This window comes from Lepidochelys kempii, chromosome 10 (genome assembly GCF_965140285.1).
Source record: "Lepidochelys kempii isolate rLepKem1 chromosome 10, rLepKem1.hap1, whole genome shotgun sequence".
NCBI classification, from domain to species: Eukaryota; Metazoa; Chordata; order Testudines; family Cheloniidae; genus Lepidochelys; species Lepidochelys kempii.
In genome coordinates, this window is record NC_136389.1 from 47,874,982 (window position 1) to 47,946,510 (window position 71,529).

General features: G+C 46.8%; 1 protein-coding gene and 1 pseudogene across 6 annotated transcripts; one reads left to right on the plus strand and one right to left on the minus strand.

The window, feature by feature from the left end:
- Positions 1 to 10,241: 10,241 nt before the first annotated feature.
- C10H15orf39 (chromosome 10 C15orf39 homolog) lies at positions 10,242 to 43,525 on the plus strand. 6 transcript variants are annotated; one of them, XR_012153946.2, is made up of 5 exons: positions 10,242 to 10,662; positions 25,144 to 28,794; positions 36,954 to 36,987; positions 37,975 to 38,094; positions 40,067 to 40,150. XR_012153946.2 is itself a non-coding variant. In XM_073303436.2 (4 exons), exons 2-4 carry the CDS (start codon positions 25,203 to 25,205, stop codon positions 40,068 to 40,070), a joined length of 3,630 nt encoding a protein of 1,209 aa, XP_073159537.2. In that variant the 5' UTR covers positions 10,242 to 10,662; positions 25,144 to 25,202; the 3' UTR covers positions 40,071 to 40,156. The 6 variants fall into 6 exon arrangements, 4 of the variants coding, with proteins under 4 accessions (XP_073159537.2, XP_073159535.2, XP_073159534.2 ...); XR_012153945.2 differs by lacking the exon at positions 37,975 to 38,094 and adding an exon at positions 36,276 to 36,492 and having other exon boundaries at positions 40,067 to 40,116; XM_073303436.2 differs by lacking the exon at positions 37,975 to 38,094 and having other exon boundaries at positions 40,067 to 40,156.
- LOC140917917 (histone H4-like) lies at positions 17,219 to 17,612 on the minus strand (annotated as a pseudogene).
- Positions 43,526 to 71,529: the final 28,004 nt, after the last annotated feature.

Consider the following 71,529-nt stretch of genomic DNA (forward strand, 5'->3'; position numbering starts at 1 on the left):
CTGTGTCACACACAGCTTATGAATATCTTACTCCAAGTAGTAGGGAATTATCTCTAGAGGAAAATTGTTGGTCAGGACTGAAAAAAAAAAGCAGAGTCACAAGTACGATGGAGACTAAGACAGGGCAGCGGTTGAGAAGGAACGGAGGCCAAGTGGCAGAAATCTGAAGCCAGTATGGTTCCTGAATGCTCACAGAAAGCCTAAAGACAGCAAACCACGGATAAAGTCACCCAAGCTGAAGATAGGAGTGATTGCTGCAGTGGCTGAGAAGCCTCAGAAAGAAACATGGAAACCATAGCTCCGGAATTTGACAATCCACACCTCTCCTGCTGCTTTTAGCCCAGTCACACATCAGACACGGTAGGTGGCTTGGCCTGCCTACACTAGGGATTTTTGAATGTAGCTCTCCCAGTGCTATCCCAATGTAGATGCATTGCATTGGTTTAAAGTGGGGTTCACACTGGTTGGACCAAACCTGGTGTCATACTGGGGGAAGCCCCGCTATGCACCTATGCAGAACATCTACGTTGGGGGTGTGTACAGCTACAGTCCCATGAAAAAATCACTAATGCAGACAAACTCTTAGGCTTTGTTTTCTCTGCTAAAAAAAGATGTGTTTTCACCAAGGGCTAGATAACAATCACACATTAACTATCCTGCTGTAAAATCATGGTGGAAACAAAGCTCTGAAGTTGTACCAGGAAGTAAACTAGGTTGAGGTCAACCCAGTACCCTTGCCTAGCTACTGCACTATAAACAGTACAGGTGACTAACACGTCTGTTACTCTGAAACTTATCTTCACTAAGACTTTACAGTGAGATAACAACGCAGTGTCAGTGATCTCTCTGTAACTTCCTTCCCCTGCCCCCATACCTTTTTGGCAGTGATGACATAGCTTTAAAAAAAGAGGGGCAGTTTCTCAGGCCATGTCTAAACTACCAGCTAACTTGGCACTGCTGCGGTCGATGCAGCGGTGTCAATTTAGTGGGTCTGGTGAAGACACGTTAAGTTGATGGGAGAGTGCTCTCCTGTCAACCTCTGTACTCCATCTCCCCGAAAGACGGAAGCCATGTTGACAGGATACGCTCTCCCATCGACATAGCGCAGTGTAGACACCGCTGTAAGTCGATTTAAATTACGTTGACTTCAGTTACCGCATAATGGATGTAACCAAAGTAGCATAACTCACATCGACTTACAGCATTAGTGTAGACCAGCCATCAGATAGACCATGGAGGATCTTGAGAAGGAACGGACAACAAAGTGATTACAGATGGGTATGAACGCTGATTTAGTGAAAGCAGTGCAGATGCCTTTGTGGACAGTCCTATTTAAGAATGGCTTATTTTTGGTTTAAGTTTAAACCTGTGCCTCATCAACTTAAAACTAAACTGAAAACCTTGTTTAAACTGACATAAGATCATCCAAACAGCCTTGAATGTTAACTGTTCACTAAACAATGTAGCTGAAAGTCCATATGTGGAACATTCACAGATAAAGGTGCTGAGCATCTCCTATGAGATGCTCAGTATCCTCAGACTTGTACTGGAGTCAGGACAGAAGCAGGCTCTTAATCAGTTCAAAAAAATTAGATACAATTTCAAGCTCACTTTACTCTCATTCAAGAATACAAGCTTGTTGCTATAATCATAGAATCATAGAATATCAGGGTTGGAAGGGACCCCTGAAGGTCATCTAGACCAACTAACATAATCATAACTAGAATGAATGGGTGTGGCTGATCCAGATGAGCTAATCAGAGGGGAAGTGATAACTAATCATGGTCCTGAATCAAACTCTCAGGTCCAAATACCTCTGAACTCTGGAGAAGTTTGAATCTGTCGCTATATCAGTCTGCCTCACCGGATCACAGTTACAGGATCAGTGTCTAGGAAGCATGCACTTATCTGGATAAACACTGACAGAAAAGAAAAGATGCTTTGGATACTAGAGTGGTGGGTGAGGTACAGGAACTCACGTCCGATTATAATAGGCCTTAATAATTCTATGTCTTGGGAGGAAATTTTATGACAACAAATATTTATTTCAGAAAAAGTCAAAATAAACTGCATCTGTTGTTTAGTACTTTTCTGGAAATCTGGGGAGGCTTTAGGGAGGACCTTTGTCATACCCAGCGGTAATCAAAAATTCTTTATAAGGAAAAATATAATTCAAGAGGTGAAAAATAAACCTACCCAAAGTAAAACTACTAAAAATGAGGAAAAAGCTGACCTATTTAAATAAAGTCTTAATACTGTTATGAAACGGGATACTACATAAATAGCTGGAAATAAATGTAAATTTGTAACTGGAAATATTCATAAAAATGTACTGCTCCGTGGGCAAATTTTCTAGGGAATCACCAAGAGACAAAAGCATGGACTACACCATAATGCTGTTTTCACACAGTCGCTTCTCACTGCAGAAAGGCACGTTAGGATCTCAACTTAAAAACTGGCTGATAGGTTGAAAATAATACTAACAGCAATAGTTACCAATTGCTCTCATAGCTCAGTTTCCCCAGGAATCTGACACAGATGCATAAGAACATAAGAACGGCCACACTGGGTCAGACCAAAGGTCCATCTAGCCCAGTATCCTGTCTTCCAACAGTAGCCAATGCCAGGTGCCCCAAAGGGAATGAACAGAACAGGTAACATCAAGTGATCCATTCCCTGTTGCCCATTCCCAGTTTCTGGCAAACAGAGGCTAGGGATACCATCCCTGCCCATCCTGTCTAATAGCCATTGATGGACCTATCCTCCATGAACTTATCTCATTCTTTTTTGACACATGTTATAGTCTTGGCCTTCACAACATCCTCTGGCAAGGAGTTCCACAGGGTGACTATGTGTTGTGTGAAAAAATACTTCCTTTTGTTTGTTTTAAATCTGCTGCCTATTAATTTCATTGGGTGATCCCTAGTTCTTGTGTTATGAGAAGGAGTAAATAACACTTCCTTACTTACTTTCTCCACACCACTCATGATTTTATAGACCTCTATCATATCCCCCCTTAGTCGTCTCTTTTCCAAGCTGAAAAGTCCCAGTCTTATTAATCTCCCCACATATGACAGCCGTTCCATACCTCTAATTATTTTTGTTGCCCTTTTCTGAACCTTTTCCAATTCCAATATATCTTTTTTTAAGATGGGGTGACCACATCTGCACACACTATTCAAAATATGGGTGTACATGGATTTATATAGAGGCAATATGATATTTTCTGTCTTATTATCTATCCCTTTCTTAATGATTCCCAACATTCTGTTCGCTTTTTTGACTGCCGTTGCACATTGAGTAGATGTTTTCAGAGAACTATCCACAATGACTCCAAGATCACAGAATCATAGAACTGGAAGGGGCCTTGAGAGGTCATCTAATTCTGCACTTGTGGCAGAACTAAGTATTACCTAGACCATTCCTGACAGGTGTTTGTCTAACCTGCTCTTAAAAACCTCTAATGATGGAGATTCCACAACCTCCCTGGGCAATTTATTCCAGTGCTTAACCACCATGACAGGAAGTTTTTCCTAATGTCCAACCTAAACCTCCCGCTGCAATTTAAGCCCATTGCTTCTTGTCCTATCCTCAAAGCTTAAGAAAAAACAGTTCTTCCTCCTCCTCCTTGTAATAACCTTTTACATACTTGAAAATTATCATGTCCTCTGTTAGTCTTCTCTCTTCCAGACTAAACAAACCCAAAAGAAAGATCTCTTGCTTGAGTGGTAACAGCTAATTTAGACCACATCATTTTATATGTATTGTTGGGATTATGTTTTCCAATGTGCATTACTTTGCATTTATCAACATTGAATTTCATCTGCCATTTTGTTGCCCAGCCACCCATTTTGAGAGATCCTTTTGTAGCTTTTCACAATCTGTCAGGGACTTAACTATCTTGAGTAGTTTTGTATCATCTGCAAATTTTGCCACCTCACTGTTTACCCCCTTTTCCAGATCATTTATGAATATGTTGAATAGGACTGGGGCCAGTACAGATCCCTGGGGGACACCACTATTTACCTCTCTCTCAGAAGAGGCTTTTGAGTGTGTGGAGTGGATCTACAATTCATGGTAGATGTTTTAAATTTGGTTTGTGAGTACATTTTCTAACTGGCTGAAGAATATTTTATGCTTTCATCTTGTCTAGTGGAGTGCTTTCATAGTGCATTCATAGTTGCAAATAAGCTTAAATGATGTATTATTATACATTTCAAATATAGATAGATTCTCATCTGTCATACTAAATAAAAGTGAAATTTTGTGCGATAATTAAATTACAGTAAACACTGATGATATCAGTACATGCAAATAAGAAACCTTATCACCTTCCTATTTGTTGGTTTTAATGGGTGTGAATCCAAATTGCATATCTGTGTATTAAAAGTCAACAAAGACATCAATGTAAAATTATGTAGTTGACCAATTGCAAGAAGACATAACCGGGTGGTAAAAATTACCTCTGGCATATCTAGGAAGAGCTGGATTCTATGCAGACTCTTCCAAACTATTCCACTTTCATTATCAGAATCAGACCTTACCGTCAAACATATTAACTAAATTTGTTGAAAAAAAACAAAGTTTAGACAAAGCCCCTGAGTCTGCAAATAGAAGAACTCAACAGTTTTTAGGCCCCAATTCAAGAAAGTACTTATGCACATATTTAACTTTAAGCACATTCTTAAGTTATTTGCTGAAAAGGAGTATAAAAGAGGTTTGAACTGCTTCAATCATCTCAATAGGGTGTTAAATATGAAATGTAGTTAGGAGAATTTAAATGTCAATTTTGTTAACTATTCCACTGATGATAACTTTAGCAGAAACACTCAGCTACTCTGGGATTGTCAGAAGAGTTTGGGTTTGAGGGTGGCATTTAAGTACAATATATCCACCTCTTAGTCCCTCCCACATCTGACTCCTGACACACAAGAGGATTTTCAGTACACCTAAGTCGCAGAATTAAATACAAAATCACAAAAGTGGTGGGAATACAGATCAAACACATTAAACTGTCTTCATGAGCAAATGTAAACTTATATTTGCATTAAGTAACAAATAGCCCTTTACTTGACACCTTTGTGTACACATTTGTTCTCCTCTCCTTCCTCATTACTGATCTATAACAACAGCAATATCCTCAATAAAAATTGATGGGCCACAATTCGACTCATCGAAAAAGGTAAGTATATTCTGTGAAAAAGTTTGAATGAGATAAAAATTCATTTTATCTGAAGTTTTTCATGGAATTTTTGAATAAAACAAAATATGTCATTTAATTTCCAGTCACACTTTTTGTTTCATTGAAGTTTTGGGTTTTTTAGAAAAAATTCTCCCACTGAAAAGTGAGGAAAAATAATTTAAAGAAACACACACAATGAAAACTTTCTATACTTATCAAAACATTTTGTTTGGTTGAAAAAATTCCAAAATAAATGGAATCGCCTCCCTCCCCCAAAAAAGCTCTTGAATTCCTTCAAAAAGCCAGTTTTCATATTTTTTTATTTTTTTAAAAAAACACAATAATTTTTAGCCACAATAATGCTATATTGAATCAGTAGCCAAAAAATAATATAAACCTTGAAAACAACATATTTTTCATATAATCCCCACTTAGAGGTTGGTAATTTAGCTAGTGTCAGCCACTTTTCTTCTTTCCCTCACTTCTCTTGGACTCCACAGGAAGTGGAAAGGGAATGGGGGAGCTAGAGAAATGAGACACTACTGAGTTTCTCTGCCTAGAACAGATATAAAAATAGGTCTGAAAGAAGTGTGAACTGATCTCATTCATCACAATGGAGTGTTAACTCAGAAGCCTGGTACTGGACGGGTGAATGCCAACATGGCTAATTTCTTCACTGCTGATTATTTTATGGTTGGTCTACACATAGAAATTGCAGATTCAACTAAATCAGTTACTAAATCAATGTAATTAAATCTCTTAATTTAAGTGCCTTAAATTAAGTAAATTGCATCAATTTTAGCCACACCTAAACTGATTTAACAGTGTTCCCACATGGGGGTGACACGAGTTTAACACTAGTCTGTGTAACCAATCAATTGCAATACACCTGTATTGTTGTACTCAGCCGATCTCCGGTTGAGCAGGGGTTGGACATGCAACAAACCATGGCTCCTGCCCCCTCCTCCAATTTAAGGAAGAGCTACCGCTGCTGCTTAACTGCTAATGGCCTTCTTTTCTTTGTGCTTTGTCACTCTATAGAAGTAGAGCTCAACTCCTGCAATATATAGGAGAGGAGGAGCCAGGAGGCAGCACATAAAGAGAAGGAGCTGACTGATAGGCAGCTCTCCTTCAATGCTGTTCTAGACCTGACCTAGTGGCAGCTGATGGAGCTTAAACAGAAGGTAGGTGAAATGAAGTAAGACCCTGGGGGAGTGTGGCAGTATTACCATCTAGCAATGAAATGTTGTCCCATGATAATTCACCATCAGCTCTTTAGTGTTCTATATAATGAGAAAGACACAGCATGGCTGAGTGGCAGCTGTGAGTTCTAATCCTGCCTTTCCACTGGCTTAAAGTGTGGGACAAGTCACTTAACCTCTTAATGTCTCCTCCTGTAACACTGACAATACTTCCTGGAGTCTAGTGAGGGTTAATTGTTGGTTAGCTAATGTTTGCACAGCCCTTTGCAGAAGTAAGGGCTAAATATCAATGGCAAGAAATGCACTTAGGGCCTGATGCTCCACAGCCTTGCACTTTGTGTAGTCAACTTTTCTTGTGCAAAGTGCATGTAAATAGCTGCCAGATCAGGCTGGGAGTTCTGTGTGTCCTCTGCATGGAGGTGAATGAAGCAAGGCAGTGAAGAATCAGGCCTTTAATGTCTGTTTGAAAAATGATGTTGCCCTGACTTCCCCTGGTTTAACCGTAGAGTTTAAAGGCCTGATTTGCAGGGGCACTGAGAGCCCCATTAACTTCAATATGAGCTGTGGGCACTCAGCACTTCCGAAAAACAGGCCCTTGTCCTAATATATAATCATCTGCACAACTGTAAAAATGTTTGGGGGTGGGGGGGGAAGTTTATTCTGAGCTCCCTCTTAATAAATACTGCAGGCTACTTAGGACTTCAAAAGAAAAGTCCTAGATTTCATGGGTCTGCCCACTTAGGTCAGCTACAAGTCCTCAGTTTATTTAGGGCTCCCCCACAGTGCCAGCACATGACCTCTTGGCTCCGGATGTTGCACCACTAGGCAAAGACCAGACCTTTTCATGGACTGATGCAATGTCAGGAAGTAGCATCACAGTGACGCAACTCTTTCCTCCCACTGACTAAAGACAAAATAAGTAGTCTCATGTCTGGGAGTATTTAAAAATACAAATATTTCCTTGGGGGTTGGGGGAGAGGGGAGAATGATCTTTGGCCTCTACTTGGTTATCTTTCCATTTATAGCTCCACTTGTGGAGCGGGAAGGATTGTTTTCCTGTGTGTGACTACATTGCTGTACTTATCAGAAATAAACCACATTAGTTCCTGCTGTCGTGTAAGCTCGTGCCCAGAAATCAATTTGGCGGGGTTGGACAGAGTGAAAGTGTGTGTTTTGTTCTAATTGAGCTCTTTCCAAAATCAACAAACTCTCTATGCAGTCCCAGAGTAGCTGGATGTTTCTCCTAATATATGACATGAAATAGTTACACAAGAAGTAGGCTCCAGAGTCAACACATGACTGAGATGAACAGAAAATAGATCTAAGCAATATACAACTCAAATGATAATTCAATCTGCCGATTCAGGAAGACACACTGTATAGTTCACATTCAGAAGGGTTTTTTTTGAGTGAAAGTTTAAATTCTCAGAAACTGATGCCCCCTGCTCAGCCCACTTCCTGCTGATGTTCTAGGGTCATTCCTGTATGTGCCCCAAGAGAAAAGTTAGTTAGCTCTACAGTGAGATCACTCTTCAAAAGAAAAACAATCCTAGCCCAACCCCAGCCTCCACCAACTTTCACTAGCACAGAAGGGAGGTTTCCTCATTTCAGGGTGGTTCTACAGCTTGTCTTCACTGCAGTGTTTTGTTCCAGATACAACTCAAGTGTTGTCCTTCATCTGACTCCTGTCCACAACCACAAATCTCCAGCTGAAGTTAAATGGTGCTTTAAACCTGAGCTAGATATCCGGTCATTAGTGGGTTGAAGCTCTAGTACTATTTGTAGTACTTGGACAGGTGGGTCTAGGCCTACTCCCTTAAGCCACACCACAAATGATTTCTGGGGACAACAAATGGAAAAAAAACACCCCACTCATGGGAGTGAGGTCAAAGGTAAAAAATCAGGGATCCAGAGGAGGACACTAAGCAGAGATCCCTCGACAACACCCACTGCTCCTCAAAAGTGTCTAAGGCATACATGGACGCTGCCTACAGAAACTCTGCTTGGAGACCTGACCAAACAAGGGAATGGAAATAAACCCTACAGTCACCAAGCACTCCCCCATTCAGCTTCCTTCTCCTGGTATGATGGATGCCATCTTGGCCAGCACCAGGAGGAGGTTGATGAGGAGGTCCTGTGACTTTGTGACGGATGTCGTGTGTGTAGATCAGGAGATGTGGGGAGAAGTGCAGCAAGGATCTCAGTAATAGGTTTTGGAGGAGCCGGAAGAGGGGCTGTAACCTAAAGCATTCTACAAAGACGTGCACCAGGATCTACCTCTCATCACAAAAAGGATAGAAGTCAGAGGTCTTCGTGGACTGTGCCAGGCTACATGCCTGTGCTCATAGCCCTGTGGAGGAGCCACCAACAAATATCCCCAGTAGGCTGTGGAACCAGAGTGGAATACAGGCTGGTCCACTAGGTTCCTCACTAGCCGTAAGTAGCAGAACCTGCTGTCAGGGCAGGACATAAGGGCAAGGAAATGGAATGTGTGAAGCATGTGCATGCACAGATATTCTCTGGGTGTGGTTTGGAGGTAGATGAGCTGGATATTGTGCAGCCAGCTCAGATGGTGTGCTGCGGGCCTCATGGGGCATGGGCCTGATGGCATGTTCTGGAGGGTGAGGGGTGGGCAGTGAGCACCCTCCTGCAGGACCTGTGTGAGGAAAGCAAGAGAAGCATGAGTCAAGTCTGCCTTTGCCTCCTGGATCACATGATGGGATGCGTGGGGTGGAGAACCTCATGCACTGGCCAAATGCTGCGGGGTCCACCCAGCCCCTCTGAGCGTAGTTCAGAATGTCTCAGTCTGGGGGTGCCAGTCAGGGCCAACCTCCGGCACACCAAGGGGGACTCCATCACTTGCACACGTAGATGGGGGGTTGTGTAGCAGAGGTTTGGTATGGAGATCTTCCCCCTTGACAGTTGATATGGACCTGGGTGCTGACACTAGCTTCCAGCTCCTGAGGAGGTCCTGGTGAAGAAGATCTCAGGGGAGGTGTCTCAGGTAGAGATAAAAGAGCTGCTGGTCTCTGAGGTGGCTGAGGAAGGCATGTGCCCGCACACTCCACCTGCACTGCTGAGGAGTCTCTGCAGGGCCTGAAGGTGGAAGGTGTAGACCTGGCTGTGGATGCAGACTAGGCCCTGTCTGCTTTCCCCACAGGGAAGACTCAGGACATCCGCAGAGACCCAGTGTAGCCCATTCCAGAAAAAATTCCTTCTGGAGGCGGGCCAGGGAGCATGGGGTGGGCTCGGCTGCTGAACCACTGCCAGAGCACGGGCAGGACCAACTTGTTGAGCACCAGCACCCTCCGCTGAAGGGAAAGACACCAAATCAGCCTCATCCACCACTGCAACCAGTCAGACACCCTGGCCTCTAGATTGATTCAATTCTCCAGCGGGGAGGAACTGGTGGCAGAAGGGTACACAGCCAGATGGAAACCCACCAAGGGCCCCAGCCACCAGCGGGAGGTAGGACATTTCAGTGCCACCCCACTGATGCTCCACTGAGTTGGCCAGGCTCATGGGCTGCTAATGCCATGGCTTTGCCCTGCTCATCATCCACTCATGCTCTGTAGCTTTGGCTTGAGCCTGGCCAGCTCCTTCAGCGTAGTGGCCCTCACAGTGAGCGGAGGCAAAGTCTCCATGTGGCCGCTTGTGACTGTGAAACCCTTCGCGAGTCTCTTCAATCCCACGCCCAGGCTGGGTCACAATCTCAGCCCATGCAGCCTGCCCTCACCCTGAGTCCCGGCTCACGCCTGCCAGCACTTCGTTCCCTTTCAACTCCTCCCTCTTCCCCACCCTCTCCCTAGGGCCCCCCTTATCCTCCCACCCCCCTTCCCCTTCCTCCCACTGACTAACTTCCTCTTCACATTCACAATGCAGCGGGTTCTCAGCTCTGGCCGGCAGCGGCTCCAAACCCGTTCCTGCGGTGGGGTGTTTTTCTTCCCCTCTTGATCCGGAGCAGCCCGGGAGGAAAAGCCTGTCAGGCTGAATTTACAGCCCTGGATGCCTGCCTGCCCCGATCGCTCTCACGGGGACGGAGTGGGGCTGGGACCAGCGCTCCCTCGCTCGGAGGTGGATGCGGCGTGGCCGGGAGCGCACGGCGGGCTTTGGGAAGAGAGGTACCCAGACGTGGCTGCTGAGCGCCCGGCTTCACCGCCCTGCCCAGCGCAGAGAGCCCCTTCCTCCGCCGGAGCCCCCCGCTGGCTCTGGACCATGCGCCTGGGGAGGGCCAGTTTACCTGCGGGGAGCAGCCGGTCCCGGCACCAGCAGCCACAGGTTAGCCCAGCCGCCCCCCACTCACAGCAGCCAGCCGGCTACGTCAGGACAACGTGCTGGGGGCGAGGCGAGACGGTTCAGTCTCTTGTTTGGCCATCGCTGGCTGTCCCCGTGCTCAGAGGAGAGGGGCACTGCCAGACCGTGGGCTGGGGGGCAGAACAAGTCACTCTGCCAAATTGCTTCGTCTCTCCATTCCCCAGCACCCCCCTTAAAAAGCACCGCGTAGTCTGTCGTGTGAGGCAGGGAGCGGAGAGGAACCGAAAGATCTGTTATTGCATCAGATTACTGGAGGCTGGGGGAATAGAAACCGGAGAGGTGAATGTGGTTCCTCCCTCTGTGTGGGAGACTCAGCATCGGCTGTGCAGAGGCCTGGGTGGGGATCTGAGATGGAGAATTCTTGACCATCCCCCCCCTTTCTTGGGTATTACCAAGGCTTTTAGCTAGTTGTTTAGTCTACTTGGTGGATTTGGGCTAATGCCAAAAATGTGCTTCACAGAATGATTCTATAATGTCTCTTGGCAAGTTCCTTCTTTTTCTTACGGTTTGGAACCATTTGTTTTTAAGAAAACTCTCCATTTTAAAAAATAACCCTCGTCTTTTATTTTAAAAATGCCTTTTCTATCGTTCTGAGGTGCCGCAGCATGTGTGCAAGCACAACTTCTGGAGAGGAAGAGTTCGCAAATTAAATTTTTCTGTGTATAGATTCTTCTATAGTCTGTTAAACCTGGTTCACTAGTGGTATTTATTGTTTCTCATTTCCCTTCAGTTTTATCACTCCTTAACAGTGATAAAATGACTGGACTGGAGCCTGGCCTGTGACCATGAGAATAACTTTCAGCAACTGGCAATATAATCTTTTGTAAAAGGGGCTGGTTATAATCCGCCTCTCTGACACAACAGTTATATATTTTATATAGAGTTTTCCCCAAGGTCGTCCCCCCCCCACTGCACTGAGTTTTTATTAATTCCCACAGATCATCTGTTTCTTGTTGGATGGTTAAGAGCATAATGGTCTTCAGGCTTCAGTTACAGCTTCTTACCCATTTATGGAGAGTTTAGGTTCCTGTGGTTTATGTACAATGTGTATGTTGGGCCAAATGCTGCTTTCAGGGACGTATTCAACTCTCATTTAAATCAACAGGCATTGATGAACAGTAAGTAAGGTTTATTTTTTTTGGTAACTATAGTACTTGCATCAACAAAGGGGCTCAGTGGGCAGAACTTAGGAAATACCATTTGTGTGAATGTGTGTATTGAATAAAGGACATTTGACAATAGTACATCCACACATACATGAACTTTTGGTTAAGTTTCGGTTTCAGCTTTTCTTAATTCTTTAATAGATCATTAGAGCAAGTATAGTTAGACTTAAATAGTTAGTGCTTTGTTGTTTTGTGACTGCCTGTAAGTGGCCACCAGCTCTAAAATGCATATGTCTCGGCTTGTTATATTTTAAATTAAACTGGTATGTTTGAACCAGATCTGTGCATACGGTATTCATTTGCAGGTGTTGTCCTATCTTTATAGCTTATTTGCTACAAGCATTCAGATAATGTTATCTGTTTCTGGAATCAAAGGACGCTTAATTGTTCTCCTGCCTTACTGGACCAGCTCCACATCCAGGCATAGAGCATTCTTCCTTACTTATGGTACTCTTCAAGTGCTCTTAGAAATAATTCTCCTATTTCCAATAAAAATGATGCACTCCCCTGCAGGAAGGGGAGTGAGTGAGTGAGTACACAACTTCATAAACATCAACTTAAAACAAATGAATTTGGTTAAAGGGAAAACTTGGCTTTGCCTCACCATTTGAAAGATCCAATAGTGAAGTGCTTCTTCAGGAGAATAAGCTGTGCAATGTGAGTAAGGGCTTGAACCCTGACATCTTCCATACCTCATCCTGCCACTGACCTCAATGCAGGCTCGAACCCTAAGTCAAAGACTGCTGGAGAGGTTACTGGAAGGCGATTTCCTTTGCAGGGGCACAGGGTCTCTGAGATCATGAAACCAGCATTGCAACTGCGCAGAAACTCTCATAATTGTAGAGAGAATTCCAGTAGCTTTTGGGCAACATTTTTAAAATATTTACACTTTAAGACTTTGACCCTGCCTTTACAGGCTGCTTGTTTCATATGGTGTCAGTTTTGTTTTTACGTGATAGCTGCCACCAGTGTTCTCCAAAATGGTGCCCACTGTCTTATAAAATGTGTATTTGCAGGTTATAAATGGATCCAGGAACTGGCAATAGGATCAAGTGTCTCCCACCTCTTTTGGCTGCCAGTTCAAATCTGGCCTGAGGTGCTAGCTAAAGCTGTTACCATCTAGTCACCAATGTGGGCTGTAGAGAGTTGTGTGAGCTGTCAGTCCAGCACCATTTGCATGCATTAAAAGCAGCTTTTAACAGTGTATTTTCAGTGAGAGGGGCTTCTAACAACAAGGTGCTTTTTGTCTTTTTGAACTAGCAGTGTTGAGCTGAGCAAAATGCTGGCCCAAAGAAGAGCTCTATGGAGCTCAAAGGCTTGCCTCTTTCACCAGCAAAGTTGGTCCAGTAAAAGATATGGCCTCGCCCACCTTGTCTCTCTCAAAAGGGGTACAGATCTTTTGAGGCTGGAGTTCTCCCCCATTTCCCACCCTTTGGCACCTCTTCCTCTATCTTGCCATCCATGCCTCGTCCCTGCCCCGGAATCTTTTGTGGCCTTTCCCATATGCTTGATGGGACCCAACAGCACAGATGGAGCTTCAAAGGAGGCTCTGCAGTAGTTGGCAAAGCTGCTTATAAGGAGTCTAGAAACTGAGGAGGACCTGGCTGGGAGGGACTGAATAAATCTCTTTGAATGGATGGTGAGAGACAAGGAATGAGAATGTAATTCTGATTCACCTAATTCCCTGGCCAACTACTGATACCTTCATGGGAGCTGTACGCTTTAGTGTGAGGGCAGCGGCTTCACGGGGCTGCTACAGGAGCACAAGTGTGGTAGGACTGTAGGACTCCTGCCCTTAGATCTGGACAACTGGCGCGTGAATGGGAGTTTAAAAAGGTGGCTGGAAATCTCTTGGCTTGTTGCTACCTGTCTCTTTTGGATTGGCTGGTAGTTGATGATTACCTCCTCATACCACATGGGGGTAGGAGGAGAGAGGCTGAAATGAGAGACTTACACTTGTTGTTGTTTTTCCTGAGTTGTTGGGCACCTAATCATGTGGAGGAAGGGCAGGGCGGGCTGTATTGTGTGGTGTGGCGGCCGCGTGATGGCTTGGCCCCTGAGGGTGAAATGATCGACACAGTTGTACTTGTTCTGAGTTGTCAAAACAAAAACAAATGTATGAAACCTCCAGAGCAGGCTCTGAGGCTGGGGGTGGCAGCCCCAGTAGACATGTGCTGGATGGTTTCATTTAATTCCTTTCATTGGGGGGAGGCGGTGGGGTGGGAACCTCACCAGCACCCTTTTAAAAACCTCAGAAATGTGCCGGATAAAGCAGATTGTGACCAATCAGTTCTTATAATGAATATGATTTTCTTCACATTTCCCCACTTAAAAAAAAGAGAGCATTTCTTTTCTTCTCAGCCCCCACCCCCCCAGCTTCTGGGAAAAACCCATCTGAAAACAGGAATAAATCTATTTAATCCGCCCACCTTTCCCCCCCCCAGTCATTATCTGTGAGTGGTTTCAAAATCGCTCACAAAGGACTCTGCACGTGCTGAAATTCATTCAGGCATTTCCCTTGCCTCCGCTTCCTACACGGATGGTACGATGAGACAATAGCCTTTGTTTTTGTAGCTTTATCTGTGCCAGGTGCTTATCAGTCTTGTAACTGTTAAGACCACGAGCTTATAAACCTTTCTCATTAAAGTACTTCCATTGGCTTTGTTGGCACTACTTGTATGTGTAAGGCAGGATCTGGGCCTAAAGGTATAGTCCCAGTGGAGGCAGCTGAACTGTATACACGGAAAAGACAAAGGGCTTCTCCCCTGTCCCCCCCACCTCAAATAGCTGTGTGTTCATATATTGCTTATTGTGCACGCAAACTGCTTTTAACAACACTTAGCGCTTATTTAGCTTTTTCATCCTGGAGTGCTTTATAAATAATGGAAATGGACAAGTAGCCTGAGCAATAGATTACAAAGTTCAAACACAGATTAAATATCAAATGGGCTGTTTATTTGGGATGTGTTCTTAAATGAAAAATATTTACCCACAATGCTATTCAGAAATCTGGCCTAGTGGCGTGGGATGGCAGGAATGATGTCCTCTTAATGCTCCTCAGGAAGGTGGGGAGGGAGAAACGTCTTGCAGTTCAAGCTTCAAGAATATTGTTTCAAAGTCTCCTCATAATGACAGATTTCAGAGTAGCAGCTGTGTTAGTCTGTATCCGCAAAAAGAAAAGGAGGACTTGTGGCACCTTAGAGGCTAACAAATTTATTTGAGCATAAGCTTTCGTGAGCTAGAGCTTCAGCATCCGATGAAGTGAGCTGTAGCTCACGAAAGCTTATGCTCAAATAAATTTGTTAGTCTCTAAGGAGCCACAAGTCCTCCTGTTCTTTTTCCTCATAATGAGTTAGACACTGTTAGTTCAGTGACTGTTAAGAACTGCTAAATTTGCAACAGCCTTAAAGTAAATGTAACCAAATGAAAATACTTTGATAATTCAGTCTACCAAAAAACCCTGTATGCTGGAACACAAATTCATTAGGAATTGGGGAGAGGAAAACGTCCTTTGTGCATGTCAATTAATAAATTTACTGTTGCAGTAATGTAGTATTTTGCACTTAATTTATTGTGGGGTTAGGGTTTGGTTTTTTTCAGTTAAAGAAATTTGTTGTGCTTAGTCTGATCACTTTAAATATAGTATTTAGCATTAGAATAGTTTAGGTTTTGACATTCATACCTCCATCAAGGAGAACGGGGGAGGGGGGGGGAAGGGGGAAGGGTATGTTTTCCCTTCTGTTAGTTTTCTGCAAGGCTGGGTTAATCCCAGCAGCCAGCCTGTCTTCATTGTGAAGATTACCTATGTGAGTTGGGCCCTGCCTACTAAAATTACCGCCGTGTTGTCAGGATCTTATTGTGCTTCTGGGCTTCTGTGTGGTTTGGAGACGGGGTGATGGTCTTGTGCTCGCTACAAAGTTGAATTGTGTTTGCTGCTTGGTTGTATAATTTTCTTTTTAATTAAAAAAGTTTGGAGTTTCCAAAAAACAGAGTTGTAGGAAAAACCCATAGGAAGGCCCTAAAATCTTAGGATCCACACACTCTCTTCACCTCAATTTTCCAGAAGGTACATCATGACCATGTGAAAATCGGAAAGGAAAGATAAATGGAATCTCTCTACAACCTCAGCTACAGAATTCACTCCTGAGTGGTCACTATAGATGGATTTCAACATAAACTCCTCTCGAAACACATGCCGAAACACCCTCTCTGTCCAGAACTTGGACATTCCAACTGAGTACATTCAGATCAGGTCTGCATTTTGAAATTTGAGTCTCTTAACCACCACTTGGGCAACAAGGTGGCATCCAATACTCGCAAATTCAGAAAAGCTGCTGTGTCCTGTCAGACCTGCTAATCCATGAAGTAGTGGTTAGGGGGCATCACTTGGGTCTAATCCCAGCTCTGCCTAGTAACTCCATTGTGACTTCAGGCCATTCACTTCCTATTTTTCAATGACTTAGTTTCTCCATCAGCACACAAGGTCTGATAACAGGGGTGTTGTGAAGCTGAACTGATGTTTGAAAAGACCTTGCAGACCCTCTGATAAGAGCGGCAACATGTTTATCTAACTGACATCTGACTTTATTAGCGTCTCCTCCCTCAGGGGCAGTAGAAGACTTCCAGGGAATGGGGGTGTGGAAGGTATCATAGGTCATCTGGCAGTCAGGTATTCTTTCGTTGAGGACTTTAGCACTGTAAACAGCCAACATTGTTAAGGTGTATTCTAATTAAAGGAGGTTAAAGGTAAATTGCCAAGGAGCCTCCTGATCACATTATCTCAACCAATCCTCAAGTACTGGCTTCCAGTGAGAGCACCTCTGTAACAGAGGGGAAAGGTGAGGTAAACAAACCTGTCAGAAACAAGAAGGGCGAGGAGACACCCAGGTGACTATGCTGTCAGAGTCACTCCATGTTACTGAACTCGTGAACTACATGAGGGCAGGTGCATGAGTCTTCTTGCCGCATGCCATGTAAATGCCACCTGGCAACCGTAGAGAGTCTCTCCTGCCTGTCCTGCTTCCATGTGCTCAGAGCAGAGACTTGCTCCCAAATACAGTCTCTGTCCCCTTGCCACGTGCTCAGCTGGAAAACTCCAGCTGCCTCTCTCTCCGGTTTCTCACCACCTATGGACCCCTGTAAAGAAAACCCATTGTTCCCTTGGGGGTGGGCCAGCCATATAGCCATTCAAAGTCAGTGGCTCCAAATCGCTCTGTGCTGGCTTCTCAGTGATGGCCCTTCACGAGGTGTCAAGCACCTTTCCTGGCAGTGCCTCTGTCTGGAACTCAGTACAGCTGGCTGCCTGGGGCAAGTTTTAGGCATGTGTTTAGCACAGAAAACACAAAAGGAGTTCATAATCTGATACAGATGTGGCCCACTTTCTCGCACTGGGGACTGGCTTTTGAGGATGTTTCAACTTTAAAACCGGATGGAAACTTAGCCCCCGAATCCATAGAGAGTGCGACCCTGGCGTTTCAGAGCATAAACTATGTCCATAGCAGTCACAGTCTTTTGCTTGGCATGTTCGGTGTAAGTGACAGCATCACGGATCACTTTCTCTAAAAACACTTTCAGCACTCCTCAGGTTTCTTCATAGATCAAGCCAGAAATACGCTTTACACCACCACAGCGCGCCAAATGACGAATAGCCGGCTTCGTGATACCCTGAATGTTATCACGGAGCACCTTGCGATGGTGCTTAGCACCCCCCTTTCCCAAGCCCTTACCACCTTTGCCGCGACCAGACATAATGCTACGACCTTGGAACCACCGCTCTCAGAAAACCAGAACTCGGACTAACAATCACCTATTATTTTCCTGAGGAAGCGGGTGCTGCACACAGCTTCCTAGCAAAAGGAAGAAACCGAACCATAAAGCCCATGCTCATGCTGTGGCAGTTCCTGCTGCCTTTGCTATGAGAGAGAGGTTTTATCACCCTCTTTCTTCCTCTTTTCTCCACCTTCCCCCTCACGCCCCACAACTCTTTTAGCTTTTAAATCCTGTGGACTTGTGTCCTGCTCCAGGGTATGTGTGTGTGGGGGGGAATAGTGATCATGTGCAACAGTGGCGTGCGCGTCCAACTGCTTCAGAGTGAGGCAATGGGCCAAATGAATTCCTGACTTCAGTCGAGTTACCCCATGGATGAATCTGCCCCCCTGAGATCCCACCACATAGAATCATAGAATATCAGGGTTGGAAGGGAACCCTGAAGGTCATCTAGTCCAACCCCCTGCTCGAAGCAGGACCAATTCCCAGTTAAATCATCCCAGCCAGGGCTTTGTCAAGCCTGACCTTAAAAACCTCTAAGGAAGGAGATTCTACCACCTCCCTAGGTAACGCATTACAGTGTTTCACCATCCTCCTAGTGAAAAAGTTTTTCCTAATATCCAATCTAAACCTCCCACACTGCAACTTGAGACCATTACTCCTCGTTCTGTCATCTGCTACCATTGAGAACAGTCTAGAGCCATCCTCTTTGGAACCCCCTTTCAGGTAGTTGAAAGCAGCTATCAAATCCCCCCTCATTCTTCTCTTCTGCAGGTTCAACTATCCCAGCTCCCTCAGCCTCTCCTCATAAGTCATGTGTTCCAGACCCCTAATCATTTTTGTTGCCCTTTGCTGGACTCTCTCCAATTTATCCACATCCTTCTTGTAGTGTGGGGCCCAAAACTGGACACAGTACTCCAGATGAGGCCTCACCAATGTCGAATAGAGGGGAACGATCACGTCCCTCTATCTGCTCGCTATGCCCCTACTTATACATCCCAAAATGCCATTGGCCTTCTTGGCAACAAGGGCACACTGCTGACTCATATCCAGCTTCTCGTCCACTGTCACCCCTAGGTCCTTTTCCGCAGAACTGCTGCCTAGCCATTCGGTCCCTAGTCTGTAGCGGTGCATTGGATTCTTCCATCCTAAGTGCAGGACCCTGCACTTATCCTTATTGAACCTCATCAGATTTCTTTTGGCCCAATCCTCCAATTTGTCTAGGTCCCTCTGTATCCTATCCCTCCCCTCCAGCGTATCTACCACTCCTCCCAGTTTAGTATCATCCGCAAATTTGCTGAGAGTGCAATCCACACCATCCTCCAGATCATTTATGAAGATATTGAACAAAACCGGCCCCAGGACCGACCCTTGGGGCACTCCACTTGACACCGGCTGCCAACTAGACATGGAGCCATTGATCACTACCCGTTGAGCCCAACAATCTAGCCAGCTTTCTACCCACCTTATAGTGCATTCATCCAGCCCATACTTCCTTAACTTGCTGACAAGAATACTGTGGGAGACCGTGTCAAAAGCTTTGCTAAAGTCAAGAAACAATACATCCACTGCTTTCCCTTCATCCACAGAACCAGTAATCTCATCATAAAAGGCGATTAGATTAGTCAGGCATGACCTTCCCTTGGTGAATCCATGCTGGCTGTTCCTGATCACTTTCCTCTCATGCAAGTGCATCAGGATTGATTCTTTGAGGACCTGCTCCATGATTTTTCCAGGGACTGAGGTGAGGCTGACTGGCCTGTAGTTCCCAGGATCCTCCTTCTTCCCTTTTTTAAAGATTGGCACTACATTAGCCTTTTTCCAGTCATCCGGGACTTCCCCGCGAGTTTTCAAAGATAATGGCCAATGGCTCTGCAATCACAGCCGCCAATTCCTTCAGCACTCTCGGATGCAACTCGTCCGGTCCCATGGACTTGTGCATGTCCAGCTTTTCTAAATAGTCCCTAACCACCTCTATCTCCACAGAGGGCTGGCCATCTCTTCCCCATTTTGTGATGCCCAGCGCAGCAGTCTGGGAGCTGACCTTGTTAGTGAAGACAGAGGCAAAAAAAGCATTGAGTACATTAGCTTTTTCCACATCCTCTGTCACTAGGTTGCCTCCCTCATTCAGTAAGGGGCCCACACTTTCCTTGGCTTGCTTCAAGGGGAGATGGAGAATCTGCTCAGTTTAAAGACCCATATGTCTGACAGGGTGGTGGTATTCCAGTTCTACATGGCTCTAAATAAACCAGTTGTTGTACAGGAAGGCGTTTCATAGACTTTAAGACCAGAAGAGATCATTAGATCATGTTGTCTGACCTCTTATATAACACAGGCCTGAGGATTTCGGCCCGTTGCCCTGTAATTGGGCCCAATACATTGTTTGGCGAAAGCGCAACTTCCTGGAAAGGCATCTAGTCTTCATCTGAAGACATCAAGAGGTGGAGAATCCACTGTTTCCCTTGATACGTTCCAGTGGACGTAAAGGGGGGAACCTTGATTCTCAAACGTGAGGGGAAAAGTTAAATAATTGCAGGGAAAAAAAGGGGGGGGGCTCCCCAATCTCAAGTACAGATGGTGACTTGGGGAAATAGTTTCCCTCCGAAAAAGGAAAAGTTGCTGAAATTAAATAGGGGGAGAAACAAATTGGAGAGGATTTTATATCCATAGTTAACTACCAAACTCTTATTCTCAATATAAATCTTACTTATAATCCCTTTGCTCAGGAAAACAAACTACAGAGTTTTGGGGTGAGAACTGATATATCTTAGAGCAGCAGACTACTTAAAGGGCAAGTAAATCAGTTGACCAGCTGAGTAAGGGAGGAGCTGTCATTCCAGTTTCGGCTAACCAATTCGGGTTCAGAATTTATCTTTGCAGGTTCTGTGTAGGGAAACCACCTTTCCACTTCTAAATCTCCACAGTCAATGTGACTCTGGTGGGGATATTGCAAAGAAACAGCCTTTTCTCTCTTTGATGGAAGAATCCTATGTGGTATTGAAAACTGAATGTTACTCTGGGAGAAGAGGGAAATGCAGTGGAGGGGGAAAATCAGACTCAAAGCTTTTAAATGAAGGTTGGATGTCTTATGAGAAGATTGGCTCTAGTTTGACTATGATCTGTTAGGCTAGATGCAGGGATCACAGGGTGAAATTTCTGTGGCCTGGGTTATGCAAGAGTTCAGATCATAATGGCCCCTTAAAGTGTTTTGCTTTTTTTAATCATGTAAAGTGGGGTTTAAAAAAAATCGCTTGGGCCTCTTTATTAAATCATTAAAAACTTGACCTTTCATGTGGGTTTTGTTTAATCCTTTGCAGGTCATCCTTTTAAATGCTCCATGGGCGTGCCTCCACAGGAAAATTGACCAGAATAACTATTCTTCAGTAGCTCCCTGTGTGGATGCTCTAGTCTGAAGTAAAAGTGACTTTATTTGGAATAAGTATTCCACTCATAAAGCAGACTGTTTGGAATATCATGTCCAGAGGGGGGAGTTATGCCAGAATAGCTATGCTGGTCAATTTCTTCTGTGTAGACAAGACCTTTATTTCATCCCCACTTTCTATTTCCTCCATGTTTCCCTCCCAGTCACATTCTGTGAGCACTAGATCTTGCCAAGAAAAAAACTCAGTCCCAGATAATAAATGGAAAGAAATTCATCAGTATGGTCTTGACCAGGGGTGGGCAAACTTTTTGGGCCGAGGGCCACATCTGGGTGGGGAAATTGTATGCAGGGCCGGGGCAGGGGGTTGGGGTGCGGGAGGGAGTGCAGGGTGTGGGAAGGAATGCGGTGTGCAGGAACGGGCTCAGAGCAAGGGATTGGGGCAGAGGAGGGGTGCGGAGGGGCTCGGGGAAGGGGGTTGGGGTGTAGGAGGGGTGTGGGTGCGGTGGGGGCTCAGGGCAGGGAGTTGGGGTGCAGGCAGGCGGCTTAGGGCAGGAAGTTGAGGTGCACGGTGCAGGCAGGGGGCTCAGGGCAGGGAATTGGGGTGCAGCAGGGGTTCAGGGTGCAGGCAGGGGGCTTAGGGCAGGGAGTTGGGCGGGGTGTAGCAGTAGTGCGGGGTGCAGGCAGGGGGCTTAGGGCAGGGAGTTGGGGAGCAGGAGGGGTTCAGGCTCCGGCCCGGCGCCGCTTACCTAAAGTGGCTCCGGGGTGGCAGCGGCGCACACCAGGGCCAGGGCAGGCTCCCTGCCTGCCTGCCCGCCCTGGCCCCACGCGGCGCTGCTCCTGGAAGTGGCCGGCACCATGTCCCTGCGTGGCCCCTGGCGGTGGGGGGGGGGGGGGGGACCACAGGGCTCCACGCGCTGCCCTTGCCACGCCTCCAGGTATCTCCCCCGAAGCTCCCACTGGCTGTGGTTCTCTGTTCCTGGCCCATGGGAGCTGCGGGGGGCATTGCACGGAGCCCTCTGCCCCCCCCCCGCCCCACCACAGCCGCAGGGACATGGTGCCGGTCACTTCTGAGAGCGGCGCAGGGCCTGCCGCACAACGAGGGGCAATCCCGCAAGCCGGATCCAAAGCCCTGACAGGCCGGATTCAGCCCGCGGGCCGTAGTTTGCTCACCCCTGGTCTTGATATTGAGTGGCATTTCCAGATGTCCTGCAATCATTACTGTGATGGTCCTATAGCTCCCTCTGCTGGAATGATAACCCATCGTAACAACTGAATACATTGAGCCATATGAAAGGCATTAACTGACATTGCTGAACACTAAAACAATAAGTCCACAGTTGTGGGGGGGAGAGTGAGAGAGAGACAGTGTGTGTTGGGGGAGAGTGTGTGTGTCAGCATGCTGTCTCTTTAAGTTGAGAGCCGCCGGAAGCAACCAATCTGAGGCAGAAGCTGATGCATAGACAGCTGATGTCCTCCTCACCCCATCTCAGCAGAGACCGGTACATGACTGGGTGGAGGGGGGACACCCCAACATCAGCCTCCGCCTCACTCCCTGGTTCTGCACAGCAGGAGTCTCTTCCCACCCCTCCCAGCAGCAGCCTGCCCTGCCTGCCTGCCGCTGTGGTCCTAGGGCCAGAGGGAGCAGGATTCTGCGCTAATTTGATTCCCTCAGAGTTCTCCCACAGCCTCCTCTCCCCACAGACCCAGGAGATCTGTCTTCTCCCCTGTAGTTCAGGTAGGAGTGTATTTGCTGCTGGCATCTTCAGCTGGGCAGCAGCTATGTAAGCTCTCCATGTGGAGCAGTTTCAAAACTTCCTGGGGCTTTGAAAGGGGAGGAGCACATGCCTGTGTAGCTGGATTCAAGGCAGTGCAGTTCAAAACGATGAGCTGAGCAGTCACAGTGGGCATTGTAGGATACCTCCTGGAGGCCAGTTAAGGTGACATAAAGAACACAGTATCTACACTGGCGCTTTGTTGATCTAATTTTGCCACAAAAAGCTCTATGCCTCTTGTCGAGGTGGTTTTATTTTGTTGGCAAAACAGGAGCATTTTTGTTCGCAGGAGGAGCATTGTAGTCTGCACACCTCCACTGTTTTGTCGACAAAAGCTGCCTTTTGCTGACAACATTGTCTAGTATAGACAAGGCCTTAGTTGAGTGTAGGGTCTTGGTTTGCTCTCAGCCAGTAAACCGTGATAGCACAATAACACTGTCAGCACCTCAGACACTAGCTCAAAATAAGAAATTGAGGCTGGTCATATTAAAGAATATCTGGTTGTTTCTAACATTTGGTTTAAAATGAATATAGTAAACTTTAAGGCTAATTAAGCCAATTATCTGTGGTTACACTTAACTGAATTCTAGGAGTAATATATGCAAATGTACAAACACAATACAGTTGCAGAATATAAATTCCCCCAAATGTTTGGAGGATTAAGAAAGATTGGCCTAGAAATACTTTTGAGAAAACATTTTAAATCATTAAAAGAAATGGCTCAACTATCTACACGTTTCCCACACCCCCGAACGTTCAATTGAATCATGACAGAACCATCGCACGCTGCTATTGCGTGTTTGCATTTAAAAGAGGTGATGGCAAATAACTAACTCAGCTAAAGTTTTATTTAAGACAATTGATCGGTACTGAATACAGCACTGTGCAGACTACAGATTAAAAAACATACATTACCAATGTGAGAGCGGAGAAGTTTGTAGCTCACTTTGCTTCCAACTAACATCCCCAAATTCATTCCTTATATATTGGTTTAGGTTAGGAGACAGAAAATCCTTTGAGGAGGGAAAAGCTACTTTCCCATAATGTATCCTAGTGTTTCTTCTCTCTTCAGTATCTCAATTTACCTCAGTACTTGATGGAATTTCTTTTATGGTATCCCAGTTTATATGATTGATAAGCGAAAGGAATTTCTAATCCAGTTTTTATTATTAACAGCTGTGGTAACAGGCAATTTCTAATGAGTTAAAAACATCTTTCAATGGGTCATGTTTTCATAAATCACAGAAAACATCTGCAATAACAAATACATCTTATCAATCACAGAACTTAATTGTATTATAAATAAGGCCCTACTTAATTTGTGATATTGTGGCTTCTGCAATATTAGGCTTCCTCTGCAATTTTGGTTTTAATTAGCTTACTTTGCATAGTCCACAATTTTGCGTACAGTAGAACCCATTTATTCAAGCTGATAGCGGTGGGGGCTCAGGCTGTCAGTTGCAGCAAAATGTCTGGTTATTCAAAAACAACCCTGCTTCCCACCACCACCACCACCACCTCCCAGGCATAACATAATACTTGAGTGTTTATATTGTTCCAGCAAATTTTTCTTAATCAAATAGGTCTACTCTATTCCAAATCACTGCAATTAATAGAGGTCCATTATTACTTTTTTGCGATTTTCCATGTCTGGTCTGCAACGCAGCTGCAATTATTTGACAATCATCCCGCAATTCAAGTAGGGCCTTAACAGAGTAATTGATGATGGATGCTTAAAATTATGTTCATTCTAGCACACTTCTGTAGTATGAGGCATCCTTTGTTATTGCCAGGGGTCCCTTCTTGGACATCTAGATTAGATCAAGGGAGTTAAAAGATCCATACACATTTCCTTATGAGTACATGCCTTTCCTTCATTTTGTCGATGAGGTTCAAGTTAACTACAGAGAACTTTTCAGTTGAATAGGTACAGAGACTAAATCATACAAATGCACAACATAAAAAGGATTGTGGTTAACATATAAAAGAACTATAGTGGATATTAAAACCCCTAACACTGCCAAGCCTCACAAGTTTATCAAAGGTTTTATGATATTTGGTGTTTGCTCATAAAACCCCAGTTTTTGGAATCATGGGATTACCTGAAAATCTCAGTTTTCATTTAAACAGTTTATAGTCCTCATGGTTGCAGAGAAAAGCATGAAAAAAGTGACCCTTAAAGGTTTACGAAGTAGAAGGCAAATAAACCTAAAATGTACTCTCTACATTTTACACCTCTGGTTCTCCCCAGTTGTTATCAAAATAACATGGCAAGACAATTTTGCGTGGCAAGTTTCTGTGTGACTTGGTTTTGGCCCCTTTTGCTTAAATCACTGTCTTCCTTTTTCTTCTCTTTCAGGCAAGTCGGAGTGAATCCCTTATTGTGCATTCAGGACACAAGGTGGAGACTGACTTATAATGGCTGGGAAACGACACTCAGAGGACCTGGACCCTGTGACCTACAACAAGTTACCTCGGCTGGAGACAGAGCCAAATTGTGTCCTCCCCACGGGCTTGTGTAAATCGAGCCCCTTGCCTAGTCATGGCTCTGAAAACCATTTCAGCTACAAGGGAACCTACTTTGCTTACCCGCTGCAAAGCCCCGATGGGACTGAGTCTCTGACACACTGGAGTCCAGCTGCATCTTACATACAATATCCAGGTAATGCTGTCAGCCAGCACCTGAGGAGAGATGGTGCACTGATGAACTGCCTGCTGTATGGACGAGAAGCTGAGAGCCTGGGGGTAAGACTACAGAGCTCTGGTGCTGACAAAGGGAAGGACAGCATGGTCCGAGACCACCTGGTTGTTCAGGAGAAGTGGGCAAATCATATGCAGCAGGCTCAGGGCCACGCTTTCCCAGTGCAAAAACCTGCGCTCATAAACAAAACAGTTGCTCAGGCACCTACAGGCTATGCTACCTTGGCAGTGCCCAAGCCAGTTTATAGAAGCCCTATTTGCTATGTGGACCCCAGGGCTTCTGTGTCCTTACAAACTCAGATGGAGAGCATGCAGAAGAGGCCGCTGGAAGTGGAATGGACTGTACCAACCCCAGTATCCTCAGGGCACCATATCCATGTAAAAGACCAGCCATGTGGGACTGCTTTACCCAAGAGAGCCCATCACCCTGATCCCAGGTTCCTGCAGTTACACCAAGGCACAGGGGTTCCCACTAAAGAGATGGTAGCAGCCTCTGTAGGCTTTCCACCTTACCATACAGCATTTGAGAAATACAGAGCACATCAAAGCACCTCCTTCCTTGAAGCAAACTACCCTGCCGTGTACAACAACCAGAAAAGGGTCAAAGATGTACATGGAAGCAGCTTATCCCAACATACATGGTCCAAGCTACAGCCTTCCGCTGACAGCCCACTGGCCCATTCCCAAACAGCAGCCTATCAGGACAGATCTCCAGCTTGCTACTCGGTGTCTCACTACCCACTGACCTCACACAAGCAGATGTTCCTTTATAAGGAGACCCCTCATGCTGAGGAACAGAATGGCACTCTGTCGACCTTGCCAATTGCAGGTGGCTACAAAGGAACCAACTTTCCAGGAAGTGGGGAACCTCAGCCCTTCTGTAGCACTTACTTGAGGCATCATTCCCCGAGAGGCTATTACACCAGCCCTCTGGAGAGCTATGCGTGTAGCCCAGCTGGTCCAATTCCAGTGGCCTCTCCAGCTTTGAAGCCTGGAGTTTCTTCTAGAGAACCTGAGCTCCAGCAGAATTCCAGCTGCAAAGTGGACTATCTGCAGCAGAACCCCAGTTTTGTTTTTGCCCCTTCTGACATGGCTTTGTACAATGCCTCTGTAGCTAATATGGATGCCGGTCATGATCGACACATTGATAGCAGAGTAGCTACTTCTCATGGGACTCAACCGGTGAGGGAGAACCCCAGAAGCAAAGAGGTTGCTAGCCAGCACAGTGCTTTCCAACCGATTGGTGCTCCAGATAGGCTACCTAACAGCTCCGAAAGGCTCACTGAAGTGCTACCTAAAGGAGAGCCAGGCTATGGGTTGGGCCTGTGTCAGACGGAACAACCCAGCCTGCATAGAAAGGAACAATCCCACTCAGAGAGAAGGTCCACTTTATCCATGAAAGAGCCTATGCACAGAAACACAGGGATTCATGAAGCTCAGTTAGGAGCTCCCATTGTCATTACTGATAGTCCAGTTCCGTACCACCACCACCACCACAAAAAAGGAGAAGCCCTCAAGGTCAAAGACAGGCTTGTTTCCTCACCCCAGATCATTTCTTCTGAGGAGAGACGGAAAAGCCTGAAAGATGCAGAGAATTCTCCTCCCTCCTCCCCACCTATGCCAGTTATCAACAACGTCTTTAGCCTGGCACCATACCGGGACTACATAGAAGGGTCTAAAGGGTCGGCAGAGATTCCCTTCTCAAAAGATCACCAAGAGGAAGAGTCCCCCTTCCGAAACAGCCTGGCAAGTGGAGACTGTAAGGCTATCTCAGAGTCACCTTCTGCCAAGGATTCATCAGAAAAGCCCATTGGGAAAGAAGCAACCCAGGCCCTAAAAGGAGAGATGGGGATGGGTGAAAACCTCAGTGCAAAACTGCAGGAGGGAAGCTGTGAGAGCTACAAGCCAAAGATTCTGTCATGCAGCCTGCCAGTGAGAAGTGAGCCACGGAACGGCAGCATCAGCGCTCCAGCTGCCACTGGGAACAGGGAACTTACTCAAGATGATGTAGTGCTAGACCTCAGCTTGAAAAAACTGCTAGTGAAGGCCAATGATCCTCTGAGCCCAGCTGGACAGACTGAGGTGACTCCTAAAGGAGAATGTGGAGAGGAAGAGGCGAAAGAAGGACCACTCAAAAAGCAGAGGGTGTTCGAGGGTTCCAAGACCCAGGCCTTGCCTTTGACTGTGGAAAATAGCTCTGGGGACAAGAGCAACTTCCAGAGCTCGGCAGCCTTCATGTTCAAAAAATACAAAATCTCGAAATCTATCCCGGCACGTGCAGTGCCCCCAATACAAGCCAACAGCCCCCCGGCAGCCGCCCAGGCCAACAGCCCCCCGACAGCCACGCAGGGTCCCCCGGCAGCCGCCCAGGCCAACAGCCCTCCGACAGTGACTCAGGGCCCCCCGGAGGCCACTGAAGCCAACAGCCCACTGAAAGTGACGCAGGGTCCCTCGGCAGCCACCCAGGCCAGCAGTTCCCCAGCACCCAACCAGGGCCCCCTAGCAGCAACGCAGGGCCCCCCAGCACCCATCCAGGCCAACAGCCCCCTGGCAGTGACACAGGGCCCCCTAGCAGCCACCCAGGCCAATATCCAACCCTTGCAGATGACGTGCCTTTATCTGAAACTGCCCGACATTTCAAAGTCCCTGCCCTCCAGTGCCCCAGAGGCCTCCCCGGCACTGGGAGAGACCAACGTCTCGCTGCCCAGCAACTGTGAATCCCCTGCCCAGCAGACTTCATCCAGCCAATATTTCACTGCATTGCACATGTCTCTCTGCAACAGGATTTCATATTTTGTGTCTGGAACATCTCCAGAGCTCCTCAAACAGTGGCTGAGGAAGGTGGAGCTGGACGGGGAACAGAAAGAGAGCTCAAAATCTCCCCTCAAACCCAAGAATGGTTCCCGGATCCTGGAAGCCCAGAAACCCTCCAAAGGCAAGGAGATCTGGCTGGGTTTCCAGGATGTCAGTGTGCTCCTCAGCAAGCTGCTGTCTCAGTTGGAGACCTTCATGTTCACTCGCAAGTGCCCTTTTCCACATGTGGTTCGAGCAGGTGCCATCTTCATTCCCATTCATGTGGTGAAGGAGAAACTGTTCCCCAATATTTCTGGAGCATCTGTGGACCACGTGCTGCAGGAGCACAAGGTGGAGCTGCGCCCCACCACCCTGTCTGAGGAGAAGCTTTTGAGGGACTTAGAGCTTAAGTGCTGTACTTCCAGGATGCTGAAACTGCTCGCCCTGAAACAGCTGCCTGACGTCTATCCAGACCTCCTGAATCTCCACTGGCATGACTGTATCAAACACTATCTTGGTAAGTGGTGCTAACTCTCCAGTAAGCCCTTTCCCATCCCTTAGATTGTTCTGCCAATGGGACATTTTCCATATATTAGTAGCTCTCCAAGAAAGGGGTCAGCTGTACGTGTCCAGTAATGGGCATTTTATTGCGTAGCTGAAAATCTGATGTGCTTGAAAAGAACATTGATCCTGTCTCTCTTCTGCATTCCCTTTCCCATCACTGCTAACTAGCTGACTAAGGTCAACTGATGCATCCTCCTTGCCAAGCAGCCTGCCTCCCCCTCCATCTGACTCATCCAATGGTGTTGGGTCACTGGCCGGTGTTTGTAACATAATACATTCCCCCGGAAACTATCAATCTCGCAGTTCCTGAATTGCAAAATTTCCCACTTGGCCAACACATCCGGGTGCAGGTGGATTAGAATGGAGACCAGTTTCTGTTGATACAGGGATAAGTTGGAACTGTGGGAAAAGAAATAAGGAAATGCAGCTTTCTGGGAGAGATACAAGGTTCTTTATAGAAACTGGCCTAAATGTTGTAGTGGCTCTGTAACATCCAGGCTTTCCAAAATGACCAGTGACTTCGTGTGTCACCATTTTGTGTACCTGCCTTGGCATGCCATAAAGGGGATTGACCTTTAGAGGGCACTTCTTCTGAAAATCGGGTCTCAGGGTGGGTACTCAAAAAGAAAAAGGCACCCAGAATCATTAGTCACTCTTGAAAGCCTTCACCTCAGTTTACAGTGGACAACTTGCAGGTGTGATTAAGTGTTCCCTGTGTGGGCTTGCAAAGTACAGTAACATATACAGCTAGGTAAAGATCCAGCTACCGGGTCCGAGAGGCCTCCCAGATGCTAATGCAAGGGCGCATTGCATAATGTCTTGGCACCAGGCTCTTGTGGCCTCGCCTGTTGGCAGAAGTGAAACTCATGTCGGGAATTCATAACTGCCTGGAGTGACGTCAGGAAACGATTGTTCTGTACTGAGCTGCAGTGTTCCATTGTATGCAGTGGCATGTGCAATGCATCTGAGACCGAGCACTGCACTCTGCTACTGGGTGCTCTCTGAAGCACGGAGTGGCTAGTTTAATACCATTTTGTGTTCCTTAAGGAGACCACAGAAGTTGGATAATCACTGGCAGCAACTGGGGGGGCAAGGGGAGACTTTTCCTTCCTCTTCCACTCCCTGTGTCTTGTCCATTTTGGAGACATGAGTTAATAAGCATTAAAATGTTTACAAGCATATTGAAAAGAGCAGTAAGTGGAGAGGAAGAGGAGAAGGATAGATGAGAGGGGAGTGGAAGAAAAGGATAGCAAGGGATGGGGAGGGCAGATAGAAAAGGGAATGATGTGAGGTAGGAAAAAGAGAGAGGGTGAGATTTCCAAAAGCTTTCCGCACTGAGTTAGGGCCGTGCAGAGTCCTCTTGGAAATCTGACACATACAATTTCTTAAAGGTTTTAAGCCACCAAAAAAATTGACAGATGGGAACTTTCAGCAGGTTTTTTGGGTCTATTTTATCTTCTTCTGTAAGGCCCCATCTAAGCCCACCTTCAACCATAGCATGAATGAGGCTGAAAAAACTCTAAATGGGAAGTTTTTTAGAGTTCCCTCTTAAACCTTTAAAAATTTAAATTGTGTGGGAGGCAATGGGGCCGGACGAGTTGCATCCGAGAGTGCTAAACGAATTGGCGGCTGTGATTGCAGAGCCATTGGCCATTATCTTTGAAAACTCGTGGCGAACGAGGGAAGTCCCAGATGACTGGAAAAAGGCTAATGTAGTGCCAATCTTTAAAAAAGGGAAGAAGGAGGATCCTGGGAACTAGAGTTCCCTCTTAAACCTTTTAAAATTTAAATTGTGTGGGAGGCAATGGGGCCGGACGAGTTGCATCCGAGAGTGCTAAAGGAACTGGCGGCTGTGATTGCAGAGCCATTGGCCATTATCTTTGAAAACTTGTGGCGAACGAGGGAAGTCCCAGATGACTGGAAAAAGGCTAATGTAGTGCCAATCTTTAAAAAAGGGAAGAAGGAGGATCCTGGGAACTACAGGCCAGTCAGCCTCACCTCAGTCCCCGGAAAAATCATGGAGCAGGTCCTCAAAGAATCAATCCTGAAGCACTTACATGAGAGGAAAGTGATCAGGAACAGTCAGCATGGATTCACCAAGGGAAGGTCATGCCTGCCTAATCTAATCGCCTTCTATGATGAGATTACTGGTTCTGTGGATGAAGGGAAAGCAGTGGATGTATTGTTTCTTGACTTTAGCAAAGCTTTTGACATGGTCTCCCACAGTATTCTTGTCAGCAAGTTAAAGAAGTATGGGCTGGATGAATGCACTATAAGGTGGGTAGAAAGTTGGCTAGATTGTCGGGCTCAACGGGTAGTGATCAATGGCTCCATGTCTAGCTGGCAGCCGGTGTCAAGTGGAGTGCCCCAGGGGTCGGTCCTGGGGCCGGTTTTGTTCAATATCTTCATAAATGATCTGGAGGATGGTGTGGATTGCACTCTCAGCAAATTTGCGGATGATACTAAACTAGGAGGAGTGGTAGATACACTGGAGGGCAGGAATAGGATACAGAGAGACCTAGACAAATTGGAGGATTGGGCCAAAAGAAATCTGATGAGGTTCAATAAGGATAAGTGCAGGGTCCTGCACTTAGGACAGAAGAACCCAATGCACCGCTACAGACTAGGGACCGAATGGCTAGGCAGCAGTTCTGCGGAAAAGGACCTGGGGTGACAGTGGACGAGAAGCTGGATATGAGTCAGCAGTGTGCCCTTGTTGCCAAGAAGGCCAGTGGCATTTTGGAATGTATAAGTAGGGGCATAGCGAGCAGATTGAGGGACGTGATCATCCCCCTCTATTCGACATTGGTGAGGCCTCATCTGGAGTACTGTGTCCAGTTTTGGGCCCCACACTACAAGAAGGATGTGGATAAATTGGAGAGAGTCCAGCGAAGGGCAACAAAAATGATTAGGGGTCTGGAACACATGACTTATGAGGAGAGACTGAGGGCACTGGGATTGTTTAGTCTGCAGAAGAGAAGAATGAGGGGGGATTTGATAGCTGCTTTCAACTACCTGAGAGGTGGTTCCAGAGAGGATGGTTCTAGACTATTCTGAGTGGTAGAAGAGGACAGGACAAGGAGTAATGGTCTCAAGTTGCAGTGGGGGAGGTTTAGGTTGGATATTAGGAAAAACTTTTCCACTAGGAGGGTGGTGAAACACTGGAATGCATTACCTAGGGAGGTGGTAGAATCTCCTTCCTTAGAAGTTTTTAAGGTCAGGCTTGACAAAGCCCTGGCTGGGATGATTTAATTGGGGATTGGTCCTACTTTGAGCAGGGGGTTGGACTAGATGACCTCCTGAGTCCCTTCCAACCCTGATATTCTATGATTCTATGATTCAATCACGGCTTTTCTGTAGTATTCAGCCATGACCAGCTACGCCCCATATTTTAACATTTAAATGGGTGGAGGGTCCAAAACTGCAATTTCAGGAGGCCGAACAATATTAATGAGGTCTGATTCTCCTTGTAGTTGACACATGCTATCATTAGTGACAGTCTTTGGGCATGCCATGCTGCCACTCGACGAGATGGATGGGTCTGGAATGGCTGTGGGTCAGATTCTGATCCCACCCTCTAATGATTTACCTCAGTTGATCAAGTGTTGGGTGTCTCCTGTGATGCTTGTGAATGTGGCCATCCCCTCACGTCTGCCCTCAGGCCTGCTTGGAATGTCATGCATCATGCCAGGCAGGATTCCATTGCCGGTTCTGCTCCTGACCCTACCCAGGGGCTGTTGTGCCAGAGGAATTGAAGGCAGCCAGCCAGTTTTCCCGCCTGGTTCCAAACCTGCATGGAAGATGTTGCAGCCAGCTGCCCCAGTGTCCTGCTAGCAAGGGAGGGAAGGGAGCTGAGAATGGAAGGGGATCAGGGTGTATGGCAAAGGCAGAAAGGGGACAGAGCAGGCAGGGGTATATTTGGTGGATAAACTAGTCCATTCTATAACATGTTGAATTGTGCGCACACAGCCTGGCCAGAAGGGCCTATGAGTGCCTGGCCTTACCCTCTGATTTTTCTCTGGACATGGTGACATGCCTCAAGAGAACAGCTCTTTTGCTGTCAGAAATGTCATAGGATTGGCAGGACGGTAGAAATTGAAGGGCGTGGCAGATGCCTCATGGGAAGGTGGAGTGATCTTTGCAGTGGAATCTCTCTAAAAAGAAATATCAAGCCTGCGGCTGTCCGATCCTTGCCACAGAGCTCTATGAACTCTCTCCTGTACTGCAGTATATGACGGTCTGATCAGGGCTCAGGGGTGCAATCCAGACCAGTGAGGGGTTATCACCCTTGGCCTGTAACCCTGGATGCCTCACAATGTTTTGTAGCTCCCAGCCTGGGCCAGTCACAACCAGCCTGCCACCATGTAGGTCACACCTTGAGTGTCTGTGTGCTTAGATGGCCCTTGTTCAGCAACTCTGACCCCAGCAGCCAGTCTACAGCCACCAGCCTGGCTTACAACCAGCAAGATGATCCCAACACACTCCCAATCCCAAATTTCCCCCAAACCGTGTGCTCTGCAATGTTCAGACCTCTCCTGGATGGTTCAGAAGAATAATATGGTTCGTTTGTTCCTCTAAAGACAAACACATCACAACTTATTAACTTAACTTGGGGGCAAGTACACCCTTCTGTTCAAACACATCAAAGAGCTGGTTTATGGTCAGAATAAAATCTACTTATTAACAATAGGACATAAGTGATGCCAAGTAAAAAGAATAAAGCTAGAAAGGGTTACAAGTAAAACAAAAGTGAAAACATGCATCTAAAAGTCTAAACTTAATCTAGCAAGATACCGGCTTTGTTCAAGATGGTTTCTCACCTGTCATTCTTTTTCCTATTCATGGTTGACTTTCCGTCAGGACCTTCCACAAAAGTACAAGGTTCTGGCTTCCCTTGTCATCTTAGGTGAAAGATCTTTGCATAAGCAAGTTTCTGTCCTACATTCAGTTCTAGAGATTTCAACCTCCCCTTTGGTTGAAGGACCCATCCTTCTCAGCTTGCAAGGGGTCTGTTCCCTTGTCTGTCTAGCAGTGGATGCCAAAGATGGCTTCAAGTCTTTGCTTATATCTTCCAAAGTTCCAATGACTTTTTGTTTCAAGGGACAGGAAGACCTCCTGCTATTTCCCCTTCCTGTGAGCTTCCCACCCCATGGCTGGTTTCTCTATAAATGGGGCTTCCATTATTTTTAGTCACACCTTGCTTAATCTCTTTGGAGACAAATAGCTGGCTGTGACATTCCCTCCTGTCTGGGCAGACTGTACAGCCACTGTACAGCCTAATATCAATGAGCATCCATGATTCCCTATGTAGTGTTAATACATACCGATGACATGGGTTTTAGCCCATGAAAGCGAATGCTCAAATAAATTTGTTAGTCTCTAAGGTGCCACAAGTACTCCTCGTTCTTTTTACAATTCATAATGATATTGGTCACCATGTGTCCTTAGTTTTCAGAAGAGACCTAGCTTGATATGTTATAACACAGTAATATTGTAAACAATTGATTGATTCAATTGCTTATCACTTGAGGTTCAGTGCCCCCCAACCTGTCTTTATAGACCAGTAAAGCTTTGCAATGTATTCTTTGAAAAGTAAAACCCAACCAAGTGTCTGTCTCCTGCTGGGTGTAGACGTCTTCTCCCTCACCTGTTAGTGTGAGATTTGCCTCCACCTCTTGTTAGCTTGATGGGTCTGGTTCTGTGATGCATAAATACATTCTCATTGACTTCCAAAGTACTTGAGAAGTAACTCCCAGGTGGGGAAAACACATTCCTTTTGTCTAGGGCAGACCTGTTTACCGACTCTTCCTGGCATAACTGGTTTACATACACTTGAGTCATAATTTCACTCTTAATACACACCACATATTGCACAAGGATACTAATGATCAGTGTGTTAGTTTTCAAATAATACCTCACAAGGCATATTTTGTACAAAGATTATGACAACAGTGTGCAGGGTGTGAATACAGGGGTGCTTAGTGTCACAGCGGGTAAATGTGTGTAGCTTGGAGTGCCCTTAATCCTACCTCTGGCATTTAACACTCTTCTGTCCCTACCCCATAAAACAAGGTACCCTGCCCCTGAGCTCTATCAGTCTAACCAGTCATTCATGTTCTTGCTCACTGCTACCAGATACCATGGTGATGGGTAGTCTTTCAGACAGTAAATAGATAGATCAGAGCTGCAGAGCAGGTATGAGAATTCTAGGTCAAGGCACTGCTTGGCATTCAGTTCAGAAGCCCCTTTTCCCCAGTGCAGATCATGCAGGGAATAGTCTGCTGTATTTCAGTCAGCACTCGCTCCAGGCTAAGAAACTAACTGAATTTTAAAACCAAACAGCACCCGAAGCAGAATGTTTGTTTGTTCTAATGCAAACAAAGTAGCTTTACCTTTTGGGTCCAAGCAGTTATTTAGCATGGGGTAGAGTGGGCCAAGTTGGGCAATGTATGCTCACAGCACTTTTTGGTTTTCTTCAGCATCTTCTATCACTGCTTGGATATGCGCCCTGTGTTGTGATGACAGAGACTTGCTGTGATCTGGAGCGGGACAGCTGGTCACAGCTCAGGGCATAGGGAAGTAGCAAACTGCTCCAATTTTACCTTAGCAGACTGTACAAGTGAGATATATTGTCCTGATCTGCCTATGCGCTGTAGATGGCTGTGTTCCCTTACTGTATTTTTTTTATCTTAAGCAGATGGTTACATTCTTGGGATGTCCCTTAATTTTAAAGGGATGTATTCTGTCCCTGTGGGAGGGATACCTGCTCCAGCTGAATTCTCAGTGGCTGCATTTCTTTTGCATACTCTGGCTGTGAATGGCACCCAAAACCAGCCCTTTAAATAGATGCTCCAAGCTACTAACTGTCCACATATGAACCTGTAACAGCAGAGATTTGGAATAAAAAACAGGGCAAAGGAGCCTAAAAAATCTTGACCTCTAACTGCTGTGACTGTATAATCACCTGCTTTTGTGGCAGTTAAAATGTCTTTCTAGTCATTAGGGCCCTGTTCAGCAAAGCAATTAAACACATGTTTAACGTGAAGCATGTATAGTCCATCAATGTGCTTTGCTGAATAGGGGCTTTGGTCATCTCTAGGTTCCATTATGAGAGGGATGGAGGTCTTTGCTGTTCTCCCTCTATTCTGTACATTTAGGTGTCTTTGAAGGTGTCTTCACTGGCATTAGCATCTCTTTTCGAGTGTTAAAGATAAATCTCCAACAGAAGGTTTGCACTTGCCCCTATGATGTCGCAAGGCAGTAACTGGAGGAGCACTGCATCATTAGAGGCCCTAGTGTTGGGATGAGGTGTTGAGGTCTGTCCTTCCCATTCCCCCCATGGAAAAAGTCAATGGAAAAGTTACTGAGTGTGTTATTCAGGTCAACCCTTGCTGACACTTCTTTGGGAACTTTGGTTTGCTTTGTCTTGTGTAGGCAGAGCCAGTTGGCCAACTTTGACCAGAAACAAAGGGTCTGATCCCTATATGGAACATGTAGATGGGATTCTGTGCAGAGCTAACTGGACTTATTTCCACTGAAAGCCTTAATTACCAGAAAGATGGTGTGTTCCCAGCATGTGCACCCAGACCCAGCCTGTGTTTCTGCAAGGGAAGTACCTCTTGCAATTTTTTTGGAGTGACCCACACAGAAGGTATATTAAACCAGGCCCCTGGCACAATGAGATTACAATTCCCATTTTATTCTCAATGGAATCATCATGATTTAGAGCCTGGCCCTGGAAGGTGCTGAGTGCTTTTGGTTTGGAGGTGCCCTGTCCCTTGTGGAATCAAACCCTCAATTCCATATCAGTCACAATGCAAATCAACCAAGATTTTGCTAGGAAGTCCCAGCTCCTCTGGCCTGGTGAAATTCCTCTGCAACCTTAGCAATAGGTTGTGCAGAGCTCTAAGTGATTAGGGGAAAAGAGATTACTCTGATTTCCCCAGGGGATCAGTTTGTACCCTGAAAAAACCAAGCATAAGTCTCTCTTTGTTTCAAAGTAGAGACTGTGATCCTACCGTAACTAGTTCCAACTGCCCCTTCCAAGTAGCCTTTGAATAGTGTCATCTTTGCTGCGCTTCAGATGATTACCAATAACTTTATTTCTTACAGGTCCAAGTTCACAAGCTGGCCAGCATGCCTCCAAGTAGGTATTTGTTCTTTGTGTGTGTTTTTAATATATTAAAAACAGTTGAAACCGTGCTGTTGGGGAGAACCCCCCAGTTATTTATGGGGCACACAGGTGAAGTGGCACTGGTGTCTGAGCTACTGGCCTTCCATCACAATACTGGACAACAGATTACCATCTGCCCATATGTATGTAACAGTCTGTCTGGAGGAGACAAGAGAGGGAATGGCTGGCCTAGAGTGTGTTGGCAAAACTGGAATAATTCTTGAAAAATTATTCCTGCCTATTCCTCCTCCCAATATGCCTTTAAAATCCCATCCAGAACAAATCACTCTCAAAGGAGCTGAAGGGAGTTAGGTGCCCAAATCCTTTAGACTCCTTGGAAAATCCCACCCCAAATAATTGGACACTATTTGGTCATTAGGTACAACGTAGTTTTGAACACTTACTAAGAGAACATTGACTATCTTTGCTAATTCTGTTTTTAAATTGCATAGGGGTAAAAGCCCCTACTCCAAGAATAATTCTCAATGGTTCATTGTTCAACTGGGAGGATGCACCTAGTGAGGTATTTAAAGGGTATGTCTTGGGTCTAGTACTACTCAATATTTTCATTTGCAACATAACTGATGGAGTGGAGGCTCCACTTACAAAATTTGTGGATGACACTATGCTGGGAGGGGTTGCTAGCACTTTGGAGGACAGGATTAGAATTCAGAAAGGTCTTGACAAATTGACGAATTTGGTCTGAAATCAACAGGATGAAATGCAATGAAGACAAGTGCAAAGTACTAGACTTAAGAAGGAAAAATAAAATAACAAATACAAAACGGGGAATAACTGTCTAGGCAGTAGTGCTGCTGAAAAGGATCTGGGGGTTATAGTGTATCTCAAATTGAATGAGTCAACAGTGTGATGCTGCAGTGAAAAATGCAATTGTGATTCTAGGATGAATTAAGTGTGTTCTATGTAAGACACAAGAGGTAATTGTTCCACTTTACTCAGCAGTGGTGAGGCCTCAGCTCCAGTCTGGAGCACTGCACTTTGAGAAAGATGTGAACAAATTGGAGAGACTCCAGAGGAGAGCAACAAAAATTTATGACGTTTAGAAAACGTAGCCTATGAGTAAGCCCCTTCGTTTTCAGTTTAAACCGATTTTTACTGAAAAAATCTTGGATTTGATAAAAAGTGTTTGTTTGTTTTTTCCAATTTTCACCCTACTTTTGTAGCATTCAAATATATAAAAAAAGTACTTGTTTATTAGGAAAATACAAGACATTGCATGAGATATATGTACGATAATACATTAGTCTGTGTGTGTGTGTGTGCGTATATGCAAAGCTGCCTGTTGATGCAAGGCTATGTATTCGTTTAGGAGAGACACCCAATAAACAAACACGCACACGTGCAAGCTCTGAAGCGTGTGCGCATCTGAACGTACTGATGAATCTCACTCTCACCACGTACACATTTCAAGCTGTTAGCAGATAAGTTTAAAGATCTGACACGCTCAAATGGGAAGGAAACAAAAACCTGTATCCGTATGTGTTTCAGAACACAAGGAAATATTCAAAAGTTTAAAAAAAACAAAAACAGGAGAAAAGGATGAAGTTGAGTGTATGCGCTGCAAATGGTGTGGCCCAATTATTACATGTAAATATTTATAGGCTAACAGTTCTAAGTCTGCAACAGTAAACTGTTTGTTCAAATTAAAAGTTTTATTTGGAGATTAGAGAGATACTGTTTTCTTAAAATCAGAGGTGGCATTGTGTATTAAGTTCTGTTTTTAGTTCTGCAGCAAACCACATTGAATTCCATTCATCAAAGCATTAATCTACTGAATACTTCCCCCTCACCCCCATCCTTCTGTCCACCAAAATAAAACCTGATACTTATCCAGAAAAATTATTAATAGTGTTTTCCACCAATTTTCACCTGTTTTTGTTGTTGTAGCAATAAACACCGATAAATTCATGGAAAAATTAAATAAAATAAAACCTGAAAATGAAGGGCCCTACCTATGAGGAAAGGCTGAAAGATGGGGGCATGTTTAGTCTAGAGAAGAGAAGGCTGGGGGAGATCTGATAAGTATGTTTTAAAGAGGATGGTGATCAATTGTTTTCCATAGCTGGACAAGAAGTAATCAGTTTAGTTTACAACAAGAGAAATTTAGTTTGGATTGTGTGGGGAAATCTTTCTAACCACAAGACCATCAAGCACTGGACGAGGTTACCAATGGAATCCCCAGCACTAGAAGTTTTTAAGAACAGTTCAGACAAACGGGGATGGTCAAGGTATACTTACTCCTGTTTCAGTCTGGGCAAATGGACTAGATGACCCCTTGAGGTCCCTTCCAGCCCTACATTTCTGTGATATTCTAGATCAGATCTCATCAGTACATGATGGCTTCCATTTCCTCATGCTCTAGGCAAAAGCAGGGGCTAGACCAAGGAGAAGCAGTGCAGAAGTGGCCTCCTATCCAAGCTCTGAAGGTTACCCTGTTCTTTTAACTTGATGGTAATTGACTCAGAGCAACTGGAGAGTTGTAGAATAAGCTGATCTTGTTTAAATCGTGAGGGTGGGGCGTGGGCAGGAGCTAATGAAACCCAGTTTTTTGACAGTAGAACATCATTGTCAGAAACACTATAATCTGGAGGTAGCACTTCCATGACAGCCATTTAAAACCCATGGCAGAGCCTCCACTGGTAGCTAATGGCATAGGTTCAAATTCCTCATCCTAGTCATAGGCTGGTGGGTAACCACAGTGCCACGGTATACTCTCTTCTCCCTCATAAGTGTAATGGAATTCTCCTAGGCACTGCTGGCAGAGGAATACAGCAGGGAGTGGTCCATCTCTACAGGTGCTGGATCTGAAGGGACCTTTTTACCAGGCTCCCTTTCAGGTCACTGGAAGTAAGCCCTAAAGAAGGAGGAAATGGAGCCCATTGCATTTTGGCTAGTGACTAGGGTTGAAATTATATGGTGTGCCTATGGCTTCAGTTCTTACAGATGTCGGTCCACACAGTGCAATGAGGGCTTTATTTTAAGCAGGTGAAGGCGCTAACTTAACTGACCGTGTTCTCTCTTCCTCACCTAGGTGAACCTGGTGCAGGGACTCTGACAGATGAAGGCAAAGCAGTAGCAGTGGATTATGTGAAGAAGAAAGCAACTGGAGGCCTGATGGGTGCAAGAGCTGGAACATTGGCCAACTTGTTCAAGGGAAAGCACAGCAAAGGAAAGTTTCTGATCTCGTCTAAGCAGGCGTCTTCTTTCCAGGAGGTGGCTGCTGCACTGGGACCAGAGAAAACCCAGCCGCTTGACGAGAAGCCTCAGGGAAACTGCTCCCCTCCTGATGGAGGGGATAGTTTGCTCAAGGATGAGAGATCATCTTCCCAAGTTGTTCCCAGCTCCCTGGATTCAAAACCAAATGGACTCCCACTGCCCTCTGGTGCCAAGAGGCAACTTCTCCAAACCCACAAGCCTTGTAGGACCCTTCAGCTGAAGCTGACCAGTAAGTCATCCAGGAAGACCAGGAGTACCTCAAGGGTTCTGCACCTCCGGAACTCAATGGTCCGGATCAAATTCCAGAGGGTCCTTCAGGGAGCACAGAGGACTCCTCACCATGACACTAGGGGGATGAGGGGGAGGGGTCCAGCTTCAAGGCGAGGCTGCTCCCTCCTCACCAAGACCTTCAGGCATGATGCAGAGAGTCCGACCTCCCCATCCAGGTACCCGGAACTGGTGGGCAAGCGGATCAGACATCTGTATGAGGAGAATGACAAGACAGAGGCCTGGTACCAGGGAGTGGTGCTGAGGATCCACAAGCGTCACAAGGACCCCCTCAAGACCGTGTATGAGGTGAAGTATGACAGCGAGCCCGAGTGGCAGTACTACCTGGAGATCCTGCAGGACTACAAGAAAGGCTGGCTGAAAGTGGATGAATGAAAGTGAACCTTGGCCATTGCTGGTGGCTCGCAGCACTAGTGGCTCCAACTCAGTAAGAGTAAAAAGCTCTAGGGCTTGTTTATTGTCTTCCGCACCATGGTCCCATCTCTATCAATGGACTAAATGCACCCAGGTGTCGATGGAGAGAAATGCCACATAACTAAATGAGTTAATTCCTTCCTCCTCCGCCACTCACTCTGCACCTTCTGAATGGACACCAAAGCACTGCTGTGCCTTGTGCCTGTAGTGGGAAGTCCAGAAGATAAATTTCACATGGAAGGTCACTGGGCTTGGTTCAGTGGGAGAGGAAAATTGCATCTATTCAAAGCAATATTTCCCTCAGGCTGACCATTCTCCCCGTGTCCATAACCTCCCATTGTTCCTTACTGGCACAGATATCCCCCACTGGGGAGAGCAGTCTCCTTCCTGGAGGCTGGGCTCTCCCATGGAGGCCACCTTCAGTGTTCAAAGGGGACAGGCCCTCCACGTGCACAACCCCAGCAGCCTATAGAGGGCACCACACCAAGCACATGCAGCTCAGGAATAGGAGCAGGGAAGTGGTGTCCCTCTGTTTTTCCACTAGGCACCTTTTCTTCTCCTCTCTCTTTACACAACCTCCCAGCCATGCTCATCCCTCGGTTTTCAGATGGAATGTATTTCTGCTCTTATGCTCCCTTGACTGACAGTTTGTGTGGGTTTCTGTTAAAAATGCACCCTATGAGCAATCCCCTCTGGGTCTAGCTGGTGACTGCTGGAGATACAACATCCTTGAAACTGAGGTGCAATTGGACGTGTGGGGCTTGATTCTGCTGCCAAGGGAGTCATGGCTTTCCGTGGAGCAGGATCTGTCCCTTAGTCAAATTTTGTGATTTCCTGCACTCTATGCAATCCCCTTGGCAATGGTTTGATCTTGCACAGGATCTAAACTGGTCCTGAATTTGGTCCTTATACATCTCCCCCTGTCCGCCAACACACACAGCTTCTTAATTTTTTTAATATTCCTTTTTAGTTTAATATTCTATGGGGGATTTTGAAAGTGCATTTTCTGTGGAGCTGGAAGCTTTACAAGAGACAGACTAAGCCCACTCACGTTAGCTGCCTCATTGCTTCCAGAGCAGCTTGCGTGGGCTTGCTTATGGGTGCTTTTTAAGAACACTTCAGAATGTACAGCACTGATTGGCTGGGACAAGGGCAGTAACTGGCTCTGTTTTCCATTGCTCATCTTGTAAACCTTTCCACTTTCAACCAAGACTGGCTGATCTGTATCTGATCTGCTTTGCAGAATAACCATGTGTTTTGTTTTGTTTTTTTATGGGGAAGGGGTTCTTTGGTTCAATGTGGTTTTTTTGAGGGGAGGGGGGGATGGGGAACTTCACTTTCTGCCACTAAAGGAAGAAAAACTAACTATGAGGGAAGCTGCTCTAAGAACTACCATCTACATCTTCATTGCAGTGCTCCCCATCACTCAACCAACTTTTGCTTCTCCCTCCTTCTTTACACATACTTTATTAATTAAATATAGCTTCTTGCTTTAATACTCTGCCCTTTTTAATCATGAAGGGCTACAGAGATTAAACAGAACATTGGGATTATGACTTCCATAGTTACAGGACTGATTTTGTTTTGAATGAAAACATTTTAAAAATGTTATGAACTTACCTTTGTAAGGAGCTGCTGCCTTGAGGTTTTTGTTTGTTTTATTTAAACTTTTGGCTTCACTTGTTAACTTTGCTGAATCAAGGTGGAGTGAGATAGTGTCACCGGTTAGGAGCTCGCTTCTTAGCTGAGAGACATTCTGAGTGGGTTTTAAAGACTGATTTATTTTTATTTTTTTAAACCTGATTACAATGCAAGTCCTGGATGCTCACTCCTGGGTGTCTTTTTTAAGGAGCTCTTAGGGAATGCACATGCTGGTGAAAATCCTTTATACTTGACAAGGAAATGGGGACGGTCCTAATGTAACAATAAAATGGGGGTGAGGAGAGAGACCTCAGATATGTCTTCAGAACAGCTATAATTTCATTTCCTATAACACTGTCATGATTCCAGACACAATACTGAAGTCTCCCTCTCATCAGCTGAAGTGAATGGCTAAGAACTGACACATCTATGCTCCACCAGGCAACCAAACGGGACTGGCTATTGTGCGGTGGAGAAGTATAAAAGCAGACTCTACACACAGGTATTTTCAGCTGGTCGGGGGAGCAGGCGAACACGTTAAGAGAATTTTTTTTTTTTCACTACAGGAAGTATTTATTTTCAATCTACAAAACTAAAACCAGTGGACTAGTCTTTCCAAAACGGTGTTTTCCTGCTTCTGGAGGCAGTTGCTGCTGCTGCATTGAGTACCATTTTATTTTTAAAATGCTTGTACTGAACACGCAGGCGACTTGGAAAGAGGGGTTCTCTGTGCCGTTCATGCACTCTCTTGCCATGCGCAGTCTGTGAGTAGCATTGTAAAGTGATTCGGAGACCAGTGTTTGTAAATAATATTGTAATTTTTTTGTATAGAGTTGAAGTGGGAGAAAGACCTTCACGTTATTTAATATTTTGTAAGAATATCACCATAAGAGGTGCCTCGCCCTGATTAAAGTGTTTGTTTGTTTTTGAATACTCTGGATTTCTCATTATCCATGTTATTACAGTAGCACCCAATCTGTTACTGGCCCTGTTGTGTAAGGCACTGTATGTACCCAGAGTACGAAATGATCCTTGCCCTGATGAGCCTGCAATCTAAATAGATGTGACAGATGAAGAGTGGGAGGGGAAACAGGAACAGGCCGGAGAAACAACTTGCCAAAAATCTGTCCATGACAAAGCCAGGAATAATACCCAGATCCCCAGAAGCCCAGTTCAGTGCCTTTATAAATCAGACTATGTGGCATAGGCTAAATCCTGTTTTGCTTCAGTGGGACTGCTCCTGTGATCAAATGAGCAGGATTTGACCCTGTGTCTGATATTTGTCTGTCTTACATACACAAACAAAGCTACCTGTAGAGTTTTATCCTGTTTCCATTGAAGCAGAAGGGTGTTCTATTGTTGATTGCAGTGGGAACAGGGGAAGATCTATGCTATGCTGTTCTGCCTTTCAGTATTGACTGGGTCTTATATTTGCACTTTGCCTTCACCCACTTTGGAAAAATTTGTTGCACAGAATCAAACTGCACTTAGTCCTGCTGGACCTCAACCATTGCTACTCCACAGCTGTTGACCCTCATCTCTGTGTTCTTAGGGGAGGTCTGGGGAGGAGGTGACCATATCACGGGACTCCATGTGCAGCCCCCAGCTATGTGCTGCTCCAGTGGTACAGAGGGGATGTAAAAGTGCTACAAGGGGCCAGGGGACAATTCCCCTGACACAGGAACAGCACAAGGCCACTGTTGATTAAGTGTATAGTCAATTGCTTGACCACGCTTTGGTTTGATATGAAATCAATTCAAGAGACCAAATAACCAATATCAGTCAGCGTTATGGCTAAAAACCAATAATGCAGTCCAGGACAAAGGTTCAATACGATACCAGTCTGCGGGAAGCCATCTCATGCAACGTTCTTCCCTTCACCTTCCATAGAGGGTATGCTCCCAAAGTTACATGTTTCAGCTTAGAGCATTGACAGGATGATTTTACAAGTTACAAAACTCCACGTCACTAAAATCCAACCCATCAGTTCATCCCAGTCACTTAAGGAAGGTAAAGGTACAGAATAACATGTTATCTGTGTTTTGGGTATTAGCATTCCAGCTATTGGTCCATGAAGGTACCTCCCTAGTTCATATTAAGATGTAGAACAAATCAATCTTGATTTTTGGCAAGTTTCCTATCTTTTTATGCCAGATACTGAGTTGTACTTTGCAGGTTAGTGTGGGAAGTAACTTAGCCTGAGTGAACAGAACTCTGCGAAAAACACACGCCAATTCAGCTCTTAGTACGTTGTACAAGGTAGTATATACTCACCTAACACCACTGTGCCGGGCCCTCCACCGCTCCCTCACTGCCTTCAGTGTTGGCAGGTGCTAAGGTTGGGAGGAGAAGCATGAGAACAGCCCATATGCGCCTGGGTAAAGCCTTTGCCCTGCCCTTTGAGCTGAACCCTCTGTATGGTGCCTCCCAGAATGTGCAGCATAGAATCTGTCCCCTCACAGCTGAATAAAGAGCTAGTTCTTCCTGCCAGAATTCTTCTGTTCCCTCCCTTGGCCTATTCCATAGAGGAGGAGTGCATACATCATTCTTCATCTCTGAGGTGTTGATGTGCAGTCCTCTTTTTCTTCCTATGAGAAAGAGACAGACACACACGCCCGCCTGCACCTACGTGTACCAGCTGCACTCGTCCATACTGGCCTCTAAAAATCAAGACTTCACTGCCAGTGTTGAAGGAAAGTAGTAGCCCTGTGTTCTCTGAGCTCCACACTGTTCAAAGAAGCAAGGATAAAAGAGGCCCTGGCAGGAGTGCTCAGGGTTTGTTGACACAAACTATTAGACCAGAGCGAGCTGTGGTGTGAAGCTACCATATTCTAGCCTGCCATCAGTATGCACCTCGCTGACCAGCACTAATGGTTGGAGGTAGTCCTATTTCAAAGAGGACTAGATCAAAACCCTCGAATAAACTTAAGATGCAGTGACATGGTCCCTCACCAAAGGCTCTTAAACAAAGTAGGCACTAATGGGATAAGAGGGAAGGTCCTCTCATGGATCAATAACCAGCTATGATAGGAAACAAAGGCCTGGTCTACACTACAGAGTTAGGTCAACATAAACTCTCTTATGTCAAGCTAACTCAAAGCGTATACACTAAAATGTAGCTCCCAATGATGTAACTCGCCCACTACACCAACTTAATTTCACCTGCATGAGAGGTGTAGCACTTAAATCGATGTAGCTAGGTCAACGCAGTGTCAGTGAAGATACTGCATTGCTTACATTGACTTGCTGCCTTTCAGAAAGTTCTTCACACAACGCACCATCAACCTGTGGAATTTGTTGGCAGGGGATGTTGTGAAGGTCAGAAGTATAATGAGGTTTAAAAAAAGATTTAGATCAGTTCATGGAGGATAGGTCCATCAATGGTTATTAGCCAAAATGGGCAGGGATGCAACCCCAGGCTCTGACTGCCAGAAGCTGGGACTGGGCAACGGGATGGATCTGTGGATAAATTGCACTGTTCTGTATGTTCCCTCTGAAGCATCTGACACCATCCAGTGTTGGAAGACAGGATACTGGACTAGATGGACCATTGGTCTGACCCAGTATGGCCGTTCCTATGCTCTGATCAGCAGAGTGTGCCAACATGTACAGACAGTTGGACCATGGCAGGCTACTGCGGGGTTGATTCACACCCCAGCTCACCATGGTCTAATTCATGTAGACCAGTGTTTTTCAACTTTTTTTTTTTCATTTGCGGACCCCTAAAAAATTTCAAATGGAGGTGTCAAAGGTTTCCCTTTGGAAACCTTAGACATAGTCTAAGGTTGAAAACTACTGTTCTATGGTAACGCCAACCTTTTGTGGACCCCTTAGACATCGGCTGCAGACCACAGATGTAGACCAGGCGTTCTCAACCTTTTTCTCTCTGAGGCCCCCCTCTACATGCTATAAAAACTCCACGGCCCGGGGGGCCTTGGGGCTGGGGCCTTGGGTATAGGCATAGTTTGACTTCTATTTTTGGGGGGCAGGGGCTAGCAGGGCTCAAGCCACCTCCGCATGGCAGGGTCCGGGGGAGGGAGCGCCACCTCCACTCCTGACTCAGCTCAGCAGGCCACCCAGCCTGTCTGGGTTGGGCGGGGGGGACGCAACCAAAAATTACAACTCAAAGGTGGGTAGCTTAGCTCAAAAAGTTTGTAAACAGCTTAGTGTGCAGGGAGGGGGTACCTGGGGCTGTGTGCACGTGGGGTGGTTGTGGGTGCAGGGAGGGGGTAGCTGGGGCCATGTGCAGGCGGGGGGAGTAGCTCAGGGTGCCGGGAGGGGTGAAGCTGGGGCTATGTGCAGACAGAGGGTTAGCTCAGTGCAGGAAGGGGAGTAGCTGGGGCTGTGTGCAGGGAGGGAGTAGCTCAGGGTGCAGGGAGGGGTGAAGCGGGGCTGTGTGCAGGCAGGGGGGTAGCTCAGGGTGCAGGGAGGAGGATAAAGGGCTGTGTGCGGGAAGGGGCTAGCTAAGGGTGCAGAGAGGGTGTATGGAGAGGGGTATTAGGGGCAGTGTACTGGGAGGACTCCCCTGTGGTCCCTGCTCCCAGAGAGGTCTGCCAGCCACGGAGCCAGGTCTCCCAACAGGGGGCTCTTACCTGCTGCCTCTGTGGGAGCACAGGGGGCTGGGAGCTGAGGAGCAGCTTCAACCCGGGGCACCAGCAGGAGAGGAGGGAACGCTGCCACTGCCTGCTCCATGGCACCAGCCAGAGCAGCAGCTGCCCTGCACTGCCCGGCTCCTGCTTCCCGCTGCAGTTTGTGGGGCGGGCAATGCACTCCATGTCCCCAACTCTGCCCATGGGCTCAGGGCTTCTGCCCCACAGAGAGCACCAGGCTCGGGGCTCCGGGATTCAGCCCCGCACCTCCCGGCTTCAGCCTCGCGGGGGGGCGCCAGGGTTCAGGCCTTCAACCACAGGGCCCTGCGGACCCGTTGAAAGGGCTTGCCGACCCCCCGGGGGCTGCAGACCCCAGCTTGAGAACTGCTAATGTAGACAAGCCCTTAAATGACCCTCTGCAATGAGTGTCTGAGGAGGGAGGATGTCGTCTGACTCCAGATGAAACAGAGCTAGGGCATCTGAAATAAAGGCTTGCCTTCACCTTCTGCTTTAAGAAGAAATGGCATAAGCTAGCCATAGCTTTGAACCATCAGTATGGAGATAGACAAGCAGTTCATACTGATTTGACTTACCCCTAAAAACTGCTTGGTATTCCATGTTCAAGAAATCTCTCTCTTGTGTATCTGTCACTAAGACGCAGATGTGACTGAATGGTGGGACTGGGACAAAAATTGTTTTGTTCTCTCCTTGTGGCATCCAATGGTGTTGCATTAGGGGTCAGCCTTGCTTGGGCCAATATCACTCCCACAGAAAACAGGTAGAATGAAAGAAACTGTCCTTTCAAATTCTGCAAGACTTGTGGGAGGCTTCAGTACGTGACCAGGGCCCTTCATTTGAGTTCTTGTTCTAAAAGACTGCAGTTCCCCCTGGAGCAATTTATGGTTTCCTTCCAAATTTCAGCGGTCAGCCATCAGGCAGCGTGTAATACAAAGGAGAATGGTTGAAATGAGGTAGTGCTGAAATGGGAAAGGAGGCGATGAAATGTTTTTGAAGTGTCTGAGGTGTTCTGGATGAAAGTGTATTATCAAAGCTGGGTGTGAATCACTGAGCTTATTTTAGATCAATCCTTTTCCTGCATTCAGGGTGACTGCAGTCTGAAATAGATACTTTGGAAAAGATGAACCTGGACCAGTGTATGTTGCTGCCATAAAAAGCATCAAAGCCAATGCCAAGTGGAAAAGGGTGGTATCCAACTGTGGCATTTTCACGTTGGCTCCTCACTGGAAGCTACAGCAACCCCCACTGAGTTTGATGTCTTTTTCTTGATGATGTTCAGACAGATGGGCATGCATACTAACCATCACCTGCGTAGGAGCAGAAGTAAAGTCCCAAAGTATCCTGCTGAGGTTTTATCTTACAACATACAGAGCACGGCCAGCAGGGGGCCTGATGCAAAATGTCCGTCTGTTGCCACTTCTTTCTCCATTGACCAATTTAATCCAGTTTAATCCATCCCATCCATTGCATCGTTCAACAGCGAATGGCCCAGTTCTTTAAAATACTGTCAGCCAAATACCCTGAGTGAAATATTTCAACAAAAGTTCTTTGTAACAGCTGGAAGCAGCTTTAAAAAAACCAAGGTGCTGGGAGAGGGGGCTAGGCCCAGGGGAAATTAGGGTGACTCGATCCAGCGCTGTCTGTGAGGAAATAGCCATGAATCAATAATATTAGCGCTATTGCTGAGCAACAGGGACTGTCCAGTCTGACATTCATATTTTTTTCTGCTGGCAGTTTTAGCCCCTTCACGGGAGCTGCTGTTTTGTGCTTACTTGAGGGGAACCTCAGCATTCTGTTACGATCAGGACCAAAGTCGTTGTCTTGTCTTGTCTGAAGCTCTGGTGTTACAGCGGGGCCAGAAAAAGGAATCCAGGAGGGTCACATGAGTTGCGAATCAGTTATTTTTATTCTGGCTGATGTCTCTGTAGATAGCTGAAGAGCAACACCCCCTCCCCAGCCATGATAACAATGCTCACTGTTATTTAAGCCTGGGGTCCCCAAGTAATTCCACTTATACAATTCAGCCCTGACCCCCTCCTACATGACGAATTGGAGCCACATCTACCTCTGCCATGATACCTTGTTTTGTAGCTAGGTTATCCCCTAGCTATTTCCCTATTGGGCCCTAACACAGATTAGCCCACCATGCCCCTTAACCTCTATGTTTCAAGATTTCTGCCCTGCCCTTCCTAACATATAGTAGGTTTTAAGACCATGCTTCTATGCAGCCTTCTGATAACTAATTGAAGAGTTCACCTTCCTTAGCCATGAGAGCCTGCCCCAGCAACACGGTCATTCATGAGAGGAAAACCTGCCCGATATGGCAGGAAATCCCAAGATTTGTGGAGGAAGTAGCAGCCTGAGCCAGTCTCATCCCTAGACCAAAGAAAATCCTTCTTCAGCTCCCCAGTAGCCAGTGTGGCAGAGAGAAGCAGTACCTTGAATATCCTGGGGTCAATAAAAGAGCCTAATGTCAGCCTACCAAACCCCAGCCAGGCAATGGAAAACCCTTTTGTAAATGACAGGTTTCAGAGTAGCAGCCGTGTTAGTCTGTATTCACAAAAAGAAAAGGAGTACTTGTGGCACCTTAGAGACTAACCAATTAGTGAGGAAGCAGCGGTATGTTGCTGCCTTCAAACTCCAGACACCCCCTCCCTTTTGTAGTTAGAGAGGCCAGCTGGTGTTTCCCTCCTTCCCATACTCCAGGGCAGTAACATATAGAGGGCCTGTCTAGACAAACGTGGCATTTTGAGGAGCATGTGTTGTGTTTTGGGGTCAATGGGCTGGAGGAACGTAACACACACACACATTCAGAACCAGCAAAAGCTGACCACGCACTTCCCAATTCCTGTAGCCAAAGCATCACAGGAAAACTTGCATTCCTCCTCCCTCTCATTCTGGTGGGGAGAGGTTTCACATGGTGAGGTGCAAAGTGGATTAATGAGGAACCTGGCCATCTGGGACTCAGCAGGTACTTCCTGCCTTGCATTCCCATCCCCCATGCCAATGAAATAAAAGAGCAGGCCTATGGTCTGCTGCTTTGTACCCTTCCCCTTTGAGTGGGTGACTGGTCAGTAGCCCTAAGGTAAGACTAGGTAGGGGCTTGTTGAAAATCAGTGCCTTGGTTAAGGGGATTGGGTGAATAGTTGCTTAGACTATGGCTCTCACTCTGAAAGTATCATTGCCTTCTTGCAAAGAAATTCTTCTGGTTCTGCTGTGGGTGTCTCACTATATGTACTTCCTTAATAGTGAAATTAGTCCCTTAAGAGGGGTTGCTTTAATGTCAGCCTAGAGTGACTTGCAGGGCTTGACTGGCCTACAGGGTTCTGGGGTGCTCATTTCACAGTATGATTCCTATGCCAAATGGGTATAATAGCTAGTGGTTACCTTGCAGAGAAAATGAGGGGATCTAGTAAATAATTGTCATACTAGCATTGTCTTAGGCAGCTAGCCTAACTAATTGGCTGTATGTAGAAAGCTTGTTGAGGAGACCTGGGATAAGAAGTTGTTTAGGGTGGCAAGGCCTGCTTTTGAGAAGTGAAAGTTAGTTGACAAACCTCTGATCTTGATTTCTCTTCCCCTGCTGCCCCCACCCCCCAGGCCTGTATTCATGATCTGCTTGCTACTAGTGCACTGGGCATGCATCTGAAAGTGGTGGGGGGAAGAAGCCATAAAAGCTGTCCTGGGAAAACAAGCTAAAGTCCTGCAACTGCTGTAGAAAACAGCTGAGTAACTGAGAAGAAGCAGCTAGGTATTGGGAGTCCCTAGACTTTATCTTTCTCTTCTGTGCATGCCTCTTCTGGTGGCCCTGGCCCTTGCATGTACTAGCCTGCCCTGGCTTTGGAGGGGGCAGCCTTATCTTGCTTAGGACTGTGCATGGCAAGCTAAGTGTAGGCTTCCTCATACTGGTCCACTAGCTAACTCTAACCTAGAATGCCTAGTGTCCATGTCTAGAATGCTCTCCTATTGCGTGATCATGAGTTGCCTATGGCTGTAGCTAGGGATGGTTGACTCTCACCAGTGCTTGCCACCTAACTTTTTAGTAAAGCTTCATCACAGTTAGCCCCACAGCAAGTGTAGCATTAACTTGCCTAGAATGTCTTCCACTAGCTGTAGATGCTGTTTCAGCTCTAGCCTTGCTGTGCCTACAAGACACTTTCACTTCTGCATTAGACTCCCATCACAAACCTCCAAGACAAAAATGCTGAGCCTGAGGTTGTTATGGGAGCTGCACTTATATACCTGCTGTAGACCTAGGAGCTGGTAGGTGCGTACATACTAAAGCAATTGTGCCTACAAAAAACTAGGGGCACGTATCCCGGTGTGCATACACCACTGTTATGCACAAGTTTGTGTAGGTGTGGTAGAATGGGCAGTGGCACCACAGCTTAGCCATGTTGAGTAGTAACTGGCCTGACCCCTGTGGGTGGGTAGCTAGCACAAGTATGTGTATGTGAGCTGGGAGGCTGTTGTGTAGATGTAGCCTAAAGGGTCTCTAATCTGGGCTCTGCCTCAGACTTTGGAATGGGCACCCACTCGCCCTTCCTCAGCCCCTCTAGTGACTCTGCAGAGTGTTTACCTTGTGATGGTTCCACCACTGGAAGGTGGGTAGAAGCTGCTAAAGCTCTTAAAGTGGCTACTTAGCATAGACTCTTCTTCAGGGCTCCTCGATTTGACTTCCCTATCAAGCCTACATATTAACTGTAGCTGACAAGTTCTGATCTGCTAGCTGGGGTGCAGTGATATACTTGGCAAACTGTCCCACATCCCTCTCCATAAGAATAAGGTGTCCATTCCTCCCAGTTTCTGTAACTGTGGGGAGGAATGCATATAGTATTTTTTGGGGGTGCTTTTCTTTTCTTTGGACACTTCCTTCCTCTTTCATCCCTTCCAGAGCAGAGCTCTGTGAAATAGGTGATCTGGAGTAATGGAGGGCTGGAAAAAGAAGGCATCTCTCCACTCCTTGGGGTTTCTAATCTAGCCCAGTACTTGCAGTCTGCACTGTTGCATCTTCTGAGGTCCCATCTAAACATGGCTTTAAGTAGTTGAGCGAACCCATTTAAAACAGGAACACACCTATTTAAGAGCTGGTATGTTAATACTCAACAAAAGACCATTGCCGCATCAATAAGCGTGTGGTGGGAGACTGAGGCTCTGGCCCTGGCTCTTGATTGATGTCAGAACTGACTAGTTAAAAGAAAACAAGCACTTGGCTAGAATAGTATCTATCCAATCTTCTTCTTCTCTCCCCCCATGCCCCCTTGTTAAACAGGCTGTAGCTGAGATTAATTTAAAGAACTGCTTGATTTGAAACCAGCATAGGAAGGTCCTGGTTTAAAGTCCTAGTTGGAAAAGACTGTATGTGGTTATTTTTTCTTTTTAAGGGAGCAGGTAGCTATGGAAAACATTGCATAGCTTGACTAATAAACAGCAAGGACTAAATTGGCTCAACCTCTGGAGTGTCAGCCTTGCACAGGTTATTTAAGGTATTAGTTTAGTCTTCCATTAGCAGTTGGGCTAGTGGATCCCATGGGGACGTGAGCTACCAAAGTAGCTGCTACCTTAATTAGGGAGGACTGTAGACTAAAGCAACTACTGTATCTCCTAATTCTTCACAGCTGAGCTGCCATGATGAGATTGCCCATGATAAATCATGGAGCAGGACCGCCACATATGGATAAGTCTTCAGGGCAAGACACTACAATGGCTTCCCCAAGAAGGAGAAAAAGCACCATGAGAGTAACCCCATGCCCTGCCACTGCCTTAGTGACTGTTGCCAAAAGGCATAGATGGCAAATCATATTGGCTACAGTGACCTGCTTTCTCGCTTCTACCATTGCATGTAATGAAGGGTCTTCAGCTACTCCTTGTCAGAACCCTCTTGGCACTGTGCCTACAACTTTACCCTTGCAGCCTGACTTATTGCTATCCCAGAACGCTACTGGTGGCATCTTGATGAAACCCAACAAGTACTTACTGAACCACATTGTAAAAGGGCAAACTGACTTGCATGCTGCTAGGGAAAAGCAACATGCTAGAAGCTTACGGGCAGACTCTGTAGGCAGCACAGACCAGCTAAGCCTCCCAGAAGCCAAATGGAGTGACTTAAGCCAGATCTCTGCACTTGCATTCAAGCTTGATGGAAAAGGGAGCCTGCATTATAAATTGAGAGCTGCCAAGAAAGAGAAGAATGGCATTGACTCTAAGACTCTGAGACTTGAAACTTCTCTGACTCCTGATGCGCTAGCCAAAATGACAGGGGAAAGCTTAGAAGAGAAGCCTAAGGGGCTACAGGCATCCTCTAAGGAGGACCTGACATTCTCTCCACATGCATCTAAAGCTGTGGAAGTTGGCACAATGGACTCTAATTACCCTGCAGTGGTACCTGGTACTCTGTCCCAAGCACAATCCCTTCTGATAGATGCAGACTTCTTGCAGTATGACTCATTGCACTCTGCTCCAAAGGCATCTGCACAGCCCCTAAAAGTTTCTCCAGACGCTGCCTCCATTGCTCAGTCAAGTTCAAACTCTGGCTTGAAGCAACAAGCTGCTGTAGACGGTCTCACTAGTGATGCATGGGGTCTGTATAAAATGACCCACTTTGCCACACTAATGGCTCCCAGCACTAGCCTAGATCAGAGAGCCATTAGAAGTAGTCCCACTAGTGTCTTGCCTGAATTCCTAGCCTCTGCACCTCCAACATATAGGGCTAGCAAAGAACTTTCCTACTTAATGTCACTGACCACAAGTCCTACTGTGCCAGCCAGCCCAGCTGTTCCCACCCAGGATAACTTAACCATGAGTACCAACTTCCCAGAGTCCACATCTCTGGAAGCAACTAACATTGGCCCTATAGAACTGATCACCAGTAGGTGGCCAGGTTCTTCCCCCATATCAACTGGTGTGGCTGCTCATGAACCTGTGCAGCCAGTGTGGCTTGGTGCTGTCCCTGGGACACAGCCAGGGTCTCTGACACCATCTCCTCCATCAGGAGAAAGTTTCTTGGATACATCCCCCAGTGTAACCATGCCCAACCAGGAACACCGTCCCTCTGAACTATCTGATGTGATGAAATTCATGTTGAGTGCTCTTCCTGTTAGCACGTCACAACCCACTAACCTGCTCCCAGCCCCAGTATCTACAGCAAGACTGCCCTCTGCCAAACCAAAGGCCAGTACCTCAGCTTCTGCACCACTGCATGTGGGTGACCTGAGCCACTTCACAGAGCACCCATCTCCTGGGCCCCTTACTGTTCCAGACACCTTAGCAGGCCACACTGAACAGGTAAAGACTGAGGAGCAGTTTACTGCAGCTGTACTGCTGGGTGTCTCTCCCACTGTTAGAGAGTCAATTAATTGGCCAACACTACCTGTACATGTCAGCACTACTGCACAATCTCCTCCCCCATCTGGTGCTCCAGTCTCACCACTAAAGGTAACTCTTCCTGGTGTGGTGCATGCAAGTTCAGTAGAAGTGTCATCTGGGTTTCCCTCACAGAATGGTGTAGGGAGATCTATCCCTACCGCTCTGTCAGGACACAGTGGAACAAGGGCTCACATACCATCAGTTCCCAAGCCAGCCACTGCTGGGCTGGGCCAGCTGCTAGTTCTAACTACTAGTTTATCAGGATTATTAGACCTTCCAGCTGACCGTGACACTCCAAGCTCTCTGGTGCTGGAAGAGACCTTTCCTGAGGCCTCTTCAGAACAGACCATTGTCCCTGGAGTCCCTCATAGTCTAGTAACTAGCTCTAACATTCTCACTGATGTTGCAATCAGTGATATAACTCAGCTGACTGGAGGTGTTACAGAGGGTCCCCCTTCAGTTGCAGCTGGAGTTGGCCTTTCCTCAGCCACACATCCCCTTGATCATCTCAAACTTGATGCAGAGACTGCCAGCACATCCTCTACAGAGAGAATCCTGCCAGTGGGACAGCTGGGTCATAGACTGAAAGAGCACACTACTGAAATGGCATGTACTGGTTCTGATTCCACTAGTTGTCCAACCTGGGTGTCTGACCTTAGTACAGCTGTGGAACAAAAGGGTTCTCCTAGCCTTGTTATTACACATGCTCCTGCTAATCTAACAAGAGTTTCTCCCTCTCAAGAATCAATGAGAGGTGTCTCCTCCAAGCCAGACACTCCAGTTGCTGGTACCAGTCAGGCTTTGACCTACTCCACAGTCCTGGCTAGTGTGAAGCCTGTTGCAGGCTTCCTGCATGAAGACACTGCAGCCAATTCTCTATCCCATATGTTGCCTATTAGCAAGGGCCCTAGAAGTCAGTCCAGTACTTCTGCTTGCTGCCCTGAGAGATCCTCTAGTGTCTCAAGAGCCAGTACAGCTGCAAACATTACTAGTGCCACCCTCTACAGGGAATCATCTAAAATTGTGAAGTTCCTTGATAAAGAGCAGACTCCAGCGGCTGCTGAAGTAGTGGCTAAAATGCCTCCTGGCTCCTCAGAGCTCCCGCTGGAAGCTTCAAGTGATGCTCCAACTACAGAGCTGCTTTCCAGTTCAAGTTCAGCAAAGCCACAAGCTCAACCAGCACGTAAGCATTATTCACTCCGTAGACCGGGAATGAGAAGAAGGCTGTCCACCCCAGCTGACTTGGTCTTATCCCACTCAACCACATCTCTGCCTAGTGGGACAGACATCCAGCCAGGGCCAAAGGCGCACACTTCTCCACGGAATAAGACCTTCCCTTTGTTGCCCTCTAAAACAAGTAGCGATACAAGTGTCATAATGAAGACTGAGACAAACATCACCCATTCCACTCCCCTGTACCTAAACCAAACAGGGCTAGCATTGCTTGGTGGCTCAACCCCTACTGGAATGGAATATACTCCAGTGCCTAGAATAGCAGCTGGTGTCCCAGTAGCTTCCACTACAGCTGCATCAGAATGGAAGCCCACATCAGCAACTCTTGGAGAGCACAAAGTCCCAGGTGTGTCTACAAAGGCAGCAAACTTCAGTGGGTTGGCCTCTGCTCAGTCTCCAGTCAGTGTTATGGCACCTGCTGTTGGGTTGACAGACACAGCCGTGCTTGTGGAGAAGGCTACACCAGTCAAAAATAGAACAGCTGCTCCACTGCCATCACCTCCAGAGCTAAGTACAACTACACTACTTACTAGTACAAACCTTACACAGTCTTTTGGGCCCAATGCTCCCATTTTCCAGCCCCTTGCTGAAGCCAAACCTAGTGTGGTGACTTCCCTTCATAGTACCCCCAGCATTCTACCCACAACAAAGACAACTGCCCTGCTCACTAGTGCCAGACCTTCAACCACCCCTGCCCTGCAGCTTCCTACTGTACCAAAGATCACTAAGCTGATGCCTTGGAACAAAACCACTCTATCAACATTGCTTATACCTCCTACATCAACCTTGTCCACCCGCTTGCTGCTAATCTCCCAACACAGTTCAACAGCTAAAACAGACCTCAGTGAATTAACTAGGACAATGGCTGCAAGAACGAACTTAACCACAGCTGCAGTGTCTGCCAAGCAGGTGGCTACAATCAAAACTGGCCTCATTTCAAAGCAGATCCTGCCTGAATCTGAGGTTCCAACACTGAGCTTCTCTCCTAGGGGAAAGACTGGGTCTGCAACTAGACCTACATCACCTTCACTGCAGTTGCCTGTGCATATCCTATCTCTGCAGTTCCGTCTTATTGGAATCGCTTACACAGAACTCCTGAAGAACAAGTCTTCTGATGGGTACAAGAAGCTGGAGAAGGAAGTGAAGTTAACTGTAAGTAGAACTCCTGAAAGTGTTGGAATTTAGAGAAGTCAGCCAGTTACTAGAGCTGAACTTTGCTCCTCTGGTTGCCAGGCTGCAACTGAGTAGCTACTTGTAGCTTGTTTTCAGCTTATGTCTATGAAGACTGCTCCCTTGAGGGAAAAGTCTGCCTAGCCCATAAGGATCCTAATACCCCTCCACATCAGACTGGCAACTTTAATGAGTATCCAGTGCACATAACTCTACCACTGAATAGCCAAAAGTTTGGTTTTAGTCATGATCAACACTAGCCAGATGCAGACAAGCAGTCTATAAACAAGGGGCTTTGTTCTCCCAAATGTGCATAGACTTACCATGGACTGTGGTAAAACAAATTCTTTGTTCCATGCATGGCAATGCTGAGATAGCATTTCCTATTAATCCTTCAGACCCATGTGGACTCTACCCTTCTCTCCCCCGCCCCCCACTCTGTGCTTATCGATTTAGTCTCTCTTGAAGCTCTGCTTCACTTCCCAATCCAAGAACTAGTATCGATATCACTTCCTGGCTCTGCACAAACAAGTCCAGGTTCCTACAAGTCTGACCCCACTTCCAGTAAGCCTTCACTATTCATAGTGAAGGATCTGTGAAAATGTGTCCTTAACCAGTGGCTTTTCTTGTTTCTAGCTAAACAAGATGTTATCCAGCTATGAGAACTTTCTCCAAGCAAACATTCTCCAGTTTTTGTGAGTATCTTACACAACATAAGTACTCCTCATGCTTAAGCTTTTAAATGTGCTGTCCATAGATTCCATCACTAGCTTATATCTGTAAGCCATGCAGGGAAGAGGGTGAGCCTCGGGTGGGGAGTAACATTATAGGTCAAGGACTTCAGGTTGTCTTGCTTCCCTTCCCATCCAGATGGGATAACTTACCAAGTCACACAACAGAAGCAGGTTGGGTACACATAGTGATAGCAAGTGTCTGTTTACTAGAACAGACAGTAGGTGGCTATTGGCTGACGAATGCAGTGGGGTCTACCAAATTCACACTTTAAACTGGTGTTCCTTTGGAATAGCCTTTCTAAAGCTATGACTTGTGTTTGCACAGTACCTGATACAATCCTATCATGCTACTAAAAGCTTCTAATCTAGCTATCTCCCTGGCCTCTCACAGGAACGGTTCTCTCATTGTTGAGAGTGAGGTTTTATTCCAGAGAGATGGCCCTGCTCCCACAAACTCTGACCTCATCCGCACAGTTGTCACAGAAGTGGAAAGGAAAATGGACACCTTTTTTGACTGGAGAGTGGATGTCAAGTCTGTCCGGTCAAATGGTAAGCACTTGAGTGTCTGCAACACAATACAGTGCCCAGCAGCAGGGCAGAGCTCCCATTACCACTCCTCCCCATTGCCAGATGGCCACAGGAACAGTCAAGCCTGCCCTTCAATAACCAAGCCAGGTGGTGTGTGCCTCCCAGAGGTGGCTTCTGTAATCTCCATGGTCACTCCATGACCATCATAATTGGGTGATGGGGAGGGAAAGGGGTGTTGGCTCTCAATTAGATGCAAGCCATATATTTGGAGACTACTGTACCATGGTTCTTGATAACCATCCAGTGTCATGGGTAAACTGCATTTGCTGCAGTAGCAGTTATAGGGATGCTTTCACAGTATGCTGCACTTTGCTTAAAGGAAAATATCAGAGTAGCATACCCTTCTTAGGGTGCCTCCATCACTGAGATGGAGCATGCCTCCTGCCACCTCAGATTTGTTGTTACCCCATGTGCTCTCCCCCTCTGGCCAAAACTTTACCTTGCCACAACTTAAAATAGTGGATCTTCTAGTTTGGGCTTAAGGCCTAAAGCCTGTGTACTACTTGAACATCATTGGACAGAGAAGGGGGAGGGTGGCTGGACACCAGGCCATTACTCTGTCTAGGCAATGTCACTGCCCTTCTGCCTCCCTCTTGTCTAGGTTTCAGCTTTGAGAATCTAGAACCAGAAAAGCTGTCTGTCTCATTCACTGCTCTGAGACTCGGCTCAATTGCAGCATTCGGTGGGGTGAGCAGCCAGGGCTCTCTGGACCAACTAAACAATGTGGTATGGTAACTCTTATACTGAATCGCATGACAATGGAGCAGTGTCTCCCTTTATCTCTTGTAAGAGAAGAATGATCACCTCATGGTTAAGGCATGGGAATGTGGGCTCTTGTGTTCCGTTGGGTATGTCACTTGATATCTGCAAAGTGAGGATAATGCTTGACAATCTTGCAAGGCTGAGTGCTCACTAACTCTAGCAGAGGTCTTAGTGCCCTGCAAGTAGAGGCTAGTGAAGACCGTGATGCACAAATAACCATATGGCTGCACATAGTAAATAGACCACCAGAACTCCAATCTAGTTCCACTGGGGTGAAAGGAAAGAGCGGCTCAGCTGCATATCAAGGACTGCAAGGGACATGAGAGATTTAGGGAATGGAAATGGCCTAAATAACTGAATTAGGAATAAGGTTCCTGTTGAATTGTCACTTCAGTCTCCCCAACCCCTCTTCTGGAGAAGCTGGGAAACAAATTGTCCCCTTTCTTCTCTGTAGGTGGTTCAGTCTCTGGGGGCCCTGTACAAAGTGAAGAACTTCACCTTTGTCAGACTCAGGTATGGACAACTCAAGAGGTGGTGATTCCTTTAAGAGCTCTAGACCTTATTTGGAAGCTATATACACAGAAGTAGCTACTTAGCAGTGTGGGGGAGCCAATGGGGAGCTCTGGGCAGTGCTAGGCTGAGTGCAAAGGAGCCAAATAGCCTTGGCTAGACTGCACAAGGCTAGACTGCTTTAGGGCGCAGGTGGGGGTGGAGGATGGGGAAGAGACCCTCTTCTGGGGTGAAACTAAGAACCATTCAGCAGCTTCCAACTACTATTGACTACAGGAGAGGAGGCTCCAGACTCCCTGAATTGTAGGGTGTATAGAGACCTTGCAATAAATCAAGCTACCCACAAGATGTCACTCATCTAATATCTCTCTACCAAATACTCCTTCCCTAAGGAAGAGCCAATCCTGGGAGCTCAATGACTTGCTCCTGTTGCCACTGTCTGTAAGCTAAATGCCTTCATGATGCATGAGAGGGTGGAAGGAATGGAAGCAGCATAGTGAAGGCAAGAATCCAACACTACATATAATTTCCTTGCGTTACGTACCTAGAACGCTGAACATTCAGGATAGCAGGAGTCCCTGCAAGACCAGATTGAGACACACAGGTAGACCTGTGAGGTAGAAATCCAAGGTCTCCATGCTGTGGTGCTAACATTACTCGGGGTGGGGGAGGAGTACATCCTATTCCTTCAATGAGAACTATCTTGTGTCACAATGCAACATCCTGTGATGAAAGATCTCTCAAATGCCCGAAGCAGCATGTTGGGCACTGGACTCATTCTAGTTCTAGCACTGGCTCCAACCTAGTCAATAGCCTCTGGCTGTATTGAAATAAAAATCCCCCCTCCATGAATACAAAAGCCAATTAAAGGATGAGTAGGGGCAGGTATTAATCATCCAGTCTTAAATGCAACTGCTGTGAAATAGAGCCCTGCATGGGACTATTTATTTATAAATCCTGCTCCTGCATTGTTTCATGCATAGATTTTTATATATTTTTAAATCCCACTCCTACCTGCAAAAACCTTAGATCCTGCAAAAGGCAGATTTCCACCCCACCCTATGCTACTAAAAGTCCATTAATATATTAGAATATACACATGGAATTCAGACACCATTTTTATCACTAAAAGAATAAAGCAGATCTTAAACCATGTAAAATGCTTAACTCAAACAAAATGTAGGCTACTCCTTGGTAAACTGATGAGATATAGTGTTTTCCTGCAAATTACCACAGTCTGGCCGGGGGGGGGGGGTGTTTTTGTGGTGGTATGGGCAGAATTGGGTGGCAAAAGTACATCTTATGAGCTCCTGCTATTAGGGCAGCAAGTCCTGGGGGATTGCAGTCCTGCTGCAGCGCTCTGTTGTGACTTCGTAGTCTCTGCAGAGACTATGATCTGAAATGAGGGACTCTACTGGGTGGCTGCAGTACTGTTGTAGTAACCAAATGAAATGTGGCGACGTGTGCTGGGAAGCCTCCAAACCCCTGCTGGCTTCTACCTTTGTGCCCTGCTAAAACTCTTCTCCCTTAGGGACATCAAAGGTGACCTGGAGATCAGTGGCAAAGCCTACATTGACACGCATGCCCATGCTGATGTCAGCCAGGTTCTGGAAGCACTGAGGGGTCTTGTTAACTACTCTGTAGACTTGACAACTCTCTCTGTGGATGGTCAGTACCCTTCCCTCCAGCACTTCCTCTTGGCTGGTAGAGGCCACTAAACACTTATCTAGCTCGAATCTCTCCTTCCAATTCCAGATTCAAGGCTTAGCTTGCAGGTCTTCCCCATTTCTTTCCTGATCAACAACAGGACAGTCAATGAGAAACTGCTGGATCACTCTTCTGTGGAACACCAGAACCTCACCAGGGACCTTGCTGATGTGGTAGGCCTACCCAATTTCCAGCCAGTGACACCAGTGTACTCTGAGATCCTTCTGGGATTGGAGAGGAGACCCTATAGAATCCCTCTTGAGATCTTAAGGGCAGAAAGGAGGAATCTAGAAAGCCTTACTTCAAGGCTTTAGACTAATCCTAAATATAGGCCTTGGACTACCCCATCTGCTAGGAGAAGGAGCACTCTCAACTTGGAATAAAATGGTTACAGTGCTTTATCGTAACTAGTGTCTCCAGAGGCTTGGAGCACCAGTAATCCCCCACCCGAGGCTCTCTAGTGAAACCAGGCTCTTGCGGGGGACAGTCTGCTAGCTCTTGTTGCTCACTTAAATGATCTCACAAATCAAACAACTTTGTAAAATTCCATCACAGCAAAAGCTTCAGCTGGAGGGTTGTGGTAGGGAAGGGGGAGTTGCAACTAAACTGCTTCTTAAGACTACACTACTGGAGCATGCTATGCTTAATCAGACTTCATAGTGTCTGAGCTTCAAAGCTCACTTGGCTTCCTAATGTGTTGTCCTATATGTGAGGCTCTAATAGAATTCCAGGCTCAACCTAGAATATTGACATGGATTTAAGGCATCTGAGTTACTCCAGACAAGTATGTCCTTGCTGGAGCTCCCACAACTCTAACTGGTGGGTGAAGCTAAGGGCTTGGCTACACTTGCAAGTTACAGGGCAATAAAGGAGCCCCAGGCACACTGGCTCACTACCCATCCACACTGGCAAGGCACGTAGAGCACTCTGACTCTGGCTACAGCGCTGCTGGTACTCCACCTCGGCAAGTGGAATAACATTTTTGTTGTGCCCCGCTGGAGCACTGCAGCGCCCATGTGGACGAGGTGTTGCATTACTGCGCTCTGATCAGCCTCTGGAAACATCCCATAATCCCCTTAAGTGGCCACTCTTCTCATTGTTTTTTGAATCACTGTAGGAATGAAGAAATGCCCTTTGAAAGCTCAGTTTCTGACAGCCAGCTGCTTATCTGCTCTGAGACAAAGCAACCATTACTGTGAAATGCTGTGTGTGAGAGGGAGGTAGCAGGGGGAGTGGTCTGCTGCTGTCTGAACTTACAAGACAGCATGTTGACATGCTCTCAGCCCCCCAAAAACCCACTCTCCCCCCCACATACACACAACCCACTCCACTCCCCACCCCCCATTTGAAAAGCCCATTGCAGTCACTTGCATTATGGGCAGCTATCCCAGCATGCACCACACCCAATGCCGCTGCAAATGTGGCCATGCCAGTGTGCTTGAAGCTGTCTGTGGACAGACTGCAGCGCTTTCCCTACTGTGCTCTACAAAGGCTGGTTTAACTCAAAGCGCTCTACGTTGGCGAGTGTAGCCATGCTCTAGTTCTTAAGCCTGGGTCTGACTCCTGCTGAGGAAAGAGTGGTCTGAATGGGGTTGAGCTGGAGACAGATGTTCTGAGTACCTTGCTGGCAGAGGCTTCACAATGGGACAAAATGCCTGTGGGAGGGGAACTGAATCAGTCTAACTCTGATCCACTCTTCCAGCTGATGCATTCCCTGAGGAAATACCAAGGCCTCCTGCAAGTGGTAATTCGAGACTTCCTGTGAGTAAACGCTCTGCTTCTGTGTAGGCTGGAAGGCCTCTTGTCTGCCTCCTACAAGGTTGTCTTCTGGGGCACCAAGGGATCAATGTATCTGTACTAGGATAGATCACTACCTTAGTAGGGTTAGGAAGATGCCAGCTGAAAGTGCCTGACCAAAGCATTTGTCACATGTTTGTGTCTCAATCCATTATTGAGACTCCCACACTACAGTAATGGTGTTTCTGGATCCAAAAAGCATGCCTCCCTCTTCTACCTACTAAGTTTCCCACCAACTTCAATGAACCTCTGGCTAGAACATAACCATTCCCCATAAGAAGCAGTGGATCTTAATTCCCATGCTGCCTAGAGCCTGTGACAATTGGGAGTCTAAGACTGAATGATTCCAGGATGCAGCCCTGGGTTAAAAGCCATGGGTCTGGCTCTCAAGTCCAGACTGCCTGTGGCCCTCTGAGTGACTGCTACTGTGCCTCACTGGAATCTATTGCTCTCTCCACAGAAGCGGCTCCCTGATCTGTCATGGGGATGTTGTATTCCAGCACCCTGCCCCAGCCAGTACAGACATTCTGCAGACTCTTGTTCTTTCAGTTGGTCCAGGTCACATGTTGGCTGGGTCAGGCTTTCAGGTGGACCCGTATTCTTTCACAGTGGCAGGTATGACTGCTTGGGAATCTAGCTGGAATACTAGACATCTTCAGCATGGTGTTGGTCAAATTCTGAAGTCTTATCCAGCTGTTGTAACATAGCTGTAGAACAGACCTCCAGTCTGAAGCTCCCTGCTCAAAAGCACTAAACTTCAGGAGCAGAACCACAACCCCATGTTTGTGCTACTGCTTTACCTGGGGGGAAGCATCAATTATTTCTCTTCCCCTGCCACCCAAAACTAAGAGCTTGTCACGCTTCCTATGCCAATGGAGGCTCAAGAGCCCTGCATAAGGTGGACTCTAAATTGTTGGCTATGGCAGCTGGCCACACCACTGCTTCAAACCGCCCACAGGGATTGGCTCCAAAGAACTACTGGCCTAATGTACCAGTTGAGACTCCTCTTCATTGGAGAAGAAAGAATGATACTAGACTGAGTGCCCGATGGAGGGCAGGAGACTGGGGGGAGGGTGTGAAGCTGAGTCAGCAAAGTAGAAACTACTCCCATAAGGGCTACATTCAAATAGCTTAGCTAAAAATAAAGCTGTGGTGATCACTAGATTGGGGGTGCTACTAAAAAGAATTTTACTTTCTTTGACAGGGCATAGCATAGTAGCTGTAGGACTAACTGTCTCTCTTGACTCTAGATGACCAACTGGAACCTCCCTTTGTGTATCCAAGTTTCCCTGGATATGCCATGGCAATTATTGTCATGTGTGGCCTTGTTCTAATTGCCATTCCCATTGTGGCTCTGCTGGTAAGTTGGTAGTAATACTTAGTAAGCATAGCCTCTGGCAGAAGGCACTATCTGAACTTTCTGTCCAGTTTTTTTGTATTCTCTCCATTCACTTGCGGGTGACTGCTCCTGTAACCAGGGATCTACCAACAGACACTGGGTATTAACCCAAAAACTCCTTGGCATCCAAACGGATGGGCTGTAACTTGCTCTTGAGCAACATAAGTGGAAACACTTGTGTAAAATGTATACTGGTCAACTTTGTCTCCTCCTGGATAACTTTCAAATAAGGAATGAGGCTAGCTTCAGATGTAGGAGCTCACCTAGCAGTAAAGCAGAGTTAATATGTACCACCAATTGCTCCATTTCCAGGTGGTAACTTTTTGCCTCTTGTACAAAAGTTATCTGCTCAGACAGGCTTGTCGAGTAGCCTGGTCCACTGAGCCACTATGTGGGCTAGCCTACACAAGGTGCATGCAGTTCAGAGCTCTCTATTCAGAGCAGCTGTCGGTCATTTCCTAGCAACTGGTTGTGCCTCTCACTAGCCTGTTAGCACAAATCTCTTCTCACTTATGGTGTAATTTTTTTCTGACTAGTACCTGAATTCTGGGCTATTTGGCTGGCACGACAAGGCTATAATTCAGGGTGGGAGAGACCATGAAGCAGGGACACAGACATTTGAACTGGATAATCAAGGATTCCGCTCTACCATTGAAGAGGCAAGTAACAACAACAGTCCGGGGATAGGGGCATGTTTCCTTACTTAAATTCCATGCCTAAGGTGAATACAGATTAGTATTCTGGGGCCTGGTAGCAATACTAAGGTGGCACAAACAAGGAGGTAACAGGTGGTCTAGGGATGCCAGTGTTGCTACTTAATGGGCTTTCCTACCATGTCCTAGAGTGCAGCTTTGCAGATCTATTAATACCCTCACTCATACAATTATCTGAATCTTCCTTTCTCCACTGAAGAGACAACTACCAAATCCCCATGGCTCCATACCTTTCTAATATTAAGATATTTGGTGATCCTTCCTTCCAAGCTGAGATCCAGCACTAGAGGGGGAGATGCAATGCTCCAGACAGCAAGCTGCTCCTTGCCTGGAGTAGGAATATGCTAGCATTGTGTGCTAATTCATTCCACATAATGCAGTGTTAGACCTTTCCATATATGCCTTTCCCTAGGATAATGGAGCTCTCCCTCATGAGGTAGACTTGCCCCTCTGTAGCAAAAAGTCACTGAGTACAGGGTCCCAAAGGAAAGCCTCTTGGGGACAGGAGAAGATGCTATCTAGGACACAGGCAAATCTGTAGGGGTGTGACTTAAACTCTTTTTTTTTTCTTTTTAAACTGCAGGATGATGGCAGACATTCGTACACACCTACAAAACTCTCTGCCAGTGAGTGAAGATGCAATATACAAGTTCTTCCTCCTGGCTCATGGGCCTAAATCTCCAACCTGCTGTAGAAACAGGAAGATTCAAAGCACTGTCTCTGATAGGGGTGTCAGTATTCATGCTGCTTTCCAAATGTGAATGATTCTAAAATCGTTGGATGGAGCAAACTTTCTCAGCTGTATGAAATAACAATTTCATGTCTGCACCCTAAATAAACTCTATCTACACTATAGAACTAAAATAGTGGCCGCAACTGGGTTCATTTTTCCACATTCTGGAGGGAGGTGGCAGCACCAGGTGTATCCTGGCTAACTTCTTGGTGGAAGAAATGACATCACCTCCCTCCTTGAAGAGCATCAGTGCTGTAGTAAAAGATTTCTGTGATGCTTAAATTGTGCACAGCTCTCTTGTTGAGGACTAGCTACTCCTTCCAAGGGAACACGAGGAGGCAGACTTCTATCAACCTGAAATAACTCCTGGATGAAGGCCCTCTTGACCTAGCAAGAGTTCTGATTAGGTATTCAGTGTTAATAATGCCCCCAGCTCTCCCTGACTTAAGCAGAAATCCCCTATGAGATAGGGAAGTTTTATTGTAAGCATGCATTTGACTTAATGTTTTAAGTTATGTTTTAAACTGTCTCCTACTCGTATCATGGCTTGCTACTGAGTATCTGTAGCTACAGTGCCAAAACATTGTCTTCTGATGGTTGCTGTGACTAGGAGGCTTAAGATACCTGGTTTCTGTAACTCTGAACCAAGGGCAGTCTTGTGACTGCTTAAACTAGCTGAGCTCTTTGAGCAGGGAGGACATTTGTCCTAAGCTACAGAAGGACATCAGATCATCTCATTCCCAGACACTCTCGTAGAAGTACTAATGCAATCTCTAGGCAACTGCCTCTCAAAAAGGCCCTTAATTGAGTTAAGATAAGGTCTCCCATTTCCGCTTCCTAGAAGTTTTTTGCTGTGGTTCAGACCTCCCTCCTTGGTCTGTCATTTCCTGCTTAGGCAAGTCCTCTGGAAGCTGTTAGCATCCTCCAGTGAGGATTCTTCCTCCTCAGCTCCCTTCCAGGCTCCCCTTTTAACCAGAGGACACTCTTCCCTTAAGAGCATCCATGACTTTTTCTCTGGAAGAGTAACTCTTCCATCTTGTAGGTCTGAGCAAAGACAAGATCCAGCCCAGATTTGCTTTCACCAGCCAGGTGGACTCCTGCCCAAGTTAGCTTATTTGGTGGCCGCATCCCAGGGATGTGGAAATAGCCTGTCAGTTTGAGTCACTATAAGGCCATGTCTCCTTAGCCAATATGTCCTTGAATGATGGGCACTTCCAACTTTCTGGGAAATGTCACCTGTCAAACTGAGGTGGCAGAAGCCAAAGCATGTTCTGAGGAAGCTGAGAATCTACTCTAGATTGGTGACCTAGACTAAGAAGGGTGCTATTCCAGTACTTGGGATGCTTTCACTCTTAAGCACCATGTCCTTAAAGAATCTTCTCTTGTGCTCTTCAGAGAAACAGCTGGATTACCTGGGTAATGGGGCGGTTACTTCTGCATCATGGACTACTTGCATTTCAAACTCTCAGCAAGTCTGCATTTCTGAGAAACTACTGGTCTAAACATAATTATACAGAATAATGTGTTCCTTAGAAACTGACTGCTATTGTAGTCCTCAATCTCCATCAGGTTTGTTCATGGGTTTTTTTGGGGGGAGAGGGGGAAGAGTAGCAAACAGTATGAGGCTGAATGTAGTAGGGTGACAGTCCACTCCTATTCAAAGTGCCTGCTGCTGACATAGCTTTCCCTGCCAACAGCAGATATTTATTCCCCCTCACAGCAAACTGATTTAACTTGTGCCCCTTTTTTATATGTGTTTCTCAGCTGTGGCAATCATTTCAGTGAATGTGTACTATGTGTGATTCTGAATAAATGGTCTAAGAATATACCCTGTTGGCATGTGCTTATTGAGAGGCCGGGGGGGGGGGGGTTTAAGGGTAGCCCAGAGCTGACCATCTAACAGTCTTCCAGATTCAGCCCTTAGCTAAAGGAGGCTTTATTAGCAGTGCTGTCTCCTCCCACAGAATCCTCTGCTCCCCACCATGGCAATACACCCACCCCATACTACAGCAGAGGGGGCTGAAAGGAGCTTTGCAGCTAGACAGTCTATATTCCTCCTTTAGCCAAGAATATCAAGCTCGGCAAAGCATTTGCTGTTGGGCAAATCTTTAGCTGACTATGGACCTTTGCAGGGAAAACTTGTGGCACTGGGAGTCTCCAGTATTCCTGCTGACAAGTAGTTTAAGATGTCAGCACTCAAACAGACAAGTTCCCTAAACCTTCTGGGGCACATCTAAGGCTTATTGTAGTTTCACAGAGGAAACATCTAGCCAAGCAGCTCTAAAGATGCCCCTTCAGCAGGAAGGGGATGGTGGACAATACACCCAACTTTCCTCAGAGCTAGAGGAAATCTGGACCCTCCTAGACCTGGTTATGAATCACAACCATGGCTGGCTAGGTTCTGCCTGTTTCCCAGTAAAGCAGTGCTGCTCAGCTGGCCTTGTTTAAGGATGGCAGTCTAGTCTGAGCTGACACTTCCCTGGAACAGCCAGAGATCCAGGTGTGTTATACAGTGACTCTTCCTCCTCCTAGGATCAGCATGGAACTACATTCTTGCAGTATGTACAGGGAGCAAGCTTGGAGGGCACCAGCTATAGCTGACTGCTGCAAGTGCAGTCAGCTGGGGCATTGAGGGGGGTGGAAAGAGTCAGTGCCACCAGTGGGGCTGGCTGGGGAAATCTGGCACTGTTCAGGGCAGGCAGCAGGGGCCACACAGGGAGGCAGCTGGGAGCTGACAGCAGCAAGGGGAGCCTGGTGCCATGCATGAAGCCTGCTGGGTGGCTGTGGCCTGCAAGGGAGTACTCTAGCCTGGGTCCCAGAGTCCATTCCTGCCGTCTCTGGAGCAGATCCAGTTTGCAGAGGGGAACTATTGGGATGTTGCAGGGCTGGGGAAATGGGGAGCTCCCTGGAACAGAGAAATCTATCGCCCATCTTTGCTTAGATCATCATTCTCTCTGCCAGGCGCATGCTTTCTCAGGCTCTCCTGTCCAACAGGCTGTACTGGGCTTAGCATGGCTGTATAATGTTACTGGCATGTGCCTACCTATGTTGTCCTTACCAGAGCTTATGGCCAAGGGCACACAGTCTTGCTCTTGCTTCATTCTCCTGAACAGTAGCAGTATCTTCGGAGCACGAGGTGAGCCTGGAGGGTATTCTGTCGCCAAACTGCTCCGGTGCCAAGGCCACAAACCTTCCCAAAGGGGAAGGTTGTTTCAATGCCTAGACGCCTCTTCCCTCTATCTCTCCCTTCCCTGTGCTGCATAGTAACCCGGGTGTCGCCTCCCACACCCTGTGAGAGTGCCCTGGCCCTTCCCACCCAGCCACAGGCAGGCCCCACTTGATGTGCTTCTGACATGCAGGCAGGGCCAGATTTATACCTTATGCATCCCTAGGCACAGCATCTTCCGTTCCCCCAGCATGGGCGGTGGGTATAACAGGCCAGAGAAGGCTAAGCCTTCCTTGGTGCAGCTGCTGCCGACCCGCTGCCATGACACCTGGGCTGTGTTAGCCCTGCCCCTTCCCCAAGGCCTCCACTGCTACCTGCCAGTAAGTCCACCACTCCCCCTCCAGAAATCCCCACTGCTCACCATGTTCCCCCCCCTTGGGATGGGGAGTGAGGAGGGACGTGGTGGGCGGGAGGGGCTACCTGGCAGGGGAGTAAGGTGGCTTGGCCAGGTGCTGGGGCCGGCCTGGTGCTGGGGAGGTGGGTGGCATCAAATAAGGGTTTTCTTAGTTTATTAAACAATGTGCTGAGATGGCTCATGAGCTCTTGGCATGTCCCCCTCCAGCTGCTGGTGTCCTGTAGGGAAGAGTGCCCAGTCAGAGAAGGCAAGACAGCTAATGGGATCAAAGGGGAGAGCAGCTGCTGACAGGAAGCTAGGCTGCAGGGCACCAGCTATAGCTGGCTGCTGCACAGGGAGCCAGCCGGGGTGGGGGAAGAGTCTGATGCTACCAGTGGGACTGGCTGGGGAAATCTGGAGCTGGTTGCAGGGGGAGCCCAATGCTACACACGGAGGCAGCGGGGGGATCCTGGGGCTGTGTGTGAAGCCTGCTGTGGGGCTTTGCTTAGTTTGTCATCCTCTCTCCCAGCCACACGCTTTCTCAGGCTCTCTTGCTTTAATGGTTCTGTCCAACAGGCCGTGCTGGGCCAGACTGTCACCACAACCAAAGCTCCCCAACTGGCCTTGGCCTCACTATGCCTAGTAGAGAGAGAAATGGTGGATAGGGTGCTAGAAGCCCAAGGGAATCAGTGTGTGATGTAAGCACAGATGCTCAGGGTAACCTTGGTAGGCCTAACACACCTTCAGAGAGAATTCCAGGTCAGCCTCTGGGTGTCCTTGGTTTTACCTGCCCTGAGCCCATGAGGCTGTGGGAGGTTCCAAGTGGGGCAGAGACCCCATGAATAGGCCTCGTACCCTTCCTCGAGTGTAGCTAACTGGGACATGCTTGACTCCCAGGGCTTGTGCTGCTTCTGTGCACCTGTCTCTACACCTTCCCTTGGAGATTCGCAGAAAAAACTCTCTTTTTCTCTGCCTGCCTCCTCTTCACTACCCTGAGTAGTATCTGCTGGAAGAGAGGCAGGGCTGGCTGCTAGGCTGCTGGCCTGAGGTGCTCCAGGAGCCCAGGCCATAAAACCTTTCAAAGGCAGGGGAAAGCCATCTAAGTATGGAAATATCTTTCTCCATCAGCTCTCTCTCCTTCCTCTCTAGGCATGTGTCCAATGATCCCATTTTAGGAACGGCCTTCTTTTTAAGCCCTATCTCTGGGGCCTGATTTCTGCTCTTCCACCACAGTAAAGCAAAACACAACATGGTTGTGAATCCATTTCTGTACCGTTAATTCTCTAGTAAAGGCAGGGAAACCCCACCTGGCCTCTCTGCCCTGCCCCCAGCTCTGTTATGTACAGATCACTGGGATGCTCCATGCTATCCTCAAACCTTGTGCCAACAAGTTAGTTTTGAAACTCCCATAGGGCCTTGCAGGTGTAACAGGAACAGAGGAGGAGCTGGATTTCCTTCTCCTCTCGCTTCTCTGCAGTCACTGCATAAGGAAACCACCTGAGCATAACTTGTTCCCCAGCAGCTCCTGGAGCTGGGAGGCCCTGGGGTTTCCCCTGAGAACAGAAGAGAGAAAAGTCCTGTCAGGCTCCGAGTCTGGACAACTCCTTTGCATTGACCTCTGAGCTCTAACTGTCCCTCGACAACAAGCTGTGTCCTTGTAGTGGGCAGGAAACGGAGCCGAGAGCTGATCCCCACCCCAACCTCGGGGCAGAAGCCTCTCACTACAGAAAGATTAAGAGCAGGTGGACAAAAGACTGGGACTCACTTCTGTTTACCCTTGCTGCACCTGCTGGCCAAGGGCAGCCTGCCTTCCTCCGGAATCATACTCACTACTCCAACTAATGTCTGCAGGAGGAGAAGCAGGTCTGGCCCGTGGGCCGCTGGGCTGAGGTCGTGCAGTAGCCAAGGCGATAAAACCTGCAGAGCTATCTAAGTATGGAAATATCCTCTTCCTGCACCAGCTTTCTGTTTCCTACACTAGACAGGACACCTGGCCTCGCCACCGCCAGCCAGAACGCTCAGTCCCACCAGCAAAGGGTCAGGGATTCTACTGTAGT

Bases quoted from the DNA above. Each gene is read 5' to 3' on its own strand.
- C10H15orf39 (XM_073303434.2), top strand. From the start codon at position 25,203: ATGGCTGGGAAACGACACTCAGAGGACCTGGACCCTGTGACCTACAAC. The intron at 28,795-40,066 runs GTAAGTGGTGCT...TTCCTCACCTAG, and splicing joins CTGTATCAAACACTATCTTG to GTGAACCTGGTGCAGGGACT.